Source organism: Suricata suricatta, chromosome 2, assembly GCF_006229205.1.
Source record: "Suricata suricatta isolate VVHF042 chromosome 2, meerkat_22Aug2017_6uvM2_HiC, whole genome shotgun sequence".
NCBI lineage: Eukaryota > Metazoa > Chordata > Mammalia > Carnivora > Herpestidae > Suricata > Suricata suricatta.
In genome coordinates, this window is record NC_043701.1 from 164,913,452 (window position 1) to 164,985,540 (window position 72,089).

The window sequence follows — 72,089 nt, forward strand, 5'->3', positions numbered from 1 at the left end:
ATGCAACATGAAGCGGGTAGCATGGTGCCTTAGGCATAGTAGCTATTTACTCCAATGCCCAGAAAGAGTCCCTTCTGTTGAAGAACCGTTTATGGCCATACATCTATTTGTCATCTTCATCCTATAACTAATTACTCTTTTTTAAGACTAACCCAGATTACATTATACTTGAAATCTACTACCTGGCTACTTCTAAAGTTGTCCTTTTATGAAGGAAAAAAAAAATCAAACCTCTTTTTACTTAAAGAGCTCTCTGATCATTCTGATCTAACTGTCCCATCCTACCCATCATGTTCCAGCACTACTTCCTCCAAGAAGCCTTGAATGATTGTCTTTCTTCATACAAATTTCACTTCTTCCTGATTACACAATGAATTCATTGCTTAAATGGTATAGTTTACTTAGCAACATCTACTTTTTATATATACTATTTCTAGCTTTGGCTTCTCTTGAAAAATAAAGTTTAAGTAGTTATATAATGTATTTTGAAATATCTTTGGTGATTCTATAAATATACATAATATACATTCATTTTTTCTACAATTTAATTACCTATTTGCTTAGAAGCCTTTGATTGTCTCTGTGGCTGATTTGTTGTTGACCCCTAATTTGTCATTCTTCACTGATTTTTGGGTTGTATCCTAATTATTCAATCTCCCCTTCTTAGATAAAATTAGAGTTTTAGTCCATCATGGAGCCATTTAACTAAAGACATTATTTCCCTTCCTTATACTTGGATATCATCAGGAGACTAATGAACTATTTCCCAGTTTTATCTGAATGGTCAATTAAGAAAGAACTTGTATTCTCTTTGTTGAATAGCTCATGATTAGAAGTCATGAAATCTAAAACTGAATTTATCAACTTGAGCCAGGTGTGAGTTATTTGCCTAGGATAGCTTGAGTTTCTCAATTGTAAAACTGGGATAAGAATATCTATTTTTAATTCTTTTCAAAGTTGTGAGTTGTCAACTGGTATGATCAGGTAATTCAGAAATATTAGGGACTGCAGCTCTAAGTCCACAATCTTGTTAAGCCAGAAAAGTCTTATTTTTTTAAACAATTTTTTACATTTTTATTCATTTCTTGGGAAACAGAAAGAGACAGCACAAACAAGGAAGGGGCAGAGAGAGAGGGAGACACAGAATCCAAAGCAGGCTTTGTCAGCTGAGAGCCTGACATAGGGCTCCAACTCACGAACTGCAAGATCATGACCTGAGCCAAACTCAGCACTTAATCAACTGAGCCACCCAGGCACCCTAGAAAAGCCTTTTAGAAATTATTTATTCAAGGCTGTCATTTCACATATTAGAAAAAAATATAACTGAACAAAAAAGCCCCCAAAACTCTGAAGCCCGGAAAGTTGAATGATTTATCCAAGGTCACATGACCCTTAGAAGCTGGGTCAAGAAACCCCTCCAGGTTCATGACTTTGGGCCTGGGCACTTTCAAATGCACCACCCTCAGCTTCAGTCCTGAGGTTCAATCAAATCCTTTGTCCTTTCTCCTCTTACTAGGAAAAAAGCAAGAGTGAAAACTGTATGCATGAGTCATTTATTGAACTAGTTAAGCTCAAATTTATCTCCAGTCTGGGTACTGTGTGACCTTTCCTGAATTCCATTCTCCAGGGTGTAGGAGGGAAGCCTATCCTTCCCCCAACCCCTGTTTAGTATCTTTGGGAACTCCATTATTTGTATTTCTGTCACTGCCACGTTTAATGCACCAAAGCCTCTGTTTAGAGTAATAACCAGTCTGGAGTTTATGAAACAATAGATTGATACCATCTTCATAAAACTCAGGCAAATGCACTCTTTTATATGTCTTTTTATGCCTTTAATTCTACGAAACTGTATACATGGGGCTACCTAAAAATGTTATAATTAGAAATAATAAGGGGAAAAATAGAAACAAAAATCGTGGCTTTTGGAAGCCACCATTTTTAAGTGGTCTTTCTTTGTGGATTTCTTACTTACTACTTTCTCTAGGCCACTATTATATTTCCCCTGTTTTTAAAGAGTGAAATCTTCTGAGTAGACGGCGGAGGTGTCAGCATGTTGTTTAAAAACCACACTGCCTTACTTATGTGTCGGAAACCTGGAGAACTAAGATGCACAGCACCACTAGCCCATTTCTCAAACCTGAAGTGATTTTGTGAGAAAGACAAAATTTTTGTGAAAAGTAAACTTCCAGTAATTAATCCAGTCACATAACTTGCCAGAAGTCTACTTCGCCTCATCTGTTGGACTATTATTTTTGCTCATAAAAAAAGTAGCAAATGTAAGGATTTGGCATTTTAAGATAAGCCGCTTCACTTCTATGATTTGGTACCACTGAAGCTTGGCTTTGTCTCTCTTTCTAATTAACAAGCATGAGAAGTTAACCAAATGGAAAAAGTCATCATTTCCTATACACTTACTTGCACTTTTCTTTGGGGTGGGTTTCTTTTAAAATTAAAAAAAAATTAATTAATTTTATTTTTCCACTTTATTGAGATATAACTGATGTATATCATTGTATAAGTGTAAGGTACACAATGTGTTGATATGATATGCTTATATATTATAAAATGATTACCATAATAGATTTAAAGTAAAAACATGGTGAGCGCAAGTCACTTTTCTAAAGTAGAGAAGTATTGAGAGCCTACTATGTGTCAAGCCCCATTTCAGCATTTTTGGCTGGGAAATTACACCATTTGATTTATCTTTGTTAAAGTTTGGATTAACAAAAATTCATTGCTAGGTCTTTGTGATCCAGATCATGTGGCCAGCACTGGGAAGAAGATAATGAAGGAGTGTATGATTCATGGGCTTTGGCTTTGAAGAGCTCACAACCTAGTTGAGCATTTGACATGGGCAGTATGATGGCATCAATAAGTAATGGGTTGGGAGTCAGATGAGTAAAATATGGTTTCCAAGAGGAGGTAATCTTTAGATAACTCTTAAAGAATGAGATTTGAGAAAAAAAATAATGGCATGTAAAGGTCAGAGTTGCTGGGTAGAAGCATAGCTTTGTTTATGAAATTTGTCCCATTCCAAATGTCTTCCTCTTTCAATCTTGAGTTCCCCATGTACGTATGCTTTACTCTCTACTCTTTATTAAAACAACTAAAATACTACCTACTCAAAGAACCTTTTCTGATGCCCATAGGAAAAATGTATTTTGTATCTAATTGTCTCCAAATAGACTGAAAAGACTTTGCCAGTGTATGTGCACCCATTTAATAAGCGCTTCACTGATTTGTAGCTTGCACATAGCCAACAAGTCTTCCACTGCCACTTCAATTTTCTTTACCTGAATTCAAACACCATTTCATCAGGTTTGGTTCAGTCTCACAAATATTTTGTGAAACATTCAGTCGCCATAACTGCTACTTGTTACAAACCATTATCATTGGCCACTTCCAGATTGGCCAATGATGTAACTTCCCTTTGTTTACACTGTAATACCTATTATCTGGTACTTAGGCTCTCAGACCTGAAAGAGAGCTTAAAATTCATCTCCAGGATAATTAACAACTCCAACTGCACTTTAAAATACAAAAGGTGATGGAGTTCCTGGGTAGCTCATTTGATTAACTGTTGACTCTTGGTTTGGTTTGGGTCATAATCTCACAGTCATGAGATTGAGCTCCATGTCAGGCTCTGCACTGAGTGTGGAGCCTGCTCGAGATTGTTTCTCTCCCTTTTCTTCTGCTCCTCCCTTATGTGCACTTTCTTTCTCAAGAAAGGAAAGGAAGGGAAAGGAAAATACAGAAAAGAAAAAAGGAAAGAAAAATGCAACAGGTGCCACTGAATGTTATAAAAATGATCATTTTTATAAACAGAGCTGATTTCAGTTAGATATTAGATAAAAAAGTAACTTTGACGCTTCATACCTCATACAAAAATTATATATATGATATGGCTTAAAGATGACAGAAAAATTTAAAACTTTGAGAAGAAAATATAGGAGAAAACCATAATATTGAAGGAAGCAAAGATTTCTTTTGCATAACACAAAACACAAAACATAACACAAAAACACTAACCATAAAACAAAAAATTCATGATTTGGTTATTGGGATAGAATCAGGGATGTGGCACTCAGATCCCCCAACAAGGATTTGTTGTCTCTGCTGTTGGGAGGGCCATCGGTGGACAGTGTTCAGCAATTGTTCCACTTTTGGGATTGCCTCAGGTACAGAGAACTTAAGTTGCCCAAAGTCATACTCTTCCAGAGTCAGATCAGTGACACTATCCAGACAGAAGTATAAAAGTTCTGCCATTTTGGTCCAATGCAGGACAAGTCTTAGAAATAATATATGCTCCCAGAGATCCCTGTACTCAGCTAAGACTGTTGGTCGTACACCATCAACAGACTTATTCTTTTCTCACCTCTTTCCCACTGGTGTTGGCCCAAAGGACAGTCTAGAAACATCCTGAACACTAACTCTCTCAGAGCTTGTTGTCGGGAGGAAAGCTGTTAGAAGTCATTCAAACTAAGAACTTCTATTCACCAAAAGATACCATTAAGAGAGTCACTGCCTATTTGTAATGCATATATCTAAAACTTTTACACATCTAGATTAGATGAAGAACTACATATCCATAAGAAGACGACAATTATATTAAAAACTGAGAAAACTCAAAAAGGTACTTCACAGATAGAATATACATATGGCCTGTAACCATAGAAAGAGGTGCTCTATTGTCCAGTGATGAGTGAGATTAAAACAAACTACAAAAACAGAAACACACTCCAAAGCAGTGCAATATCACTACACACTCACTAGGCGGCCTAAGATCACAATGATTGACAACAGCAAATATTGATGTGGATAGGGAACAACTGGTTAACCCATCTACTGCTGGTAGGAGTTAGAGCAGCTCAACCACTTTAAAGAATCTTTCGGTCATATCTCCTAAAGAGAAATATCTATACTCTATGCTCTATGCCCTAACCTATGCTCTAAGAATTTCTCTAATAGATATACACCCCCAAACAGTGTGTTTATTTTCCAAATGATATGTACACATATTTTCACAATAGTACCATTTATAATATGTGAGATTTTGGAAACAACTCAAATATTTACCAACCATAACATGGATTAAAACTTGTGATGTATTCAAGGGCACCTGGAAGCCTCAGTCAGTTAAGGTCATGATCTCACAGCTTGTGGGTTCAAGTCCCATGTCAGGCTCTGTGCTGACAACTCAGAGCCTAGAGCCTTCTTCGGATTCTGTGTCCCTCTCCCTCTGCCCCTCACCTGCTCATTCTCTGTTTGTCTGTCTCTATCTCTCTCTCAAAAATAAATGAAAATTTAAAAATTGTTTAAAAAACTTGTGATATATTCAGATAATTAAATACTGTGAAGCAATAATAAATGAACTACACAAAAAATTATGGATAAATTATACATGTTTAATAAGTGACAGAAATCAGACAGAATAAGACGTATTGTTTTATTCCAGTTATATCAAGTTTAAAAAACTAGCAAAACTAATCTATGGTGTTGGAAATTAGCATGGGTGTTACTTTTGGGGTGTGGGGGATATTGATTGGGAGAAAATCTGAAGAAGTCCTTTTTAGTGTAGAATTGTTCTACTGTTTTTGATGCAGGAGGTAACTTTATTAGCATATATATAGCAAAAATACGTTGAACTCTACATTTAAGATTTGTTCAGTTTATTGAATGTAAGTCATATCTCAATACCAATAAAAATCACTTGGGGGTATATATGTACCTGCAGACTCCCCCCTCCAGAGAATGATTTAATTGATCTGCTTTATCTTTGGTCTGGGTGCTATTTAACTTTGGTAAGAACCCCTGGTGATTCTAATCTGCAAGCCAGTATTAAGAACCAGAGATCTGATGAAGCTTTCTTATGCTACCAATCACAAGCAAAGAATGTCAGCTCTGAGAGTCAGGTGACTTACACAAGGGGGCACACAATTCTGGTTAAAGGCACAGCTGACTCTGTAACCACACACATCTAGTGGTTCATGTTGTACTTTTGATCATAGCCACCTTGCACTGCCTTTTCTCTCATGCTTTCAAGTAAAGACATCATCAGATAATGCTTTCTGAACCCTTTCCCAACTCCCCACTTCACAGGAGAGCAAGTCCACCCTCCTGAGCCTCACTAAATCCATGCTGATGTGCTTAGCTTTGATGGACAGAATTTGTTTTCAAGCAGAATTAAACAACATTTCACAACAGAGATGCTTTCCCTTGTCTGGATTCAATAATTAGCTGGCTGTAATCCCAGAGATGTCCACACTGGAAAACATTCACAAGGACAAGACTCGACTGGATCATCTCTCTCTCTCTCTCTGGGTTTTCTGAGTAGTGATGTAAACACACACACAGAACTTTTAGCAGAGAATATGTTCAATAAATGGCCAAGATGATAGGAATAATTTTACTGCTACTAACACTTATAATTTCTAACCTAACCCCAATAGTTATCCACCTCAGTAAATTTCACACTAGTACCATGTTTTCATTTAACACTGTTTGGGCTCTCATTTCAGCAGGTGACCCACTGCGTCCTTTAGAACATTATTCGTCCCCCCAAACCAGAATCCAGTCTACAGTAAGGTGTCACGTTTAGCTGTTATGTTTTTAGCTTCTTTTAATCTGGAACATTTTCACAGCCTGTTTTTTTTTGTTGTTGTTGTTAAATAACACTAACATTTTGAAATAACATAGTCACCCTCTCCCTGTATTAACAGACTATTGCTTATTTTGTGTTTGCCTAATGTTCACTGGAGATTCGATTAAGATATGCATTCTTTGCCAGAACCTTACATAGGGGAAGGTGAGTTTTCCTCCAGGCATCACATCCTGAGGCACGTGATTTCCATATTTCCCTTGTTGATAGTGTAAATTTTGATTACTCAGTCATAGTCTTGTCTAATATTTTCACTGGTGAATAATTTTTGTTATCCATTGCAAGTAATAAACATTTGGTGAGGAGTCACTGTAAGGCAGTGCAAATATCCTGCTTCTCATCAAAATTTCCCCTCAGGTTTTGCATCATGGATGATTTTTACCTGATCCAATTTATATTTGAAAAAGTAGATTCACATACCCAAGTTACTCTAAACATAATTTAAAAGTTTCCAATAACCAAATCAAGTAAAAAATTTCGTTTAGTGTTTGCATCTACATTGACAACACTGATTCATCTTCTTCTAGAAAAACTGATTTGACTTTGAAGCAAAAGTTGATCCATTACAAAACTCTATCTGTCCAACTTAAATAAGTTTACCAATTCTTGTGTCAGTTTATCATCATAGCATAAAATTCAAGGTGCATAATAAAAAGATTGAAAAGCAACTCCAAACTTATCAGCAAAGAATTTTCAATTTAAAAAATAATTTTGAAATTAATTTATATAGTTAAAATACCCACATTGGATTCAAATTAGAAAAGAATGGCTACAATACATTTTTGTTAATATGAAAATTTTAATTTCAACAGAAATGACCACACTTTTCTAAGTAGTTCACAAATAAGCTTTTCTTTCCTTCAGATCTTCAAATTTAACTTCTTCACATGCATTGTATTCTCAGTGAGAAAAGCATAAATCACATTGCCAGTTTTGTCTTCGATTACAAAATATTTGACAAATATTGTGGCTCAAGACTGAATATTTATACATCCCAATTCAGATGCTGAAATTCTAACCCACATTGTGATGGTAGTTGGAGGCGGGGCCTTTATGAAATAATGAGGGTTAGATTAGATCATAAGAGTGTGCCTCTCATGATGGAATTAATTCCATATAAAAAGAGAGAGCTCTTGTTTTTTCTCCCCCACCGCTCTCTTTCTGTCTCTGCCATATGAGGAAACAAATACAAGGAGTCAGCGGTCTACAAGCCAAGACATAGGCTCCCCCTAGGCACCACATTGCTGGCACCTTGTCTTGCACTTCCTAGCCTCCAGCGTTTTAAGAACAAATGTTTGTCAGGGCGCCTGGGTGATTCAGTCAACTAAGCATCCAGCTTCAGCTCAGGTCATGATCTTGCAGATTGTGAGTCTAGTCCCGCATCTGACTCTGCTGACAGCTCAGAGCCTGCAGCCTTCTTTGGATTCTGTGTCTCCCTCTCTCTTTGCCCCTCCCCTGCTCCCACTCGGTCTCTCTCTCCATCAAAATAAATAAACATTAAATAAAAATGTTTGTTGCTTAAGTCACCTCAATTGTAGTTGTAGTGCTATAGCAGCCCAAACTAAGACGATTACTTTTATTTCAAGAAAATCTTGAATTGAAATTAATATAGTGCATCTTGGCAATATTATTTCATGACTCAACCAGTTAGCAGTGACAGACAATACAAAATTAATAAATTCATTATCCTTTAATTCTTAGAACGGCCCTACAAACTGGTGATGATTCATGGCATTTGTGCTTATATAGTGAGAACATTTTAACAACCCTATCTGTGATATTTTTTGTCTAGTTTGCTTAAAAATTTGTGCACCAATTATTTCAAATCTGGCATTCCGTGGAATAACAGTCTCTTATTTTGGGAAAATAGTATTTCATTTTAAAATCTAATACGTCTGGACTTTTGACCTAACACAACATCATTTATTGTGATAGAAACAAAATTTTTAATATCAATCTGAAGTTCTCCTTGGACAGATGTGAAAGATGACAAGTTTCTGTGCTCTGAGTTTATTTTCTTAGGCCTTAAATTGACATCTCTTTGTATATTTGCCCTTTGAGGCAAAATACATCCAATGTGTTAAGGGGCTATGTCTTATATCAAACTAAACATCTAAAGCTAAAGAAAAGTGTTTGAAATTTTTCAAATTTGAATCAATTGATTTTTCATATTGGGAAAATCTAGTATTTGGTAAACAATTACTTGGTGGCTCAATTGAGGAATTTTTGTTTTTGTGAAATATGTGTTTCTGACAGAGTTTCAACAAAATTACATAACTAAAGTCATAATGTTTCCATCTAGTGTGTGTGTGTGTGTGTGTGTGTGTGTGCACGCACTCAAGTATACTTACCATTTTACAGTAAGTAAAAGTTATAATTTCAGATCCTTTAAAAAGTCATTTTAAAAAACCCTTGGATTTGGATGTTTAATTCTGATATCAATTGCCTCATTTTGATGGACTATTTTATAATGAGAAGAAACTTCTTACCAAATTCACTATACATTTTCTGAGAATGTTTCTTAATACTGTTCACTTTATTGCCTCACTGTTTTTAATATAAGGTGCAGATGGACTTTTTATTTTGCTCCATTTCATAAAATTACAATTGTCACTCAATATGAAATTTATGACATACTTTCTTCCCATTTTTTAAAGAAAACTGGTTTAATTTCTCTCCCTTCATTCTGCATTAGTACTATGAGTACATTTTAAATATTACATTTTGTTCACACTTATTTTTTAAACATGATTAATAACTTAATAATATTGTAATAAATATAATACACACTTGAATGATCTATTATAGTTCACATAGGTATGTCTTAATCCATGTTGTCTATATAACATATTCAAATAAGCATATTACAATTTTATATCAATGGATAGAAAAAAATCCTTCCAATTAAAGCAAATTGCTGGTACTTCTTAGATTAGTCTTGTGTTTATGGAATACTAGAAATTACACACAAATGTTATATGAGCACTATGACAAACCAATATATCTACATGTTTCACCCTTAAAGTAAAATGCTACCACCACAGAACAGTAAGGTTTTGTTTCACACACGCACACACAAAATTTATACTGTTTCAGTTTTTAAATTTAACTTCCAATTTAACCTCATTAAAATAAAGTCATATTTAAAATGCTCTTTCTCAGTAGCATTGACCACATTTTCAGTATTAATTTTCATTTAACTTCCAGCAGACATGTGTGGCTAGAGGCTACCATATTGGACAGTGTAGGAGAGGTCCTGATTGCATGAAGGGGGATGCTTACACTAAAAAACACATCATGAGTTTCACTAAGCTTAAACTGTCACATGGCCTGGTCAGTTTGGTCCCCTCATGACAGCGGACCAGCAGGCAAAGAAGGGAGGTATCATTCGGATTAAAAAGTTAACTTTCATCATCTTGAGGAAACAGGGTTGCTCCTACAAGAAGGTGGTAGTGGGAATATGTTACTCAGGTGATCCATCTGGTGTCTCTTGAGGATTCCTTAACCAGGTTTCCCTCTGAATAAGTAAAAGTAGAAGACGGTCTGAAAAGTGAACAGTAACTAGGGTAGATGCATCAGTAATCAGGTCTACATGATACCATATGATAAGTCATGTAGACCAACAGAAGTACAAACAAAGAGCAAGTGGAATGTGAAATGGATTAGCTAATTTGAGGGAAGGCAGAAAATATGAATATCAGTTATACCCTAGAGATTAACTGCAGAAACAGGGGCTGTACCTCATCTTGCTAAACTTCCTTATGAAATTTTGAAAAATAATTAAACCTATCTCACTAACAGCAGTAACTGAAGAGTTGTGAAAATGGAAATAGAGCCCACACAGGAAAATATGCTCAACATCACCAATCATCAGGGAAATACAAATTAAAACTATAATGAGATACCACTTCATACCTATCAGAATGGCTAGTACCAACTGCACCTCCCCAAATATCAAAAAGTTGGTGAGGGTGAGGAGAAACGGTAACCCTTGTACACTGTTGATGGGAATGCAAAATGGTGCAGCCACTATGGAAACCCGTATGGTGGTTCCTCAAGAAATTAAAAAAAGAAATACCATACTGTCAATCAACTTCACTTGTGGGTTTTTATCCAAGAAAATGAAAACACTAACTCAAAAAGATACATGCACCTCCATGTTCATTGCAGCATTATCAATAATAGCCAAAATATGGAAATAATCTAAGTCCATTGATGGAAACTTGGATTATATCATGGATATTATATTATATTATATATATCCAAGGATGCATGGATAAATTGAGTTATATGGACATAAAATGGAATATTATTCAATGATAAAAAATTAAATTGTCATTTTCAACAACACAGTAGGCCTTGAGGGCACTATGCTAAGTGAAATCAGACAAAGACAAATACCATATGATTTCACTTATATGTGGAATCAAAAAAAGAAACAAAACAGAAAACAAAATCGAGTTCATAGATAAAGAAAAGAGATTGGCGAGAGGCAGGAAGTGGGGGAGAAACAGGTAAGCTAGAGGTTTTGTTTTGTTTTATTTTTTAAAAGTTGAATAAAGATTCTAAAAATAAAATAGACTATGATTCATGTAAATATTTATATACATAAAAAGTGTTAATGTCTTGACACATCTCCACCTCCTCTGTAAAGCAGGATATATAAGACCTGTCTTGTAAATCCTGGGGCTTGTTTTTACTGAAATCCTGAGTTCAATCCCTTGTATAAAAGACCCTCAGTAATGTTTTGCTGTGACTTTATTATTATGTGCCCCCTTCCCAGGGTTATTGAAGAGTTAGTTATATTTTAAGTAATTATTGTCAAAAAATAAAACAAAGCCAGTCAAGTACACTAAGCTATGTCAAGTCATATTAGAGCCTGAAGCAAAACAAACAAACAAACAAACAAACAGCAACAGCAAAGAACAGTAATACTGATCTTGTGGTGCCTAGGTAGCTCAGTCAAATGAGCATTCACCTCTTGATTTTGGCTCAGGTCATGATCTCACAGTTCACATCAGGCTCTGTCCTGAGGATGGAGCCTGCCTGGGATTCTCTCTCTGTCTCCCTCTGCCCCTCTCCCCTGCTTGGGCTTGTTCTCTCTCTTTAAAATTAAAAACAAAATGTTGATATCTGCAACTTGCATTAATTTTTGTTATAAAATATTGAGTTAAATATTTATTTTGACTATTGACTTTTTGCTCCCCCCCCCTTAAATTTTGCTTGGGAGGCCTCACTGGCCTAGTCCCAGGGCTGAACACATTCTCATTATCTTATCAATCTTTCTGATATTATATTGGATGTTGTGCTGTGTCTAGATTCTCCTGGTTAAGCATTGGAGCAATCATTGCCTCAGAGGCTGAGAGCTACTGGCAGATTGCCGCTTGATTTCATTCAGAGATCACCCTTCATGAATGGCAGTTGTCTTGTCTAGAGCATATAGCTCTTCCCTGGGAACATGCAGGAATAATTACTGGTAGACGTAGGATGTAAAGGTCCTTGTCCCGATTGGAGAAAATTCTAAAGGGATCCCAGAGTTTCCTGGAGGACCGGTTCAGGTCTTTTGGATGACTAGCTTAGAGCTAAACTTCTCCCTTTGTCCAGTTTTATTTCCTTCACTTCCTCCATATGAGTTGATTTGAAATCGTTCTCCAATATATTTCATGAACCCCGCTCTCCATCTCAGAGTCTGACTTCCAGAAACAAACCGGTGACTGTTATGTCCAGGAGGCCAAACCATTGTCTCAGGTCTGAGAAAGCATGTCCTATGATGAGATTTCAGAGCTCAAGAACCCACTGGAGAGTGACAATGAGAAGCCATCACTGGTGTTATGTAGAGTATGGATAGTACCTGGCACAAGACTGCAGGACAACTTAAAAACTTTCAAGTAGTGAAGAACTGAGATGATACTGGGAAAGGAAATATACAAGCAGGAGCAATATATCGAGGATTTGAGAAACACTGCGAAATAGGAACTAAATGATAGTGTTCCTAGATGCAATAGATGCTTTGAAGAAAGGTAATAAAAGCCTGAAGACCAATTAGCCAGCAATTAAAAGCTAAGAATAAAAGCCAGAGGGCATTTTTGGTAGCATATAAAGAGATTCATATCTCCTACAGCTGTAAAAGATGAGCACAATTTTCAGGACTTAACTCCTAAGACCTCAAGAGCTACAAAGAGGGTTGGGTTTCCCAGACCTGACTGGTTTGCTAAGCCAAGGTCAGGAACCTATTTGGAAAGGAATAGAATCCTGGACAATGGGCTTGGTTTGATGAACTAAAAAAAATATTGATTTCTTAGATTCCTTCAAATGATCATTGACATTCCTTCAAATGATCTGTGCTGACACAAGTGTATCACTTCTCCTACTTTCTGCTACCCCAGGGCCCTCAACTCCAGTTGGCTAAGTGTCTGACTCTGGATTTCGGCTGAGGTAATGATCTTATGATTCATGGGTTCAAGCCCCATGTTTGGCTCTGTGCTGACAGTACAGAGTCTGCTTAGGATTCTTCCCCCCCTCCCCATTCATAACCCCCCGGCCCCTCACCAGCTCACTCTCTCTCCTCTCTTTCTCTCTCAAAATAGATAAACTTAAAAAAAATAGAAATGCTATCCTGAACCCCACCACCTTTACTTGAAAGTTATGTAGAAGTCTTTGCCTTGCTGGCCTAACATCCACTCTTGCCTACTACATGGATGAATAGAGTGACTGCAGAACATAGCCAGTAAATGCTGTGATTATTAAGGGAGGAAATCAACTATATTTTTAAAGAGTTGCAAAGCCTCCTAATCATATACCGGCAGAAGTACCCAATAGTACATATGAAATAAGATTCAGAAAGTGCTGGATCAAGAGTTGTAAAATGCAGAGCTGGATTTTGGAATATATTGGTGTATCCTTCTTAGGAGTCAGAAAAAGCAATGGACCTTGCCTGATTTAAAAAAAAAATGCCAGCATTTTTGTGGGAGAAGGTAGATGAAGGATTCAAAAGCCTCAGAAAAGTGAATATGTTAGAGTTATATACCATATAAATCTTGGAAATTCCTTGGGAAGGCTTAGGAAGACCATCTAATTACCAAAGCAATAAGGAATATTCTGGTGAGCAGGGAACCAGCCTCAATGAGAAGCTCAGAGATTGTTACCCTCTTTTATCCTGTGTTATTATACAGTCTGAAGAGACCTAGGCCATCTGGACACCCCACAGAGCATCACACTGATGAACTCATTTATGACATCATGCTAATCAGACCAGATAAGAAAGAAGTGACAAGTTCACTGGAGGACTTTGTAAAAGGCATGCACTCCAAAGAATGGAAGATAAAGCCCATGAATATTTAGGAACGAGCTACATCAGTTAATTATTTAGGATCCAGTGAGGCATGTGAGGACATCACCTCCAAAGGACAAACTATTGCAGCTCACAATGCTTATTATTAAGAAGGAAGCATGATACTTGGGAGACCTCTGACTTTTTGGAGGCAGCATATTCCACCTATGGGAATACTGCACTGACCCGCATATCAGATCATATCAATGGCATCAGGAAAAGATCCTGTAGCGGGACCAGGATCTGAGGCAGCCCCTGTGTCCTAGAGGTGACTGTGGTAGGAAAAGATGCTCAGTAGATTCTGGTAAGCACAAGTAAGGATTCCATGATGTATTACCCTGGGGTTCTGAGCAAGACCATGTAATTTGTAGCAATGTATCAATCTTCAAAAAGAAATAGCCCTTGGCCTCCTGAACTGTGAAAGCAGCAGGGTAAATGTCACCACCATGACAGTGGTGTACAGTGGTTCCTATACACTGGAAGGAAGTAGAGATAATATTCTTGGAGATTGGGGGAAATACGATTTTCACCCTACTGATCCACATAGGTGTCTCTTGATATCAATGTTAGTAATTACTAGACAAGCACAATACCCACAGCCTGACAAGTGTCTCAACCTCTAAGGAATACGGATATGGGTTACCCCACTGGTAAGTCACATAGACAAGAAAAAGAAAATCTAGAAAAGATAATAGAAGAGATTGGTGATGAGTGTGGTTGTGGCTTTAAGATAAGTTGCAGTGTTAGGAGTCACTGGATTCATCCTTCCTCTTGTAAATTACTTTAGAGAAAGAGGCCACCAGAATCATGACAAAATGGCTTTCTTAAATGAAGGAAATGATTGGAGTGACTCATGAGGAAAACTGCCATGATGCTACATGAAATCCTCCAATTCCCCTATTCCCCTACTTCAGACTGAAACCCTCATTCATCCACCTGCCACTGATTTTTGAGACTAAAAATTTGCAGCTTGGTATCTCCAGATCCTGTCATGGGGTGAATAGAAACACCTTATTAACTTCACATCTTTCCCTATGGGAGCGTGATGGATGTACAAAGGGCCAGCATTCTCTTACCCCAAATTGTAACAACTCTGTGGGGTCATGTCAGTGTCAAGATTCCCCCATAAGACAGACTGAGTTCTTTATTATGATTTCATTATAATCCAGTTTCTCCCTGAAAATTATCTTCCTTCACTTCTTCCACATGGGTTGACTTGAATGCACCTTCAAACATTTCTTTCTGAGTTCCATGATATTTGGCAGGTCCTGTCCACACACCATCCCTTACCCTAAAACACACTCTCTTAATACTCCTCTCATTTATTTACATACACATTACATTTCCTGAAATTCCTATTTTCATCACCGCCTCCGCAGAGAGTTGAGTCTTGTTTTCTATCTGCGGTACCAGTTCTGCCTTTTCAGTTTGAGTACACCTGCCCTCCGCAATTCATTTCAAGGTTACCATTCTTGTCTCCAACAGAAAGTGAGAACATGGTATGTATTTGCCTATTTCAATAATGTCAAACCTCTTGTACCTGATGTGTTTGACGGGTTCTAAATTGAGAAGCATCTGAATAGAGAAGACCTGAGTCTTGTAAATGGGCTTGTCACTGCTGAGATTGTCATCCTCAAAGACTGCGTAACCTGGCGATGCACAGAGGGCACACTGCTTGAGCCAGAGGAACATGAAGAGGAATTTTGGATTTTTTGTTTTATTCATCCATAATAAATGAGCCAGATTTGGCCAATGTGTTAGACTGTGAGGCAAAGTATTGTTTGTAGTCCCCACCCTGAGGGTTATTCCCAGGGTTTTCCATGTAAAGTCTTGAAAAGATTAAACAAATAACTATTAATTCTCTTCAGCAGAGTTAATTATGTCACCCAGGGCAGGTCCACCAGTCACTGTGGCTGACCTCCTCTCTCTTACGGTATTTAGTAAGACTAAATTGTGAATGTCCATTTTTTACTGATGGCTTCAGTCTGTACCCATTTCTAAGAGTTTTGTTTTTAATGATAATTTTAAAGAGAGTCTTGGTAGGTTCAAAGCCCTTATTTTCATACTGACATCTTCAAATGAGACCCAGGATATTAGAGACAAAGACATCAGGACAAATGAAGTTTGGCAGCATAAAAGCAGGAGAAAGTATTTTCCTTTTTATTGACTTGACATTCTCTAATTTGGAAGCTTGGGAGAGATCCAGGCCCAGAAATGGCCTTGCTGGGATGGGATGTGGGATAGGCCTGTCACTGTGCCCCTAAATAGTATCAAATAGACCAGAGAAGAGGAAGGCTCTTCCCACCAGAGAGGCAGAGGATCAGGCAGAATAAGATCAGTCATTCAGGTGGTCACCTCCTCAACTACTCAGTCATGGGCATCCCTGGAGGCAGTGTTGTGTTATCCTTTGTATTATTTCAGCAGCCTGAGTTACATCAGGACCTGTCCTGTGCTCTGATCAACTAGACCCTCCAAATAGAGCAACACAGACTAGAGGCACTTAAAACTGACATTGTAGGGGAACCTGGGCTGCACAGTTGGTTAAGCATGTGACTCTTGATTTTGGTTCAGGTCATGATCTCACAGTTTTGTGAGTTCAAGCCCCTCATCAGGCTCTGCACTGACAAGTGTGGAACCTGCTTGAGATTCTCCCTCTCCCTCTCACTCTGCCCCATCCCTGCTCATGTTCTCTCTCTCTCTCTCTCCCGAAATAAATAAGCTTAAAAAAAAAACCCTTACATTGTACTCACTCATCTTCTCACCAAATCTCCTGTTCAGCACGACTTTGATTAAATTGTCCAACAGGCAAGTTTGCTATTGAAGCCCTCCTGGTTCAATTTTTTAAAATCTCTTCTCACCTCCCACCTTCTCATTTACACGGGCACCCAGTGTGTTTATGCTGCTTTCTCTCAGTCCCAGCCCAACTCATATTCAATTCTTGTGAAATACTGTGCTATTCATGACTCAAAATCATATCCCTTCACTCTCCTAATATCCAAATTTACCTTCTCTAAGTGTGTCAGAGACTGCTACAGCTATTAATCAGTTGGAACTTTACTGAAACCAGTTTATTTAGCTAAGTATTAGAAGAAAGAAAATAAATAAGAGATGTAGTATGAGGTAAGAATAAAGTTTTGTCATTTGTGGACTATTTATTTTTTAAAGGACAGAACTTATTAACTAAAACTGAATTCCCTAAAGAGGTGTCTGCCTCTCATTCATGTTTCTGTATCCCCTCTGCGTTTGTCACAATGACTTGAGTAAGTGAGGAATTCAAATAAATGTTGAGTTCACTCCAATTAAGTGAACTTCAAGTCAATAAATGGCACTCTATGGAATATACCTCTTTTGGAGTTAAAATCATAAGCTTTTGGGTCAGAAAGGCATAGACTGGTTTTTGCTATTATGTGGTTGAGGAAGTGTGTTTTGTGGGCAAGTCATGAGGCATTGCTGAGTTTTACTTTCATCATTTAGAAAATGGATATAATAACATTACCTGTCTCACAGAGGCAGTGTAGAGATTACAGAAATTTTTAAGGTGTTCTTCATAGTGACATTCACATCGGTAATCCATGTTGTTAGTAATAACAATAATAGTAATGCTAACGCAAGTAAGTGCATTGTAGACTTAGGAGTAACTTAGTGTACTAATTCTCAACCATTTCTTTGATCCTTTTGAACTACAAGAAAATAAAATTTTAATACATAAACTACCATTATTATTTTATTTCTGTGCAAAGTAAAAGAAAGTGAGATTCTTGTGCCTGAAGCTGTTTAGAATAGAGCAGGAATTGGAAAACTTTTACTGGATAGGACTAGATAGTAAATATTTTAGGTTTTGTAAGAAGCATAAGGCCTCTGTTAATAATTGTCTAACTCTGTCATGGGTGCATATATGAATGGGCTTGACTGTTTGTTCCAATAAAACTCTATTTACACAAACAGGCAATGGACTGAAGGAAGTAAAATGAGAGGAAAACATTGAGGTGGTGAAATTCACCTTTGAGTGATGCCTCATTTGAGTATTGCCCATCTAACATCGATGAGATATGACTGTATCCTTATAATAACCTCTATATATGTGCTTAAAAAACAATCAGAAAGCACACACACACACACACACAGAAGAGATGCTTGGCTAGATTTGGACCCCCACACTATAGTTTGTAGAGAACATCTGAGGTCACAGTAGAGTAGATAAATGAGTCGATTCACTATTATTTCCATCAAGAACTGACAGGTGGAGCTCTAAAGAAGGCCATTCTTTCCCCCGCACAGAGATAACCTAGTTACATCAGGTAAAACACGCTTGGCACAGACGCTAATAATACATACATTGCAAGACCATCCTGATGGCCAAGGTAAATAAATTCAATAACTAACTTCAGCAACTTGTCAATCTAGTGTTTTCAGTTTGTATTCCTTTGTTGGGAAAACAGCTGGTTAGGAAATCAGTTACCGTGCCAAACTTCCAATTTAATCACATTTTAGAGACTAGAAGGATCTTGCTGTTTTTTTTTTTTAATGGTTATTTTCACTGGTTTCTGTTATATGGGCAAATGAGAGAAAAACCAGGGGAGTGATGTTAAGTCTTGGTTAATATGAGTTACTCCACACCCAGAGTGTCTTCTTTCATTGGGTTATTTACAGAATATGCACACAGCTGACTTAATTACAACATATAATTAGCCATTGGGAAAAACTCACCCCATTATGATAGATGAGAGGGAAGCCTCACCTCCAACCATTGGTGGCACTGAGGAGAGACCTGGGTGACCTCCAGCTAAGCTACCAAACTCCCTCATCTTCTTTCTCACCAGCTTTTCAATCTCAAAACAAAACATAACAAAAACAAAAACAAAAAAGCCCCCCCAAAAGCTTCAAAACAAATCCGATAGCTCCCACTTCCAAATAGATTTTGTCCTCTTTATATTAAAAACAGAAAATGAGGGACACCTGAATGGCTCAGTCAGTTAAGGCTCCAAATCGATTTCGACTCAGATCATGTCTCACGGTTCCTGGGATAGCACCCTGTGTTGGGTTCTGTGCTGACAGAGTGGAGCCTGCTTGGAATTCTCCCTCTCCCTCTCTCCTTTTCACCCCCCACCATTTGTGCTCACTCTCTCTCTTCTCTCAAAAATAAATAAACTTTAAAAAATCTTTAACAAAAAACAAAATAGAAAATCAATCAGAATGAGACCATCAGCCCTGGGTAAGATTCCACAATCCCTAATCAATCTCTGAGAAGTAATGAAACAACCAAGTTTTGAGCAAATTGCTTTTCAAAGGTTGTATACACATAAATGTACACTAGCTCAGTCTGAGCCTGATGATAATATATTGAAGATGAATATAAACAACCCAACCCTCCTTACCCTGCCCCTAGTAGTTTGTATATGACCAAATAACAGCACATGGGTTGGTTTTCTGCTCTTAAAAATTTGACAATGTGGATGTGAACATAAATTGCCAAATAAGCCCAAACTGCAGGAGCCAGTTTATCTTAACTTCCAGAAAATCATAAAGGACATTAAACCTGAATGAACATTACAAGAACTGAAACTCAACTTGAGATGATGCATTTTCATTGCAATTGAACTTGATTATTCTTGTTATGTTATTACTATGTTCATAACTGTTGCAATTTTTCAGTACAGAGTGATTTCTTCCCAAAAGTAACATAGCTTAAAATCACAAATGCCAATGATGGTTTGCTCTGAGCTCCCATTTTAGAGACAATTGGTCAGGTAGTATTTTATTTAAGAAGCTCAAAGTAGTATGTTGGTGAGAATACTTATAATTTGGGAGAAAGATATTATATAAAAAGCATGAAGTTTAACCTAGGCTTTGCTTTCAAATAGTTGCATGAACTTGGTTGTTGCAAACTGCATAATGCTCCCACTATCTCTGTTGAAAATACCTCCCTTCCTTCCCCAAGGTCTTCTTGGAGAATTCCTCTTCTGTATTCAAGCCTCACCTTAAATATACATTCCCTCTGATTTTCCCATGATGGTTGATTACTGATAATCCTTGAAAATAACAACAATGACATAACCATTAATATTCTCATGCTTGTACAATGGTATGGTAGTGGTAGAGTTCCTATACCATTTTGTATTTTAATTTTCTGTTTTTCTATCCATTTTTTCCTATGAACTATTAATTTCATGAGGTGAGGAAAGGTGCTTTGCTCAACTTTATGTCTTCATCATTCATGGCATTTGATAAATATTAATTACATATGTTTTTACCCCTGTAAAATGAGGATAATGGTATTTGGGCTTTTCATCTTGTAGAGTTGTAACAAGAATCAAATAAAACAATGTGTGTGAAAATTCTCTGTCATACAAAATGTACTCTACACATGTCAGAAGTTATGATGATCTTTTTTTTAATTTCTTTAATTTTTTTTAAGAGAGAGAGAGAGACAGCATAAGCAGGGGAGGGTCAGAGAGAGAGGGAGACACAGAATCCAAAGACAGGCTTCAGGCTCTGAGCTGTCAGCACAGAGCCTGACATGGGGCTCAAACCCACAAACCATGAGATTATGACCTAAGTCAGTTACTTAACTGACTGAGTCACCCAGGCGCCCCTGATGATCTCTTAATGAGGCAAATATGATCTCTATGAGAAATCACAAAGATGTGCATTAATACCACTGCCATCTGGGTGTGGTAAGAATCTAGGCTATTACTTTACCTGTTTAACAAGAATATAAAAAATCTAACATCCTTACCAAACCTAACAAATCTTACAAAAATCAGTAAAATTCCTTCCATATTGACTTTTTATTTTTCAAGTTGATAAAAACTACTTATTTGAATGTACTGCAAATCTCTGTTTTAATATGAAATAATCTTTTTTTTTTACAAAGAAAGTGCACAGAAATGGCCCTGGAAGTTGAACCATGTTTAACCTTAAAATTTGAATGTTCTCTGCATTATCATCACACCACCTGAAAGTTGGTGAGCTTAGAGCCAAATGATCGCCAAGGCCTTAAATTGAAGCAGATGATTCTTCCCAGCATTGCCCCTTCTCAGCCCCCACAAAGAGACCTGCAATTCGTTCTCTTCTATCCCATGATATATTATAGTCTAAAAATTGTTCTTTGATTAGTAACTTATAGGCCAGCAAACTTAAATGCATTTTTTCCATATATCTTAAAATCCCTAAGTTTCCTTATTTATTAATGAAATTCACATTCTGGTCATCCAGCATCTCAAAAATCTGATGAGTTAGGATGATGTCAGTCATTGAAAAGATTCTCCTGTTTTAAAAAAACATCATACCATGGTTATTTTTTTAGCATTTATGACAGGCCACTAACTGGTTAACAATCAGCTATTGAATAAACTTCATTTCAACTTTTTATTCATTATTTTCAGGTTTTTATTTCTCTTAGTAATTCAGTTTATAATGGCAAGATTTGCTTTGGCAGTGATAAACAACTGTGATTTCTGTTGAAGAATGCCTGAGTTTCTGAGGACTAATAAATGATAACAAGTACCAAGATAATGGAGGAAATTAATACATTCTACTTCTGAAATTGTTGGAAATACTTTGTCAACTTTCCTCCTCTGCCTCCTCATACTCATTAACTCATTCCAGGGGGCCAAAGAAAAATTTTCCCTAAGTTCCAGCCCTTAGAAGAACCCTTCCATGGTGAGAACAAAGAAATTACAGAGGCCTTAAATCAGAGTGCTGTCTTAAATGCTCTCTTAAATCAGAATTCTGTCTGAGCTCTTGGGACAGGAAGGGAAGAGCCTCCCTCCCAGGTAGGTGGATTTACTTGAAAATTATTAAAAGTAAGAACACATTCCTCAGTTTGAAGGACCATATCAAGGACACTTCTTTTAGTCATCATAGATGACAACTGCAGGCCACAGGAAATAATTTTTCAGCTCCAGAGTCCCAAATCATCAGTATGTTGTCTTTTGAGAGAAACAATTTCACATGAGAAATGGGAATTAATCTCAAGGAGAAAAATTATTGTTATTCTTGCATTTACATTTGACAGTATATGCCATAATTACCCACATTGAAATCGATTCCCAAAGCCCACTTGTTTCTCATGCAGTAGTGTCTTAGTCCATTCAGATGGACTAACAAAATATCATAGACTGAGCGGGGCTTATAAACAATAGAACTTATTTCTCACAATTCCGAAGTTTGGGAAACCCAAGGTCAAGTTACCTGAAGGTTTGGTATCCAATGAAGATTTGATTTCTGATTCAGAGACAACTCTTTTTGTTGGTTCCTCACATGGCAGAAGAGGCAAGGGAGTTTTCTGTGGTCTCTTTTATGAGACCACTAATCCCATTCAGAAGGGCCCCACATTCATCGCCTAGCCGTCTCCAAAGGCCACTTTTCCACATGCCCTCCCATTGGAATTAGGTTTCGACATAAAAATTTTGATGCAACAGAAACATTCAGTCTATAGCAAATAGCACCCTGTATTTATGAATCATGGCCAGTACTTCTAACTACATGGATAGAATCTCCTTTACTGAATGGAATGACTTCTTAGAATAGACATAATACATTTTTCCTTGAGCTGCCCAGAAGTAAATAAAAACATGAGATGGGGATCAACTATCCTGGGACTTCAATAACTCTATGTTTGAAATTAGACTGAGGGAGGGTGATAACATCTTGGTTATGTCTTGTGGGGAGCAGCAAAGATCTCAGCTGCTTGGCCATTTGCTAGCCGGATATGTCACTCTCGGAGGGGAGTTGCAAAAATAGGCAGGGAAGCACCTCTCCCTGTCAGAGGAGAAGCCAGAAGAACAAAGATCAATCGCCTGCAGGCAGGGTAGCATCAGCCCCTCAGGCGCTGTGCTAAAACACTGTAGTCTGGTTCCCCTTTTACTCCAGCCTTAATCCCTTAACCCTGTTTCCTAGCAACCGACCTAGGTCAGCTGCCTTGTTTTCCTGCCTTGAAACCTTTATAAGAAACAGTTTTCTGAATAAAGCTCTCTTTCTTGCCTGATCGGAAACCGTGTGTTGTGTCTTTACTCTCTGTGCGTCCCTTTTCCTGCCCTTTCTCTCCCTCCCTCAGGAAAAGAACCCACGAGGACTCTCCGCCCTGCCGGTCAGGGTGGACGACACAGGTAACTGCGGAACACCGGGGACGAGCCCCGGGACCTGGCATTCGGTTAAGACAATGTCTGAAAATAGAAATTTTGATTTTATGTATGGATTTGAATCAGAAATCCTCTTGATAAAAAATATGAAGGTGATCATCAAAATGCGAGTTCTTTGCTTCCAGTTGCAGGCAGGGATCCTATTTAAAATGAGTGTAGCTGTAAGTGTATGGTCCAAGAGTCTTCAACAAAGCAGCAAAGAACATCCGATGGAAAAAAAGACAGTCTTTTCAAAAAATGATGTTGGGAAAACTGGACAGCTACATGCAAAAGAATGAAACTGACCCCTACACACGCATGCATGCGTGCGCATGCACACACACAGACACACAAACACACGAATATTACTCAGACATAAAAAAGACTGAAATCTTGCCATTTGCAATGACGTGGATGTAGGTAGAGTGTATTATGTACATCAGAGAAAGATACAGACTACATTAACTCATCTGTGGAATTTAAGAAATAAAACAGGTGAACATGGAGATTAAATAAAAAAAGACAGGAAAATTATAAGACAGACTCAACTATAGAGAACTGAAAGTTGCTAGAGGGGAAGTGGGTGGAGGGATGGGCTAAATGGGTAATGTTTAATAAGGAGGGCACGTGTGATGAGCACTGGGTGATGTGTGCAAGTGATGAATCACAAAAGTCTACTTATAAAAACTAATATTACATGATACGTTACTTATCTGAAATTGAAACAAAACCTTTAAAAATTAGAAAAATAATAAAGTCATGCTATATGTATATACACACACATACATGCATAGTATATGTAAATGTATGTATATATACCTGTATATATTTAAGGACTTCTCAATTACATGTTACCAGTGAACAAAGAACTTACAGAAGGAATCACTGTTAAATATTGCTTAATAAATGTTGGGATGTTTACTGAGCAGCAAGAGTAGGTAGAGACAAGCAAGAGAAGAAATGAATGAATAATTCACTTGTTTTTGAAGAAAACAGCCTGTCAGGGTACTGCATGTCTTTTTTTCCTCCAGATGTCTCCCTCTCTTTTTTTTTCAACTTTTTTGAGGTATAACTGACAAATAAAAATTGTCAGGATCATAAAAGATCAAAATACGTAAAAATGTTGAACCAGTTTATACTCCAACCAATGATGGCTGAGAGTACCTCTTTTGCTATATCTTGTCAACAACAACTACAAATGAATTTTTAAATCTTTATCAATTTGGTAGGTGAAAATGGTATCATTTTATTTCTTACTTGTTGACAGGTAGGTGATGTATGTTCCTATATTTCTGTCCACTTGTATTTCTTCTTTTGTAACTTGTCAGGTCAGACATACTGTTGATTTTTTTTCTTATCTGTTTGTAAATATTTCTTACATTTATTAAGTTTATTAACTCTTTTTCTACAACATATTACTAATGGAATTTTATTTAATGTTTACTTATCTTTAAAGGAGAAGGACAGAGAGAGAGGGAGACACAGAATCTGAGCAGGTTCCTGGCTCCAAGCTGTCAGCACAGAACCTGATGTGGGGCTCAAACTCATAGACCACAAGATCATGACCTTAGCCCAAGTCAGACACCCAACTGACATGGCCACCTAGGCACCCCTACCCATGGAATTTTTTACCCCCAGTTTGTTGTTTACCAAGAGAATCTTTTTAGTGACTTTTTTGATGTTTTAAATTATGTGATATCCAATCTTATTAAATAACTTATTAGCATGTTACAAAGTACAATAATAAGCACCCTGGAACTTAAAAAAGCAAGTAATGTCCCCATCATCTTTAGGTGGTTGCCCTCAAAAGGCTCTGATATGAATGAATGATGAAGTTCGTATGAATAGTCTTGTAATATTGTGTATTTTATGATGTGTGACATATGAAACTTGCATATTATCAGAAGGTATCATCAGGTCATTACTCCATTCTAGAATCCTACCATATGACCTCTCCCAGTCTCTAACACCCCAAGGTAATGTGTAACATTAGTTATATTGACATAAATTAGTTTTGCCTTTTTAAAATTTTTTTAGCCATGACATCTTAGAGTATATACTCCTTCATGTCTCATATCTCTTTCTTATTTTGTTCAATATTATGTTTATAAGATTCACCCATACTTCTGCATGCAGTTGAAGATTGTTTTTTGTGTATATTACACTGTTATAAATACACAAAAATGCAATTTTCTATCTTTAATGGACATCTGAGTGGTTTTATTTGATTAATTTGAAATGGTTTTTGAATGATCTTTCTTTATTTCTTTCTTGTATGAGTGGGGGAGAGGAGCAGAGGGAGAGAGAAAGAATCTTAAGCAGTCTCCATGTTCAGCACAGAGCCTGACAGGGGGCTCAATCCCATGACCCTGAGATTATGACCTAAGCCAAAATCAAGAGTCGAATTGTCAACTGACTATGCCACCCAAGAGCATCTATAAATACACAATAATGCAATTTTCTATTATTGACGGATATTTGAGTAGTTTTCTTTGATTAATTTTAGATGGTGCTTGAATGAATTTCTTATACCTCTAGTTAAAATATATATTATATGGGATACAGAGCAACATAAAGGACTTTCTTCATTAAACTGCACTTTGGTCAGGGCGGGGGGTTAGCAAATAAAGAGCCATCAAACCATTGTACAGAATTAAACAGGCAAATGAAGATTTCAATCAAAACTGGCTGAAACAAAAGAAGGCAAAACAGAAAGCAGGAGGATATTTAACTCCTGAGGGGTAGAAAGTACTGGAGGATATTATGGGAGAGGTTAGTATATTGCTCTTAATATTCTGTCTATGGCTATTATTACTTCTGGTGTAACAGGAGATAGGCTCCTACCTATCTTTCCTATGATTACATTTCAAAGGGATGGTTCCCAGGTCTTTGAGAATGGCATTCTGGGTGATAAAACCAGCAAGGGACTTGGAGAAGACTTACATCTCAAAAAGTACAGAAAGAATTTACAATTCCAAGCTTTCTAAAGTAAAGGCACTAAGCAAATGGAGGACGGGGGTTATCTTCTTGAAGAAACCTGTCTGTAGTTCAGTTCATCTGAGGAGAATGAACATTCATGTCTTCTTGGCCTTAGGAAACAAAGCAAAATATTACCTAGCACCATTGCTGTTTGATTTCTTCTTCGTTGTCTTCATTCTCTTCTGCAGGTTACAAGTTGTCTATCATATGTAATGTGCACTTTAGTTTATTGATTATTAACATCTATTAATATTTCAAATGTTACCAGGTAAAGCCAGCGGTGCAGAGCAAATCCATGCTTCTTTGAGTAACATCCCTGAAAAGGAAGAGAGAAAAAGTAAGATCTGTAGAAAAACAGATGTAAAGTGAAAGTTTACAGATCACCTTGATTTCAGCTCAGAAAAGAGAAGCAAATCATTAGCCCTCACATCTCCCCAACCCTTTTGATTGCAAACAAGAAAATGTGCTGTTCTCAAAGCCTGGGATCATTGTAATGTACAATATGGGGGAAAAGGAGAAACACACAAAGCTGACACTTGCTCAAGATTCAAGATTTAACAATGATGTGTTATTATTGCAGAGATCTTCAATTTAGTGGATGGCATCAATAATTTAGGTGGGTTACTTTTCCAGAACGCTCACTTTTAATGAGAGTCCAACATATATCACAAATAATTTTCTATAACCTCCCTGATCCCCAACATTTTCTTACTCTTAGATTACTGGGTTTTTTTAAAATTAAAATTTATTTGGAAATTTTTATGGTATTTTAAAATGTTTAGATTATTTACTAATTCCAGTCTGAAGCTCTGTTTTAGGGAATGTGTGAACATAAACATTAGAAATAGAGCACATAAATAAGCTCCTATGAATCTTTCCTTCCTATGAACCCGTAAGTGTGTTCATATCTGTACCAGTGGATTTCAAATCTATTACACACTAACACACTTTCTTAGCACTGGTAACAAAATTTCTTCAGGGAAAACACACTTGGAAAAAACTGGTTTAAATTAATTTAAAAGACATGTTTCTTTATGTAAGCATTTCTTGGAGATGTAAGTCAACTGAGATACTTCAGGAGGGGGAGGTTACATTTAAAAGCACTTGCAACTATTTTAGTTGAATAATTCTTTGTGTGTGTATAAAATTCTGTGTGTGTGTGTGTGTGTAGGATTGTAAAACCTATTTAACATATCATGGAACTGATGCTATTTTATTTTGATGTTTATTTATTTTAGAGAGGGAGAGAGAGAGAGAGAGAGAGAGGGAACACAGGCAGGAGAGGAGCAGAGAGAAAGGGAGACACAGAATCTGAAGCAGGCTCTAGGCTCTGAGCTGTGAGTACAGAGCCCAATGTCGGGCTCAAACTCATATGCAGCAAGATCATGCCCTTAGCCAAAGCGGGACACTTAACTGACTGAGCCACCCAGGTACCCCCTAGTCTGAATTAGGCACCCCTAATTTGAATTCCTATGAAGGCCAGGCAGATACTGTGAAGGAGTAAAGAAGAAAGTTTATATTCACAAAAAATGGGCAGCTACTGCTCTGCTCCAGCTAATTGCTCCTGTGGAGAAGTTTAGGCATCATATATTCAGATCTTTTGATTTTTCCAAAAGAAGAGAATAATCAAGATATTTATGGGAGATAGTCTTAGTTTTGGATACTGGCAAATAATTAGAACGTTTGAAGAATACTGTCTAGGCCAAACAGAATGACGTGCTGGCCATATTCGGCCAACGAACTGCCTATTGTAGCCTCTGAATAATATGCGTCTGCTACTCTGTGATCTTTCTTGCATATCACAGTGTTGTAGTGATATGTGTGCCCTACATTTTCTTACTGCATTTTTGTGTGCGTACATAAACTGGTATTATTTTATTGAGCAGTACTTATCAAGCACTGTGCTAAGCATCCAGTTGGTAATATTTCATTTAATCTCTACTTTCAAAAGGTATAAAGGTTTCCAATTTTAAGACCATAAACTGGAGGCTTTAAAATAGGGTAAGCAGCTTGTACAAGGTCAAAAATTAGTAGTGGAAGAGGCAGGATTGAGGTTGTGCTTGACAGTCAATCTGGACGCCTGATCACCAATGCTGTAGGTTGTGTAAATCTTCTCTTCTGTAAGTAAGCTGGAAAATACTTTACTTATGTCCACTAATGTCTCTTGTTTCTGAGGTTGAATGTAACTTGTGAGGACAGGAACCATGCTCATATATTTTGTAACCCGTATCTTAGAACTTTCTTTCATATAGATTTTTTGCAAATGTTGACTTAAAGAATTGGTGTTTGGGTATAGGCCCATTTATTTATTCTTCCTCTACTTTATTAAAGGATATGTAGAGATAAGCATATTGTTGGATATCAAGAAATCAAATATGAAAGGAGTATAGGGTGGTGGACAATGCAGCAGTCTTCTGGTCAGTAACATTACATTTGAAATAGAGATTGAAACATAGTAACCAGACACTGTGCACCTTAGTCTTCTTACTTCTCAACTTAAAATATTGGTTTAAAACTCTTTGTTTCAATGACTCTATTGTTTTGTTTTTTTTATTACTTAGAAATCAAACTTGGAAATTCACTTTGGCCCAAGTTTCCATGCCATGCCATTGTATCAGTTAGGACACTTTCTGTGGCAAGTTTTAAGAAATCCAACCCAAGCTATCTTAAGCCAAAAAGTAATGTGATGGCTCCCAGAATTGTAGAGTCCAGAGATAGGGATGGTTTCAGGTGAGGCTTGAACACAGTCACCAACATTCCTTTCTTTCTCTTCCTCCACACAGTATTATTCTCTTTTGTGTTTTGACTTTACTCTCAGATGACACCCTCTTCATGGTTACGAGTTAGCTACAGAGCTCCACATGTTATATCATTTTATCACGAGGTCTAGCTGAAAAGAGAGAACTTTCTCTTCCGTAGGCCTTGACAGTTGTGTAGGGCCAGGATCTCATTGGCTTTTTTTTTTTTTTAGGTTGAATTCCTATGAACTAACCACTCTGGCCAGTGAGATTATACCTACTTATAATCTTATACCAGAAGCTCTAAGATCTGCATAAACCCACATTCAAATCTCTTAGGAGATTTAAATATTTAGGTATGTTTATTATCATAGGAAAATTAGGTCAGAGTATCTGGGAGTGAGATCCAGACATTAATTTTTTGAAATCACCCTAATATTTCTAGTATAAATCCTGGTGGGCAAATAGCAGTCCAGATGATTTAAGACCCAACCCTGGATATCTGACTAAGGCCAACTCATTTCAAAACTTGTGAGCTGAGCATTGGTAAAAGGTGATTCCCCAGACAAACTTTAGACAACTCTCTATCAGAAACTATTTGATGGGTGCTGGGCTTAAAAAAAAAATATCAGGCCTTACTTTTATTCTATAATGCCTCCTTATTTGTCTTCTGATGTAGGCATCAACTAAAAGATAAGACTCCTATGGCCATATAGTCTGGCATATTTAATAACTTGAAGGTTGGGAGTAAAAATCTGAGAGCATTTGGATAGTCACATCACTCTTTCAAGAAGTGATAGTGTCTACACTGGCCACCAATGGGCCTTTCTCCGAGAAGGCTCCTTAAAACATTGCCCTCCCCCACAGATTTATGTGTCTGTGACTTTCATCCATATTATTCACATCAGTCCCATATTCTCATGAGGTTTATTTCTTCTTACAAATAACTGACATGTGCTCCTAGAGAAAAATGCATCCCTGGTTCATGAAAATGTAAATTAGGGTTTTAATTCCCAACTTCACAGGCTGGGCATTCGCTCAGGCAGTAAAGCATGGCAGAGCAATACAAAACTAATAGAAAAAACAATATGAGCCTTGAAATAACACCCAGACACCTGAGTGCTTCTTTCAGGAAATAGGGGCTCTAAATGAGCCCCATGCTTAAGGGTCTTAGAAATTCTAAATGTCCTCAGTTCTAAGGAACAACTTCTTAATTCTTTCAATGCTGTAGAAGATTTCTCATATGCAAAATAAATCCCTTCAGACTGAAAAATTTTAATTCCTCCTGGTAGGTTGTGTGTGTGTGTGGGGGGGGGGAATACCAGATCATCTCCTTTTACTTGCTCTCAGGCCAAGAGAGTAACAAAAAACATGTGAAACTACTTCTTCCTTTCCTGCTGACCCTGCTTTTGTCCCATTGCTAAATAAGTGCTTATAGAAATATGTATAAGCTTTAAATGCTTATATTAAAAATAAGAAAAATCTAAACATCTATAATTGAGATTATCTCCTGTTAAGATAAAAAATAAATTAAACTCACAGGAAGTATTAAAGGAAAATAATGGAAATGAAAATTCAATAAAATTAGTATTTGGACTTTTGAAAAGGATAATATTATTAATCCCATGCTAGACTAATAAAGTAAAAAGAAAGAAGATAAAAATTGCTAATATTAAAATTAAAAGTGGAAAAAATGAAAAGTGGGATATTACTACAGACCCTATAGTCATTTTTAGGATAAATGGAATTGTTTCACTACTGGAATGTTTGTGTGAAATCTGTAGATCCATTCCACTAAAACTATAACCTGTAAATGATGATATACATTGGCTTCCAGCTTCTGGAGAAGGAAGGAGCTGGACCTTGCTTCCAATGCCCCAACATTTCTGTAGGGTGTTCAAAGGTTTGGCTTCATCTTACCTATGTCAGAGCATTAACATGACCAGTATACCCGAGCTTCCTGGTGGCCAGTGAGAACAAAGATGATAATGTGATTGATCTAGCATGCAAGGAGTTGTTATAGTTTCTTTCAGCTTTGTGAAAAGGAAACAGTAAAAACCCTAGATCTCAACTATTCTCTGGGGAGGGAAAGAGTTGGACATTTCAAATTAGATGGACACAAATCAACACTAAGACTTATTATTATCAAATTGTCAAACATCAGAGAGAATTTGGAAGCAGAGAAGAGAATTGTCCCATTTGAGGGAATCCTCAGATTATCAGTGAATTTTTCAGCAACAATCCTTGTAGTCTAGAAGGGAATGGAGTGATATATTAAAAGTGCTGAAAGAAAAACAAAAGTCAGTCAAGAATACCCAGCAAAACTGTTTTCAAAAGTTAAGGGGAGATAAAGATTCTTCCAAACAAATAAAAGCAGGAGTTCATCACTAAACGTGATTTGAAAGGAATGTTAAAGGAATTTCTTCAAATTGAAATGAAAGGATACTTAAACATGATAGCATAGTAACATGATAGCATAAAGAATGTAAAACGTATTAGTAAAGTTAAATATATAGACATATGAGCGCTGATCTGGTGAAAGAGTGGCAGGTAAATCACCTTTAATTGTAGCATAAAAGTTAAAACACAAAATTAGTAAAATAAATATAAATAAAATGTGTAACAAGTGCACAGTATAAATAGATGCAAATTATGACATCAATAATACAAAGTACATAAATTCTGATATCGATAATAAAATGTGGAGAAATAAAAGTATAGAGTTTTTGAATGAGCTTGAAATAAGTTGTCATCAGCTTAGACTTGTAAGATGTTTTATGTAAGCCTATGGTAACCACAAGGAATAAACATATTCTATAACCTATAGAAGTTATACAAAGGAAAAAGAGGAGGAAATCAAAGAATACAAAACATGAAACATAAAGAAAGATGGAAAGAAAGGAAAAGGGGAACAGAGGAACAGAAGAACTACAAGCCAACCAGAAAACAATTAACAAAAGGATACACAGTAAATACTTCCCTACCAATAATTACTTTACATATCAGTAGATTAACCTCCCCCAAAGACAGAGCATAGTCCAGCGGATAATAAAACAAGATCCAACTATATGCTGTCAACAAATGACTTCCTTTAGATTTAAGGACACACATATGCTGAGAATAGATAGGAAAGATATTTCCCATAAGTACCAAAAGAGATCAAGATACCTATATTTATACCAGACAAATACCAGACAAAATAAATACTAAGTCAAATACTGTTATAAGGAAAAAAGGGACATTACATAATGATAGTGGGGTCAATCTATCAGGAAGATATAACAATTATAACTATATATATATATATATATATATATATATACCCAATATCAGGGTTATTAAATATAAAAATCAAATGTTGACAGAACGAAGAGAGAAACAGACAAAAATACACTAATAGTAGGAGAATTAAATACCCCACTTTCAATAAGTAATTAAATAACAAGACAGAAAATCAATAAAGACACAGAAGACTTCAACAACATTATAGAAAAAATAGATTTTACAGACATAAACAGAATATGTAACCCAAACACAGTAGAATAAGCCATTCTTCTCAAGTGCATGTGTTAGGTCACAGAACAAGTATCAACAAATATTAAAAGATTGAAATCATACCTAGTGTATTTTCTGGCCACAGTGCAATGAATATAGATACCAATAGCAGATAGAAAACTGGAAAATACACAAATATGTGGAATGTAACACACTTTTGAACATCTGATATATCAAAGGAAAAATCAAAAAGGAAATGAGACAATATTTTAAAGCAAATGAAAATGAACATATAAACATCCTAAAATATATGGAAAGAAGAGTAGGTTTTTTGCAGATAAAATTGACAAACTATTAGAAAAATTAAAAAAAATTTTTTAAATAAACAATTGAAAGATAAAACATTACAATGATACCACAGAAATAATGATCACAAGAGACTATGAACAATTAGTTATACGTCAATGAATTGGATAATTAAAAGAGTTGAATAGATTCCTAAAAAAGGGCAGACATATAACTGGTAAGGAGATTGAAACAATAATCAAAACCTCCCAACAAAGTAAAGCCTAGTACCAGACGGCTTCACTGGATTCACTGACAAATTCCACTGTACAATTAAAGAAGATTAAAGGCAATCCTTCTGACAGTCTTCCAAAAATTTAAATGAGGGGGAACACTACAAAACTCATTTTATGAGGCAAACATTACCCCAAGACCAAAGCCAAAGACACTACAAGGAAAGGAAATTATGGGCCCACGTCTCAGCTGAATATAACTACAAAAATCCTCAACAAAATATTACCAAACCAAATTCAACAGCATATTAAAAGATCATACACCATGACCAATTGGGATTTATCCATGGGAGGCAAGGAGAATCAACAAATGAAAAGTCAATCAATATGATACACCACATTAAAAGAATAAAGCTAAAAACAACCCATGTGTTTAAGTAAATGCAGAAAAGCATTTGACAAAATCCAACATCCTTTAATCATAAACACAACAAACCAGGAATAGCGAGAAATGACTTTAACATAATAAAGGCTGAATATGAAAAGACCACAGCTAACATCATTCTCAACGGTGAAAAACAAAGTTTTTCCACCAAGATCAGGAATAAGGCCACAATGTTCATTCTTGTCACTTCTCTACAACATAACACTGTAAGTCTTAGCTAGAGCAATTAGCCAAGAAGAGAAGTAGTAAAAGACATTCAAATCTGAATGGAAGAAGTAAAACTCTTTGCTTGCAGATGATTTGATCACATAGAGAGAACCCTATAGCTTCTACTAAAAAAAAAAAATTAGAAATAATAGATCAATACAGTAGTTTCAGGATATAGAATCAAAATGTCAAAAACACTTGTATTTCTTTGCACTGAGAATGAAATACCTGAAAATGAATTTAGAAAAACAGTCCAATTTATAACAGCATCGAAAAGGATCAAATACTTAGATATAAAGCTAACTACTTGTTAGTTATCCTTGTATACTGAAAGCTCCAAACATTGATGAAAGAAATTAAATAAGATACAAAAAAAGGAAAGAAATCCCATGCTCATGTATTAGAAGACATCATTAAAACATCTTTACTACTCAAAGCAACCTACTGATTCATTACACTCCCTATCACAATCCCAATGATATTTTTATAGAAGTAGAAAAATAATTCTAAATTCATATGTAGCAAAAAAAATACCCCCAAAAGTCAAAACAATCTTGAAAAAGAGCAAAGGTGGAGGTATTATACATCCTGATTTCAAAATATATTGCAAATTTGCAGTAATTAAAACAGTATGGTACTGGCATCAAGACAGACTTACAGAACAATAGGACAGAGTAGAGAGCTCCAAGATAATCTCTCACATCTGGGGTCAACTTATCTTTCACAAAAATGTCAAGAATTCATAATGGGGATAGGAGAGCGTCAAACAAATGACATCAGGAAAACTGGATATCTACCTCCAAAAAAATTAAATTGGACCCTTGCCTTATAAACAAAAATCAATTCAACGTTCACTAAAGACTCAAACATAATAGTTAAGACTATAAAACTTCTGGAAGAAAATGGGGGGAGGGAAGCTTCATGACATTGGTCTTGACAGTGATTTCATGAATATTTCATGCTTTCACCAAAACTACAGGGAACAAAAGCAGAAATAGACAAACAGTTTTGGACCAAACTAAAAAGCTTCTGCTCAGGAAAGGAAACAATCAATAAAGTGAAAAGAACATCTATAGGATTGGCAAAGATATTTTCAAACAATGTATGATAAAAGTTTAATTTCTAAAATATATAAATAACTCCTAAAACTCAATGAAAAACAATAAAAAAGTAATAATATAATTCAAAGTGGCCTAAGACATAAGTAGACATTTCTCTAAAGACATACTAGGGTTGTCTGAGTGGCCTAGTTGGTTAAGCATTTCATGCCTAATTTTGCTCAGATTATGATCTTACAGTTCTTGAATTTGGGCCCCACATCAGGCTAGTTTGACAGTTTAGGATTTAAACAGAATGGAGTAAAATTAGAAACAATTAACAATTGTTACAAATAATTATTAATTGAATATTTCCATTGGAAACAATTAATTGAAAAACAACAACAATGAACTTTGACCCTTACCTCACATTATATGCAAAAATTTACTCAAAATGCATCACGTAACTAAAACCACACAATGTGAAATAATCACAATGTGAAGCAAATCTTTATGGCTGTCGGAAAATAACAATTTTCTGAGATGGGACCTAATAATGAAGAACTATAAAAGAAAAAAATTCATTAAGTGGACTTTAGGAAACTTAAGAACTTTTGTATTTTACAACAAGTTTAAAAATTAGTATAGTCTAGGGGCACCTGGGTGGCTCAGTCGGTTAAGCAGCTGATTTCAGCTCAGGTCATGATCTCACAGTTTGTGGATTCAAGCCCCACGTGAGGCTCTGCACTGACAGCTCAGAGCCTGGAGCCTGCTTCTGATTCTGTCTCCCTCTCTCTCTGACCCTTCCCTGCTCACACTCTGTGTGTGTCTCTCTCTCTCAAAAATAAATAAACATTTAAAATATTAGTATAGTCTATTCTCTTAGAATTGAAGGTCTACTTTCCTAGAAGGGTGTGTGACCACAAGGGTGCACAAGGTAGGGCTTCTGCAATGCTATTAATGTTTCCTGTGGCTAAATATTTCCATAGAGATGAACAAATCTTGGATTCCATATTCTCAGTTTTCACTTTGCTTGTATGGTATCACATGTGCAAGGACCCTGGAGGTTTAGAACTCAGTATTTTCATGACCTTGCTTATGAGGCTCATTAGCCAAAGGAGAAAGAGGAACATTTTTTCTAATCTTTGTCAATATGGATATTACTTGCTATTTACATGATTACTGACTCTGAAATCATAGTTATGTTCAAAACCTAAGGAAAGCAGCAATATATGTTAATATGCTTAGACACTGTATTATATGATTTATAAACATTAACTAACATCATCTTCTGGAAACCTTGGGAGGTAGGTAATGTTCCTAATTCAGAGACAAAGAAGCTGAGGTTTAACTAGTTCCAACCCAGATGCTATATGACTTTCCATATTTGGTCCTATGACACATTTGTTAGACACTTTTATACCATGTTCATGAAATTAGCTGGCTAAATAAACTCAACTCCATTTATGAATAATTAACTTAGATCTGGCCAAATAGATGCTATGTGGCAAAAATCAAGTCTACCTCATCCTTAGAAAGTTTTAAGATTACATAAGGTCTTATTTCCTTTGGCAAACTCAAATCCCTAAAACACCTTTGATTATAGAATCATAAAAAAATTTAGTTGAAATGGAAATTGATAATATTTCTATCAAACTCTTTCCTTTTAGAGAGGAGGGACCTGAAATCCTGAAGGGTAAAATGCTTTGCCCGATGTGTTATTGGAAGATTACAGCCTTCATTTATCAAATTCCAAACTCTATTCTCTTGCTGTTATTCCAACTGTGTCCAGGAATATTGTTGATGCAAAATCTAGGGGTGGGGATGACAATGCATAGTGAATCAGAAGAAGACAAGGAATCCTGGTAGAATTTCTGGGTTTCCTTACCACACACCCAGAACAGTGAGGATATAACAGACATTGGCAGCAAGGCAGCAGGAGCCTGCACTATGGAGGGAGGGGGGGTGAATCATAAGGCAAATACCATTAGCATCAGATGTGGGATGGACAGCTTATTGATTTCCTTTTCATTTCAGTCACGATGCACATCAGTAAATAGCAGATCATGTCATGGGAGTCAAGCTGGAACCTGGCAACACTGGGGAGAAATGAAGGCTGGAACCGGGGAGCTAACTGTTGTGGCAAACATGTCACGTCCATACGTCCCTTTAGGTCAGAGAAGGTAATTTATTCTGGCGTTCTTACAAGTACTGTAAAGTATTCCTGCCTGTAGTTCTATAGTTCTCTTTAACACTCATGGTGAAACAAGAAGAATGAGAAAGTTTGGTTATCTCCTTCCTGGGAGGAGGCTAGAACAGGTCCTTCTATTATCATGTGGCAGATAAAGGATGACTTTGGACAGTCATGAATCCTCAAGTTCCTGCCATGATCTCATCTCCACACAGCCCAGTGTCTGGCAAGAAAAAACAATCCTGGATTCAGTAAATTTAGAGGTCTTGACTTCCAGAAAACAAAAATGATACTAACTTGTGCACAGTAACTGCTACCCGAATGTTCTTAGCTCCTCAAACCATCAGGCAATGGAAGGAGTTGTCATCATGACACATGTCATGGGCTCTGACCACTAAGAAGAGATAAGATTGATTTTATAAAATGGGTGCTTGGCTGGCTCAGTAGATTGAGCATAGAACCCTTGATTTCAGCTCAGGTCATGATCCCAGGGACACTCAGTGTGGAGCCTGCTTGAGATTTTCTCTCTCTCTCCCTCTGCCCATCATCTCTGCTCACATTTGCACTCTCTAAAATAAGTTTTTAAAATGTGGCAGGGAAACATATGTTTGACATCTAAACGATCCATATGGGAATCTTTTGGCTTTGTTGGCAAATGAACAAACATAACAAACCTCATCCAGAGACAGAGCTGGTAATTCAACTAGAACTGAGGGCCTGTCTCCCCACTTCTACCAGCAAATATGCTAGGATGTGAAGAATATGTAATCAAAGGTAGATGAAGAAGATGGTAAGTATCAGTTTGGCCCATCAAACCAGCTGCAGTAGTTAGGACTCTAATTAATACCACAAATGTTCTCCTCATACAATTCATCCATGGGGGAAAAAGCCTATTAGAATCCTGAAGAAATTCCTCCTGGGACATATAAAATATAAATAGATCAAAGTCCCAAAGAGGTGGTCTGTCATAGACATAGTGGTCCACCGTCCAGGTCTAACTTCTTTAGGACTGGAACACTCAGTCAGCTGCTGGTAGTGTTGATAACCAAAAGCACAAAACTTGGTTTCCCTCTTTGGCATCTGCCCTTGATTGAAGAAAGCCATCTTTTCCAAGAATCACCCCACACTTCCTGGAGAAGGCCTCATGCAGTAAATGGAAGATAAAAGAGTAGTAAGGCCTGAAGAATCAGCTGAGGCTTTTGTTGGTCTTGTATGCAGCCAAATTCCTCTGCTCAATTCTGCACCTTGACTTCCCCAAGGTGTTGGTTCTGAGATGGCTCTTTGGTGAACTTTCTGTGTACTTCCTGGAAACCTAACCTGTGACATCCTCATATTTTCCTCTTTCCTATGACCTTCATTCTTTTTTGCAGCTTCATATTTATATCTGGGATAATTATTTTTTAGCTTTTAGTGCATTTTATAGGCAAATGTATGGGCAAAAGTTTCTTCCAGACCCGTTAATCTGAAACTGTCTATACATTGCTTTCAATTGTGGGATTTATTCTCCTTGGGGTAGAATTCTAGGATGACATTCTCCTACCCTTTCAGTAGTTTAGATTCATCATTTAATGGACTTCTGTGTTTAGTCATTCACATAATTAAAACAGCTCATTGGTTTATTACTGTTCTCTTGAAGGGAGCTCATTGTTTCCCTCCTCTCTGGATGATCTTAACTTACTGACTTTGGTTTTTAATTGTTTGTGTATCATTTGTCTAGATGGAGATTTCTAAAATATTTTTTCTCTTACAAGCCTTGTAGCTTCTTGAATTATGTCAAGTTAAAAAAAAGAGAGACTTGTATTTCCTCACATTTTTTTCACCTGAGATGAATTCCATGCTTTGTATATCTTTTTAAGATATATCATGTGTTTTTTACAGTTTTCTTTTTTTTTTTCTATTTGGTATCATATTTGGTCTCCTCCTTCAATTTGGATATTTTCTACAGACTTTCTACTCTTTCTTATATAGTATTATACCCAATACTTAAATTTAGTGGTTTAATTTTTCATTTCTATGGATTTTGGTTTCTGCATTTTCATATTTAAGCCTTTTCTCAAAATTTCTCTCCAATTTTCTTGAATATATTAGTTACAATTAAAAATCTTTTGGTCTTTTTCTCTATTCTTTCCATTTTACTATTGATATGCTAATAAGTCTTCATTTTTGCAATGTATCAAAATTTAATAATTGGATGCTTATAAAATTTTAAAAAGGAATCTTGATGATGTTTTATTTCTGCAAAGATGTTTTCATTTTCTTGTCAGGCAGGTCATGTTGCAGCAAATAAGCTTTATTCTTTCAAAAATGGTTTTAGCAGGCACCTATGTGGCTCAGTCAGTTAAGTGTCTGCCTTGGCTCAGGTCATGATCTCACGGTACATGGATTTGAGCCCTGCATCAGGCTCTCTGCTGTCAGCATGGAACCCCCTTTGGATCCTCTGTCTCCCTCTTTCTCTTTCTGCCTCTCCCGAGCACTCTCTCTCTCTCTCTCTAAAAATAAATAAATCAACTTAAAAAAGACTCTTTTAGGCTTTATCGATCTGTTTCATTTTTGCATTTAACCCTAGGTAGCAGTCCTTATTCCTAAGTCAAGCAGAAATCTCCAGGTGTTTGAACTTCAACTTCCATTTTCCCTATTCTGAGTGACATCAGAAACCTCTGTTCTGGTCTTTCAGTTACTACCTAATATTATGTACTGGGTTTCATGGAATTTCCCAAAAAGACTTTAGGTAGCTCTGTCAATTAAGCTTCTGACTCTTGGTTGGGCTTAGGTCACGGTCTCAAAGGTCATAGGATCGAGCCCCACACTGAGCTCCCCATGAAGCTTCACATCAGTCTCCATACTTAGTACAAGAAGCCTGCTTAAGATTCTCTCTTTCCCTTTATTTGCTAGTCCCTTTGTCCCTACCCCACTTGTATGAGCATGCATGCTCTCTCTCTCTCTCAAAATAAAGAAACATTAAAAAAAAAAAAGGACTTTGGGAGTCATTCAATGACTTTAGAATATACGTTTGCTGATTTTGAGAATTGTTTCTCTGTGGTTTTCTCTGTTCCAAAACTTTTACCCTTGTATTTATGCTGTCTGGTTGTGTAGAGCTTGGTCTTTGAATCCGCAGACTCCTCAGGCCACTAAAATTGACACTTAATTTGGGACTATTCTCTGCCCTGCCAACCAGAAAATATCCAAAGAGAAAAGTCAAGAATAATGTATCCCTCACATTATGTATTGTCATTATCTCCAAGTTTTGAGGCCCCCTAGGTACCATTTGAGTTGGTTGCCCTTTAATACAAACATTTAACTAGAAATATATATATGTAAATATATTTGTGTGTATGTGTGTATATCTTTAATTCTTTTCCAGGGGAAGATTAATCTAATCCACACATCCATAAATTGTAATTTCTTCCTCTTGTGGTACTACTTTAATGCAGCCTATACTTACTGAGATATTTAGTATTCTCTGAACACTGCTTTTTCTTAACCCCTGGTTTTACATATGGTATTCCCTTTTTCCTTGACACCTTTTCCAACCTAATCAGCTTTGTAAATGACTACTTGTCTTTCAAGTTAGTACTTACTTAACCATCCGTAACTGTCACTTCCCCCACCCAGGATGAATTGGTTAATTCTTTAAATGACACCTTAAACCTCTGTCCTTAACTCTTCCCAGACCATTTTAATAATACATTATGATCTGGTGTTTATTTGTCTGTTTCTCTCCCTCAGTTGTGGGTTTTATTGTTAATTGAGAGGGATTCTGTTTTGTACATTTCAGTATCTCTGGAGTCTGCTAGTATAGTGCCTGACACACAGCATGTGCCATGTCATTTTTTAGTTGGTTTACACATGAATATTTTCACTTCCATCACTATAGATTCATGCTTAGAAAGAAGTGAGTTTTTGAGCCCTATTATTCATAAGGGGAAAAGTTTGTGAGATGGAAAATCCCTGTCCCTATCAGTCCAGGGGAATCTCCCCAACAGGAAACAGGCAGTAGTCCCAGGTCTTTATACGGTTGAATTACGTGGACACACTGCTTTTGATTAGATTACTGGATCCCAATATCAGGTTAGCTCTGTAGAGCCTATTCCTATACACCTCGCTTGTACATTTCTGTAAAAATGCAACATGCTTACCCCACCTGCAGTAACACCATTCAGCCTCCTGCATTGTTCCTTCCCCCACACCCAGGCAAATACAACATATCCTTCAAGTGCCAGACTATGGCTCGTCCAGTCCCTGAAAACTCTCTGGACCCTTGTGCCTCTAAAGGCACTGTTTCCTCCTTCAAAATATCATCAGGTCCTCTCAGATTCACACTCATTTTGTTTTTGCCAATTTTCCTATGGGTTTTTATTTCTCCCCATAATAGACTATATGTTTCTTGAGAACAGACAATAGGTATTGTATCTTCCCGCTGCTTTGCCAAACACTAAAGGAACAAGCACACTAGTAAGCTTATAATGGAATCACAAAAAATCTTGCTCAATAAAATTTGTATCCATTTGTCTCTTGGTTGGGAATGCTAAATTATATTGATTAAATAAAGAATTTTAAAATTATAAACAATATCTCCATAAGAGCTTAGTAACTTCTGCCATATCCAATTTGCCGTAACTTTACTACCTATTTTGTTTACTTAGGGTATTTCCTTAAATTGGCTTTAAATTCTTTCTTTTACTTATCTGTCTGCCTATCAATCACCTATCTAATCTACTAAGCCTGGTAGCAAACATGAAAGGATGAGTTAAGTGCACTACTTAAGCTTTCTTTTCTCCTGATAGCAATGAAAATAATTTTAAAAAGTCTCTTCGTACCACCCAAAATTTTCTACAAGTCACTAGAGTTAGACTGTGCATATGGAGGACAGACCAGTCTTATTTTATTTTTAAATTATATTTTATTTTATTTTCATCCATCTTCTTAAGCCCTAAAGACATTTTTTTTATTGTAATTAGATACCATCTTGGTGCCAGTCAGCTTTGGGAATTAATCTAGGCTCTTCTACTTTCCTTCTACCCTAGCCTTGATTCCTACCTCATTGGGCTAACTTCTATACCACTCGTTTTGAATCCAGATTCTTTCTTCTGTTTAAACTTCTTGGACCGATCACTCAGTTTAGCAGTCTGCCTAGCCTTTTTCAATGGGTTCCTTCGCACATTGACCATGATCTTCACCCACTTTCCCAGAACCTTGTCTTTGCTTAATGTGCAGAGATTATGAGATGGGACAGAATCAGACAGTGATGGCTCAAAGAAGTCACCGGTAAGAAAGCCAATTACACATTCTCACTCTGCCCAGCAGCGATAGAAAGAGTATTTGGTTATGAATCAAACTGAGGTCTGTGTGCATGTGATCTTCAGAAATATACATGATTTTTTTAAAGTCAAATTTTTTATCTGAAAAAATAAAGTGATTATTAATACACACATGTAGGGGGTTTATGTGATGATTAAATGAGAATATGAATTAATGTTCTCTCTATTCCTAGCATAGAAAACACTGAATAAAAGATTATTATCTTAATGCTATTATCATGTGTATTACTATACCACTACCACTATTTACAATGGGCCTGAGTAGCTGGACCAATTCCAAATACCCCATTTCTTGGCAACTTCCAGAGAATCCAAGGAGTGTTGCTTGCTGACTCATTCTGCCCTGGCTCTGTGGGCAGTTGTTTCTTACAAAGTCTTTTCTGAGAGAACCATGAGAGCAAGGACCCACAAGACAAAAATCAAGGCAAACGATTATTATAATTATTTTGAGATGAAACTTTGCTAACAATCAGAGAGCAGAGACTGATAATATACTATTGTTCTGTGGAAAAAAGGGATATGCAGTGGATTAGAGACACTTTGTCAACCAACAGGTGACAAGGGCATAACCCTTCTGTTAGGGAGACCTGAAGCCTGCATGTAGAGCAGTTCATCCTTGAAGGACAACCGAGTGGAGATCTGATTAACTTCTTTACGGAGGCACATTTCTTCCTGAGCAATATTCACAATATTCTGACTATTCATTCCATGTCCACCACTTTGCCACTTTTGCACTTTTCACCCATTAGTCCAGGGTTTTGAGGGTTCTGTTTGTTATCCATGCTTGGCCAAAGGAACCACTCAGCTGCAGGAGACAGCACATGCTTGCTTGTAAGAGTAGGGTCATAAAAATCGCTTGGCCCTTCTGTTAACTCTAGGTAATAGTGAGCTATTGCTTCCCATGCTAAGGAATGATCTTTCAGTGTTGTGGCCTGGTGGTAGTGGAGGTTGACTGACTTTGTAAGGGAACCAGAGAACAGAGTATTGCAAAGTGATCACAGAAACAAGCACGAGGTTACTATCTCCATCCTAGTGATATAAGATCCTAGGGAATTTTCATGAGAGTTTTCCTGATTGCAGGTAACCAAGCAGTAATTGCTTCTGGGGTACTGATTTAAATGTTGCATTTATGTGTGTGGTTATTTGGCCCGACATATATAGAGGATTGGGTTAAGAGACAGGGAGTATTTAGCGATGAAACTCATCTGAGCTCTTCCAGAGGCTGAGGTCACAAAACTCTTGAGAGGGACAGAGGATATAGTATAAAGGAGCCACGGCTTGGGTTTGCATATGTCTATGTTTGTGCTCTCCCCCTTACTGGCTGTGCAACAACGAGCAAATTATTTCCCTTATCTGAGCTTTAGATCAAATGGTCATTCTAAAGCTTAGAAATAGGAAATAACTTCAACTAGAGTTAATAACAGTAATAATCATAACTACTTCATGAAACACTATTGAGGATCAAGTGAAATAATATTTATAATATTTATGTATTAGTTTATCATTGCCTCTCTAAAAGAATGACTTGGGGTGGCTTAAAAAAGGAACATTTATTGTCTTACAGTTTTGTAGGATAGAAATCCAACACAGGTCTTAATAGGTTAAAGTCAAGGTGGCACCAAGGTGGCATTTGTTTCTGAAGGTTCTTGGGAAGAATACATTCCCTCACCTTTCCAGCTCCTAGAGGCCCCCAACATCCCTTGGTTCATGTCCCCTTTTTCCATCTTCAAAGCCAGAAGTGGTGGGGTAGGTCCTTCCCTGGTACATCATTTTGTCTTCCTCTTTTGCCCCTCCCTTCCATTTTTAAGAACCCTAATGACTACATTGGGCCCCTCTGATCATCAACGATAATCTCCCCATCTCAAGGTCCCTATGTTAATCACATCTATACAGTCCATTTTTGCCATGTGATGTAACATATCCATGGTGTTCAGGGGTTAGGATGTGGATGGTTCTGGGGGAGGGGAGGACATTATTCTGCCTACCACAGATTCGCAAACTGAGAGCTATAGGCATGACATTATTGGCTTATGGGAACCTTGTGGCTTTTAACTGAAGTTCTGGGGAGGGGTGGGGGATTATATTTAAGTTTCCTCCTAGGGACATTAATTTCCCTCCATGCCTTAGTGCATATATGTCATATGTCTAGTATCAGAAAAATTTTCTGCAACATTATTCAATACCAGCGTCCAGCTGCCAGGCGAGGAGACAAGTCAAACTCGCAGTTAGCAATCAAGCTTTTATTCCCTCAGGAAGCAGCACAAGCAAGTGTTACATCCCCCCGCATAGAACTGCACCAGGCTGGGGTCAGAGGACTCTAGCACAGAGAAGGGAATCATTTTACTGTGAGGAGCCCTGCAGAAAAGTCTCATTCCTTCTGATGGACCCAGGGACCAGAGGAAAAAAGGAAGGAAGAGGTGGGAGTGGAGAAAAATCAAGTCAGAGTGAAGAAAAGTGTATCAACCAAGGCCCCTGATAAGGAGGTCTTAGCTGAAGTGCCTTTGGATGCAGCTGCCTACGTCTGAGTCTTTGACTGCAGCTTCCTTCAGAAAACTTCAGTGCACAGAGTGTGCATCATGAGGCCTGGCTGGCAACCCTTCCAAAAGCCCACCTTCTGGCCTGAAAGATCACATGGGATTTTGGCCTGGAGCCAGACTTCTCAGCTGGTATGTATTTTAAAAAACAAACAAAAAACCCACGAAAGATAAAGAAATATATAAATAGACCTCACATCAGCTGTTGTAATAACTCACTGTTAGAAAATAGGTGCTTTTTTGGTGACAAGAAAGTATTACTCATTTGTAATTAAAAATGACACTTAGAAATGGCAGGAAGTGATGTATAAGTAGGCACATTTGTTGAAATGTTACATACAGAGCTTTTTCCACATAATTTCAGTAGCATTGCTATCAAACATAGAACAAGTCTGAAATTAGAATTGGGTCCTAAAATTTTTACCTGTGACTCTATCAGTCTATGCTATTCCTTGATAAACAAAGGAAGGATCATCCTTTTTCCCCCCACTTTTGTTTAAGGAATTATGGAACAGAGAGTCAGGGAATCTTTTTGTCCACGGATACAGCTGATCTTAGCAGCAGCTACATAATTCGCCCTAGAGAAAAATTGGGCTGAGGATGGAAATAAATCTTTTATGTTCATTTCCTTCATTCCCATTTGGCTCAAGCTGTGACATTCTGGTAGCACATATTCCATGACTTTGTCCAGTTGAGTTTTAAATAACTCAGATGATTGCCCTCTTACTATTCCTCCCGGGATCTAATTCCACCATAAAATGGAGCTGACTATTAGGGAGTTCTTGATACAATATTCTAGTGTTGAATTCTGGAGGAATTCTCCTCTACTCAATTTTACCTCCATAAAGAAAATCAATAAGAAGACAAATAGAAAAGGAAGGAAGGAAAGTGGTAGTGAGACTGGAGCAGGGGAGTGTTTGTGTGTTGTGTTTTGTTTTGTTTGGATTGAGGGTACAGGGAGGAGGCTGGCTGTCCCCGGACACACTAAAAGAAAAGAGGAGTTGAGGAGAGACACAATTAAAACCTGCCCCTCAGAATGAATCTGAGGAGGACGCAGCAGCCGAAATCAACAGCAACCCCCCCCCCCACCTGATTCCTCTCATGCTGTGTGAAATGAACCTCAAGGTGGTGATTTTGGTTATTTCTGTGTATTTGGTGAAGTCTCAGGTTGTTGACTTCACATTGATATTTAACCATTTAAAACAGCTGCACAACAATAGTTTGAACATGTGTGCTAATGGGGCTGGGAAATCCTAGTGAAGAGATTCATCTTTCAAATTCTAATATTGCAACCTCTATGCTGCCTTCCCCATAGACAACCACTACTTCCCTTCTCCATCCCAGATGATGGCATCCTGTCCGTCAGTCTTGGAACTCAGATCTCTAAATACACAATTTCTACAAATAGCAACTAGAGGCTGGCAGGTAGTGCTCAAGAATTCTCTAGTCTCTGGGGACAAAAAACACCAGATTCGTCCACCCCACCCCCCACATCTATCAGGGTAGTCCTTCCAGATGGGGACCACAAAGATAAAAACATCTGATGACATTCTTAGGGTTGTTTTATAAAAAAGATATACAGAAACAGGAAAGATATTCAAAGAAGTATTTATTTACGTCATCCCAAAGCAGAAATGCTTTAAATGGAATCAAAACCCACTCTATGTTACACACATATAATGCCATAGTTTTCAGGCCCTGGGGACACCTTAATCATATCACTTTCTTGTTAATCTCCTCTCCACTTCCCAGCCCAATGACTATCCTAGTTCTTGAAATAAAATTTTAAAATCCTGAACACCATCCATCAGATCCAGCCCAGTCTGGCTGTTGTTCATCTCTGCAGCCTCATCTGCGGCCATCTTCCCTGCGTCTTGTCCATACTGATCAACTTTCTAAAATAAGTGACACCCCTCCATGCCTCAGACGTCTCAACATGATTCAGTTCCCTTGGCTTCTGCTGTACCCTCCAATGCCTTCCTCTCTCCCTCATCAACTTCCAGTTAAATTATTATTCAATTGTCACCCCTTTGGAGAAAAGTTCTCTGACTACCCCAATCCCATACTAAGTCAGTTTACCAGTCATGAGCTCTCACAATGCCCTGTACATACCTTGTACAGCAGATAAAAATCACACAGATGTATAGGTAAATATGCAGATATCTCTTTTCTCCTTTTCTTCCCCCACTGGAAAGCAAACTGCCTGAGGACAGGGAGACCTTGTCTATATCACTCTATTGTAGCACAGGTCCTTAGTACAGTGTGTAATACAAAGAATACATTACGTAGCTTTTTGTTGGATAAATGACCAGAGAGTAACTAGAGTAACTGCCCAACTTCAGAGACTTTTCAATGGATGTTCTAACTAATTGAACTGAGCAAATAAAGCATTCTCCATGTGCAAACTTGTTTGCTGCCTTTTTAAGTCCCCAAAGCAATCTCTATGCATGTGCAACTATCTTGTAAGAGATTCCTAGGTGTTATATATGACAGATCCTACTTCACCACACACTTGAAATATCCTCACTAACAGTTATCTTTCCATTGTGGATTCTGAAAAATTTCCCCTTATGGTTTGCACATATGTGTATACATGTTTATCTGTTTGTGTATTTTTTTCTGATTCAAAGTGTAAATCTACAGAAAAATGATGACACTTTTATTTTGTTACAGCATGAAGTGCACCATTAAATAATATTTATTCAGTGGTGAGCTGAAGCCAGCTGATATTGGCTTGTAAGAGCTGATTGTGAACTTCTCTTCCCAATTCTGTGTTTAGTCATGTCACATATACAGTTTGAAGTCTGACATGGTAGGAATATTTACACCGTGAAAATCTGCAAACACTAGAAATCAGGGCTGTCTTCTATGGAGGGCTGGTTGTTAAGCATTTACCGAAAAATGGTTATGATACTAGTTAAGGAAAACAATTGCCTATATCTTGGGAAAATGAAGAGGCTCTCAGAACAGTCTCTAGTTAGTGGAACACTAATGGTGTATATTGAAATGTGGGTAGAGGTAAGGACTGACTTAGAATAGTGAAGAAGTTCCCTATTACAGGTAGGAACAATTCCTCAATCATTCAGAAGCTGAGTCATTCAAAGATATGAATAAAGGGAAGCTGGTAAATTTAAAATCCAGCATTAGCAGGTGTCAGTGTAAAAGAAAAAAGGAGAGTAATTCTAGTTATAGTGGGAGAAGAAATCTACCCCAGAGTTATTGCTGGGGCCAAAGGGCAGGGACATTTTTAGGAATAAGAGTGAATAAACTGTGTTAGATGGTCTTTGCTAGGAAGACACAGAAGTTTGGTTGGAAATTGTGTAAGAAGAGGCATAAAAGCAATCAGTGTGCTAAATATGGACTGGGAAAGAGGATTCCACGTAAATTGGTACTGCTTGTTGAAAACATCACGAGGCAATCTCAGAAGTAGGGCCTTATGGTCATGATGTTTAGAAAGCTTCTAAATCAGAATTGAATGTTTAGCAAAGAGATACTCCAGCAAACTGATACCACACCTAAATTGAGGTGCCAAGTTCAGGGCCCAGAGACCCGAGGAAGGATGACCAATAAGGGAGAAGAGAACTCAGCCTGAATCTGTGGGGCCCAGGTGAACTGAGTGCAGTCCTTCCCCTCTTTACCCTAGTGGTCTCTTTTCATTTAGACTCGACTGCCATCATTGTCTGTTTTGCTCAGGAGGCACTGAGGCTTTGATGCTTCTGGAGGTCATTGTCTTTAGATGTAGCACCTTGAGCCATTCTCTGTGCTACCTCTGAGCCTGGCCCAAAATGAAATGCCTACAGATGCTTCAAGTTGGAAAACAGTCATTTTCTGCATGTAAGTCACATGCGTGATTCCACCTACTGTGTGCCAGCATTCACCAGGCACTTCCTGCTAGCTCCCTTTATGTATTTTGGTCCTAAAGCTGAACTCCCAACCGCACAGCTGTAAATGTTCAGGTCTGACTTCTTCACGCAGACACCTCTCATGTGGCATTATAGCAACCGGGACATATCTCTCTTGGAGCTAAGTACAGCTTTGGAATTTTCCTTTTCTTCTTTTTTTTCCCTTTTTTATTCTGTTTTGAACAAATTCCAGGTCTCTGCGATGCAGGTGGTCCCACTTTGTACACTGCTGTCTGCTTTAATTAAGCTTGCTTCTGGATCAGACTGTAGACCCCCTGCTGAGTGTTCCCAGATCCAAAACTTGGTGGGGGTTCTGGGAAGGCCCTTGTATTCTCTTGCTGGATCTTGTACTGGATGATTATTGGTTTTTGATATTTGGACTCAGTAAACTTGTTTAGTTCACACTGATTTCTGAAATCCACCCACAGTTACTAGTGTGTATGTCTCCTGCTTGTGAAACTCTAAATCTGATATATAATCATGTTATCTGGAGCTAAGAAAAAGCAGAAAGATATACCTTTCTCCATTTTGTATTTATTAATCTTGTTTTTTAAATTTTTGTTCAAATTTTTGTTGTGGTTTTACTTAAGAAACTAGCAAGAATTTAACCAGAGAAATGTATACATTTCTTTATTTTCTTTTATAGTTTTGGGTGGCAAAGGGAAAGGTGGACTAGAATAGGATGTAATTTCAGCCTTGTTACTACCTCGCTGAGAGACCTCGAGCAAGCCGCCTCTCCAGTTGCCTCTTTCTTCACCTGCGCAATAACTCCAAGGTTCTGGTTGTAATATACTTTGGAGAGATAGTACAAAAGCCAGAAAGCCGTGGAGAGGGACAGAACTGTTTTAGTCCACTGAATACTTGGCTAAAGACTAAAGTCAAGATCAATAGATATTAAAAAGTCAAGGAGTAATGCCTTTATTTTCTTTTTTAAAAAAAGGTATATTATCCATACTTGTCCATTTATAACACTACTGCAGTAAGGCAAGATAAGAGAAAATACAGGGAGATAAAAATATTGCTATCTGCCAGCAATGAGGACGATCAATTTGCACTTTCATATAATACAACAGCTCTATAGGTAGGCGCTAGCCTCTCCACCTTACACATGAACCTTAAAGAGATTAAGTAATTTGCTTAATGTCCGATCATCAACAAATCCTGTGTATTGTAATCCAATCCCAATCTTCTTTAAGTACATAATGCTGTGAATGCAGGAGGGCTGGAGATGGGGGCCACTCCATATTCTACTGCAAGTGTCTGGGTTTAGTACTTGGATGGACACTGGGAACTCCAGAGTCCAACTGTATAAGGAAAGAGCATAGGAGGTTTTTTCTAGGGTATGTGAAGAAATCTGGAGTGATTCTCCAACTTGCCATTCAGTTCTCCGAGGAAGTTGAGAATAGACTAAGTTGATTCGATAACTGGTCTTGTGCCCTGAAATAAAACAAAACAAAACAAAAAACAAGAAACAAAAAATTATTTTACCCTGAAGCAATGTTGTACACATAGGTCATTGCTATATGCCAACGTTGCCATCTATAAAGTAAACTCATGTTGCTTCTTGTTCATTCTTTGGGTCACCATTTTCTTTTCATACTTCTGTTAAAAAAGACAACCTTTATTCTGTACCCTGAAAGAAGGCACACAGTAGATGTTTAGATGATTGTTATGCTCTTCCAGCAAAGTATATACACGTTGAGTTGTTTGTGAAGCATTAGAGGACGCTCAATTATCCACCTACTTTGGGGCGTTTCACTGATGTTAGTAACACGTGCTAGTGTGATGAAGGCACTGATTCCCCCGCCTCCCAACAGCGGGATCCCTCAAAGGCAGGTGTCCCAACATTTCTAAGCCAGGAGTGATCTGAGAGACCTTCTAGTCTAATTTCCTACTCACCAGGGCTGAGATGTTGAACCCAGTGGGGACCAAATATAGAATTTTACCCTCATTAACACTTTTCTGTATTCACTGGTAATGTCTAGTTTCAAACGATAAGAAAACCTCTTGATCTAGATTAAGAATAAAATTGAAATATATTTTAAGAACAAGGGAAGAGTCTCAAGCAGAAGTAAGCTTCTGAGGCTCAGGAAGGAATACAGAAGCAGGAAAAAGGAAGATGCCAGGAATCAGGGGAGCCTTCAGTGTCTCTCACATTTCTGTTTTATGTGCTTATTTGGCTTCAATCTTCACTAGGTTTACTTCTAACCCCACATTCAACTACATGGTACAAAGGACTGTTCTTTGGCTCTCTTGATCAAAAGTAACTGTTCAATGTCCATGAAAGGCTTCTGGTTTTCCTGTGTTAGACACTGTGGTAGATTAAATCATTGGCCCTAATTTATTATTTTCTTGTAGAAGAAGAATAACATTCCCACCCTTGTGATGGCCTCAGAGTGGGTAGAGACTACTCTTTGGACTTTGGTATGTGATGTGCTTCAGCTGATGGGGTTTAAATTGAAATAATGGAAGCAGAAGCTATAACTGTGCTCAGAAGGTTGTCCTTTCACACTCCAGTGATCTGCCATTAGAAGAACATGCTCTGAATAGCTTCTGTTCCTTCCACACAGACCTCAGAATACACATATGTGGAGCAGACATAACATGCAGCCTAGTCCTGAGCCAGTCCAGGAAAGCCAAACTGCAGCCGCTGTGCAGATGCATAAAATAAGGTAAGTACTTGCTGTTGCATTGTGTTGACGTTTTGCAATATTCTTGGTCAATTGCTGACTGATAAAGCCATTGACAATGAAAATGGTGTGTTACCATAACAGAGGTTAAAAATACTGTCTTTGATACTGAGAATGAGCAGTGAGGAAACATTTAGAGGATGCTGGCAAAGTGGTAACCCCTATAATGTTGTTGCAAAATATTTGGTAAACCAATCACCTGTGGCAACTTGGAATACGGAAGATATTATTAATAAACAAGCCTTCAGCCAGGTGGTTTTGAGTTACAGCATTGAAAATGTGAGCTGGTGCTTCTTAGGTGAGTCTGAGAAGCTGTTATTATAAAACAAATGAGCACACATGCATAAAAAGATTTGTAAACGTAATTGAGAAGAAATATAGACAGCCCACACATTCTAAGATTTGTAAGGTTAAAAAAAGAAAACAGGGGCATCTGGGTGGCTCAGTAGGCTACAGTGACCAACTTTGGCTCAGGTCATGATCTCACAGTCCGTGGGTCTGAGCCCCACATCAGGCTCTGTGCTGACAGCTCAGAGCCTGGAGCCTGCTTCAGATTCTGTGTCTCCCTCACTCTCTGCCCCTCCCCCACTCACTCTCTGTCTCTCTCTCTCAAAATAAAATAAAGACATAAAATTTTAAAAGAAAAAAGAAAACTTAAAAAAATTATTATTTCAAAGTTTTGGCTATTCAAACAAAGCTTTAGGACAAAGTCCCAAACTGGACACTACCATTAAAATGCAATCTAGGGGCAAAGGAAGTCTAAGATGTGGTAATTACATTCTTTGTTAAGAATTTCTGGAAGGATTAAGGTGATCTAACTCAATTCTTTCAGTAGAACAAAAGGATTCTCAGAAGTATTAAGGGAATGAACTGATAGAAGCCTAATAAATTCAAAGTGTCCTAATTAACTCTGATTTCTAGAGACAGAGCAACATATGTCAGATAAGAACCATGAATATAGCTTTTTGGCATTCCATGTATTCTGGACTCAAAAGTACACATTTAGAGTAACTCATACTTAAAATTTTAATTAAAAATATTTATTGATTATTTTGAGAGAGCGAGAGAGCATGAGTGAGAGAGGGACAGAGAAAGAGGGAGACACAGAATCCGAAGCAGGCTCCAGGCCCTGGAATGTCAGCCTGATGCAGGGCTCGAACCCACAAACTGTGAGATCATGACCTGAGCTGAAGTAGGACAATTAATTGACTGAGCCACCCAGGCAGCCTCGATTTTTGATATACAGATAGAAAATGAGCATCTCAATATTGCAATTGATCAAAACATTTCAGGTTAGGTCTATTGGTTCTTTATCCACCGATTTTACCCCAGCCCTGTCCCCATCCCAAGTTTGACTTGGGATTCCCTGACCCTGGAAACTAATAGAAACAGCTGGCTTTCTTGTTGTAGGCCATACTGCTCAAGCAGAACCCACACCTTGCCTGACGAGTCTTTCTTAGGCCTGAATAGAAGATAATAGGGGTAGAGCACAGCGGGGAGAGTTACCTACAAGTTGCCAAGAAGGAGACAGCTCCAAAACAGAGGAGACAAAATCTCAGCATTTTATTGTGTTCACAGAAATTATCAGAATATCTAAAGAGACCTTTAAAATAATGAGTTCTGGCCCACAAAATGCAAAAGAAAGGAAATGTGACCTTTTTCTCCCCCTTCTTATGTAATCATTAAATTTGAAACATATAGCATTATTAAGAAGGGTCTCATGAATGCTTAATGTTTCCAAGTAGATTCCCCACTTAAAAGTCTGCCGTGGGGATCACAGGGGATTCGAGTAAAAGAACAGGCAACAAGCTGCCCTCATGTCCTCACACCAAGGTTCCACTGATTTAATGTGCAGACTTTGAGAATGTGCAGCTCTGGGCCTTTCTGCTGGCTCAGTTTACAGACACCAGCGGATGTCAATTCTCAGATCTTAGTGTGGGTTAAAGACGTTCCTTTTATCTCCAAGAGGAAAGAAAAGGGATTAACTAAGCCAGTCAAAGTAAGAGTCCTTTGGTCCACACATAGACAGCTGGATTTGGAGTCAAAGGACTTGGTGCTCTGGGATGAACAGAATCTAGTCTCTACAAAGCACATTCATTCTTAGGTTTTTGTCTTGTTTCTCCAGCTGTTAAATGAAGAAGAATGAGGTAAAACAAAAATGCTCCTGCATTAAACTATCACACAAAAGGAATCCCTCCCACCCCCATCATTGCTTCATTTCTAATATAACTCCCACATTTATTCTGGTTATAAAGTATCAGATGCAGCTATGCTTGGCTTGCATCCACTGATGTTGACTCATTTTGTTAATGCAAAATGAGGTACTTTCTCTAGTTTCCCTCTAGTGTACTAGTGAGCAAAAGGGCCTCTACTGAAGACCTCATGGGGATATTAGGATGGGCTGGGAACAGCAGGGATATTTTATAGTCTACATTTTCAGCAAGACAATCTAAATAAAACCCACCTATTAGAAATTATATTCTCTGAAAGGTATCTTTTGACACTGTCACCATCAGGGGACATGCTGGAATATTCTGGCATGCTGGAATATTCTGGCATACCTCTTCACTTTTTCTATATACCCCTTTCTACTGTCTCTGTCAGTAGCTACATGTTTTATTTCTTGCTTTAACAAAATACTCCAGCGACTAGAGTTGTGTACTTGTGCTTGCATTTGGGGTCTTACTTTCTAGCTAGACATCTTACCCCTAAGAAAATTTATAGTGAATAAGGTATTGCCATCCCTTAGAATCTTCATCCTAGGACTTGTGGCTATAGGAGACCCAGGACTGAAGACCTTCCTCAATCCACACTAAGACAAAGCTCCCTTGTTTCTTCTTTTAATAATGAGTGACTTCTGTATTTGATTATTGTTTATATCTTTTCTTATTTTTAAAATTAATATTTATTTTATTTTTAAGAGAGAGAGAGAGCTGGGGGAGGTGCAGAGAGAGAGAAAGGGAGACACAGAATCCAAAGCAGGCTCTAGGCCCTGAGCTGTCAGCCCAGAGCCTTACGCGGGGCTTGAACTCATGAACTGGAGATCATGATCTGAGCTGAAGTTGAATGCTTAACTGACTGACCCAGTCAGGCACCCTGCTTTTTTTTTCTTAAAAGAGTTCACAATGTTTTCTTAGCTCAAACCCTATAAACCTAAATTCAACCTTGCACTCCTCCTATATATAATTGTTATTATTATGACTGGAATCTGAAAATTCAGCAAGGATGTCCCTTTGCTTTCTTCTGTCTACTGCCAGGCCGCCCAGATTTTGCCTGAGATCAGGTGGGCAGTATCGTAGAAAAAGAAAACTACTGTAGATGGCTATTGTCAATGTCCCAGGATGTCAGAAGTTGGATTACTGTTTTGTCCATTGGACAAGAATGATGGTTAGAGGCACTGAAGATAGAATTCTAGGAATTATTTTGGAACTAGCAGGCAATAAAACGGAGCCATTAGACCCTAACGTGTGGTGGGAGTTAGCAGCAAAATTACTTGATGGAGGAAATGCTAAAATCCATGGGAAAAAAAAAACTGACACGCTGCCATGGGGTGGGCTACTGAAGACATTTGAAATGGGCAATAGAGCAGAGCTCTCTAAAAGGCTTGACTTGTCTCAGCTAGCAGTTGTCATGGACTAAAATAGATATTTTTTTTCTTTTTTTTCAATGTGAAAGAAAAATGCATTTCATAGGGAACAGCCAACTGTGTTTAAAATCACTAAGTACGCCAAGAGGGAAGTCTGAAGGCAAAAACTATCAATTTTAACTGAAGGGATGAGGTAAGAGAGGAAGGGCTCTGATGACCAGTGAGATGTTATGATTATTAATGACAGGAGTAGAATCATTTCAAACGCTTCAGTAGGCCAAATTTTGTGGATATTTAATAACAAATTCAAAGCAAACCTCTGTTGCTTTTTGAATGTCACTGCCTGTCACCTAACCTCAACCACATCCTTTCCCTTGCTTAACCATAATGCAGAGGTGGTTGCTTCCCAAAGAATGAGTTAAACTACTGCAAAATACCTCAGAAAGAGCAGTCTGCACCCCCTACCCTTTACCACATGCATTTTGTATTCCCATATATCTGTATGTTTCCTTCTAAATGTTCTCGAATATTTTCAGTGTTGTTTTTGCTATTTGTCCATAAAAGTACAAGGTCTGTTAAGAAAAAGGAAATAGGAATTATGTTTCTTATAGTGCCTTCAACAATGAAAGATAGCTAAATACACATTTGCATTTCCATTGTGCCTTTGTAACATTGATCAAGTTTTTCAGAAACTTTTGCTTTGTCTTCCGAACAAAAAGATCATGTTAACAAAAATATATTAAGTTTCAGGCACTTGGAGAGATGTGGAGTTGGTTAGGCCCCAGTCAGTCCTCTCAGAGAGGTTTCAGGTAAAGGAGAATAATACAAGAGAAAACTATTTATAACTTTCTTTGTTACTTGTTTCATCTATAGCTGTTTATAATGCTCAAATGAGCAAGTATATCATCTTCATCCTCTCTGTCATCTCCAACGTCAAGAACACAGAGTAGATGTCCAGTTATGCTTGTGGGTTTTTTTTTTTTTCTGAACTATCTTAGAATTCTGTACCCAGGCAGTTGGGCATGTAAAGATACATAAGACACAATCAATCCCTCACCTCCTTGGAGGTGGTGAATGACTCATAGTTCACAACCATGTAAGAATTTTTTTCAATAGGTCCTTAAAAATAATGCTGACTCACTACCTCCTTGAAGGTGATAATGTCCCTGATCTGCATCACATTATTCAGTGGTTTTTAGACAAATGCTTCCCACTTCTCCCAAGCATAGAAGAAGCCAAAGTTGAAATAGAAACATAAGACTTTTTAACACTAAAGCGAAGATGAAATGTGAAACTGTGGCTTTAATTTATATATTATTTTCATTTACATTTTAGTAGTGCTGTATATGAAGTCATATAAACAGAGGTACACGCATTTCAACATTCTTAGTCATTTGAATGCATTTAAAAAGAATACCTGAGCCACTGGCAATTTCCTTTCTGTTGTTTTCCTGGATGCATTTGCTTTGTTGAATAAGGATGGACAGAGTGTAGAACGTTATAATATACTAAGAGACATCACAAAACCAAATCACAGAGTCCGGGGGTCGGGGGGTAATACACGGTAGCAGATACACAAAGCACAGAAGTGAAGTCATTTTGCCACAATATTTTCACATGTACATATCATGGACCTTCTGCTGCAGGGTTCTGAATAACGTAATGTCATTAAGATAATATGACTTTTTTAAAATCCGTTTTTCTATTTCAAACTAAACAAGTTGGTCTCTTCAGTTTCTGATTATGCAACATGGCTTCATGGTCTTTATGACAACCGGCAGCAATTATTACTGTGATGGTGTAGCCATAGTTCCCAAGACCTTCTGAGCAAGGACTGGCTTAACCTACTCCAACTCTCCAGTTCACCTTCTGTGGCTTCTCCCCACATTGGGTACCACTTTAAATTCAGATTTAGTTAACACCCCACTGATCCATGAAGGCTCTCTAAATGTCCCATCCTCCATGTTTTTGGACTTGTCTATGAATGATTCAGAGTCCAAGACACCTAATGCCTTATTTATCTCTCTAAACACACATGCCATTTTGCACACATGTTAAAATACTCGATGGGCTCCCATAAAACCTAAAGTTTTGGCTCCGTTCTACAATGTTCTGAATCAAATACCCCTGTTCACACTGTTGCAGGGTGATTACAAAAAGACCATCAATGCTGAATAGAAGCAAGGCATAATTTTATTCATGGCCGCATGCTTTTATTAAGGCCAGTCCAAACCTGATCTCCCTGGTGTTAAGGAGCAGAGAATGGCCCAGAACAAAGGGGGCAGTGAGAGTCTATGGATAGAACATGTCATTATTTAGTTAACCGATTACAACTCACAGTATTCCTTGGTAGCCAATTACATTGTAATACACAGATGTTAGTTTTGGCAGGAACCTATCATTTTAAGGTTCTTTATCCCTTTAAAATGACCAATCATAGTTAGACACCTAAGATACCGTGAGAGACAGTGGTCAGGTGACTTTCACCTGTGGACTTTGCTTTAGCCAGGTCTTAGTAGAGGGGTGGGGTTACTTAACAGAATCTTGAAAAACAAGTTAAACTTCAGGTTACAATGTTCCTTATCGAGTTACATTCTTAGGGTCTTTCCAGATTACCCAATCTTTAATTATTGACCAGAATGGGAGTTTAAACCGAACCTATATACAGTAAGCTCTCTGATGTCTTATAAGTTGACCTAGTACATTTCATAAGTTGACCTATAACACATTTTACCTGACAGTTCATGGCTTTCTAAAAGCCCACTAGGCTCTGGACATACCGACCTTTCAATTGTCCAAAATCTAAGCACCCTGGGCTTGTGACAATTCCGTTTGCTCGGCACCCAACAAGCTTATCCCTATTCTTCAAGTGTTCACTTTGACTTAGCCTTCTCTTATCAGTTCCAATTACACTTATAAGTAGCCTATGAAGGTGTTTGGTAGTTGGTACTCTGCAAAATAATGACAAATTCATATCTCAATTCTTTCTCTTACTAAGACTTGACCTTGGAAATTTTGTTTAAGATTTAAAGCTTTATCTCCTTGGTCATAAAATGAGAATAATAATGTTAAACATCTTCAGGGATTGTGAAAAGTAATAAATAAGATAATCTAAGGCAATTCTTGAAAATAGAAATGAAAGCATAATTTAAAACACTTTCCAATGCCCCATGAAATAGACAGTGTCTGTATAGCAATGAAGATACAAACAAACAACATAAGCAAATTGGAAAATGTCTACATCAACATCAGTTAAATATTTTTTTCAACATGAACCACATAGAATGTAGGGATAAACCACCATCAGGCACAGTACTTCTATTACTATAAAATTGGCAGGGTGAAGCAAAGGGAAACAACTAGGTATCTAGTGGACTTGACTCCCCAAAACACAAAAGTGGATGAATAAATATGTGCTTGCTGGGAACTTCAGAAAGTCAACTTGAAAACAGCTGCTCAAACTGGAATGGCTTTGCCAACTCAGAAAGGAAGTGAATGCAGGGGTTGATACGAGCTCTGAAGGGGCTAAGTAATTTGAATCACATGAACTCTTAAATCAGTGAAGAGAAGTTCTCTTTCAGGAAAACCCTTACCATGAAGAGACATGTTACATAGACGAAAGAAAGTCCGCATCAAAGTGGAGGAGAGGAACAAGGGTAGGAGCCATCAAAAAGAAAACTTATTTTGAGTATCACATGAAAACAACAGAAGAAGGTACTCGAGAGCCATGACGTGAGTGGAAAAACCCTAATCTCTTATATTACAAATAACAAAAAGATTCAGATAAAATTTTATATGGTCGTATAAGAAAAAGAGAGTAAAGGAGAAGAGTGATATTCTCACACCAAAGAAGTATGCCAGAAAACATGACCACAAATGAGATAAGAATTGTAACATATTTCAAAGAAATATAACTACATAAAGAAAATGGCACAAGGTATGAAATACAACATAAACCATAATTTAAAACGATTGTGTATGTTTAGATGTTGTGTATGTTTAGGTATGTGTTAGATCTTAATAAAGATTTGAATATAAAAAGTAAAAATAGCTAGTTCAGAAATTAAAATTAATTATTAATGAATAGAAAAGCGAATTAAAAAAGAAACAAATGATTTGAGAGAAAGTGGTAAATTTAAACCTATGTAAGAAGATACAGCATGGTATAAAAAGGTGCCTCCTAGGAAGAATAACAAAGTAGAGAAAGAGAGTGAATAAAAAAATGTAATTCTAGGTAATTTTTCTGAAAATAAAAAACAAAATCAAAAAGACTTAAAATTACATCTTAAAACACCCATTACCTCCTTAAGAAAAATTGATCTAGAATATCCAAACCTAAGATATATTTAGTGAAATTTCTCAACTTAAAAAAAAAAAGAAACAACTCTGGGCACCCTGACAAAACTATTAGAACACATGTAAGTGAAAGAGAATCCGTTTATCATCACTATTGTCTATAGCAACACTTTTAGGAGAAAGTGTAGTGACACTTTCAATATTTCCAAGGAAAGAATATAGAATCCAAGGATGTTATATCTGGCCAAATAGATTTCCAAGTATAAAGATGGAAGATAAATTGTCACTAACAATCGTTAACTCCGAGAATATTGTTCCCATGAGTTTTTCTCCAGAATTCGACTAAAAAACAAGCTTCCGACCATCAAAAACAAATATCTAAAGAGACATTAACATAAAGGCATGAGAACAGAAAAAAAAACTATTGGTCATTTTTATCATTAAACACTATGATTTTTTATGTGTAACTGTGCTTGAGTCTTTAAATTTTTTCCATCTTTACTGAGATAAGGAGACAAAAATGTGCATATTTAAGGTGTATGCCATGTTGCAATAGATGTATATATTATGAAATGCTTACCAAAATAAAAGTAATTAGCATATCCATCAACTTACATATGCACCAGCATTTTTCTTTTGTGGTGAGAGGACATGAGATGAATCCTCTTAGCAAATTTCAAGTACACAACATATAGACCCCTCTGTAGTTACCCTGGTGTACATTCAGTCTTCAAGATGTATGCATTTTCTCACTGAAAGTTTGTTCCCTATTTCCAGCATCTTCCCATTTTCACCACGCTCCAGCCTCTGGCAATACCATTCTGTACTCGGCTTTTATGCGTTTGGCGTTTCTTAGATTCCACGTTCTGAATAGAACATCCGCTATCTGTTACTCAGTGTCTGCCTCATTTTACTCAGTGTAATGCCTTCCAGTTTTATCCATGCTGTTGCACACGGCACAGTTTACTTCTTTTGTAAAGATTAAATAGTATTTTATTGTTTCGTCAAAATATTTTGGAATATTTCAGTATTTCATCAAAATAGTCAAATGAAATAAAATAGCCAGGTATAATAAACAGAGTAGTCATAATGGAAAATATTCCCAAGTGTTGGGAGAAGACAGGGTGGAGGTGGAGAAGAGAAGCTTTCCTGTGTTGAGTTGGCAGAGGCAGCCATCCCCCCCGCAGCTGATCTGCCTTATGGCCAGGGGCTGAGATCTAAGTGCTTCAGTGGAGCGCAAATCCAAAGTTGGAGGCAGGAAGCCAAATGTATGGTGGAACCAAGAATCTGGAACATAGAGTTCAGGAACCAAGCAAGACTCAAGCAAATAGGAAGTATTCTGTAAAGATTTTCCTAAGCAGCTTTGACGTCTCCTCAACTCCTCTTTATTTGCAAATGTGTGTACAGCCCACAGGAGTGTCAAGCTGTTTGGAAGTTTCAGACTCAGCTTCAAAAATGTGGATTAAATGGTACCTAAAAGAGAGGGAGGGGGGTTGTATTCATCAGTCTTTGTTTTCCAGAGAAACAAGACAAAACTGGCAGGAGAGAGAGCGAGAGAGATGATATAGATATAAAGAGACTTCTTTTAAGGAATTTGCTCATGTAATTAAGGAGACTGGCAAGTCTCAAATCTCAAATCTGCAAAGTAGGCTGGTAGTCTTGAGGCCCAGATAAGAGTTTCAATTTGAGTCCAAACACAGTTGGCTGGCATATTTCTTGCTTGCTTGGGGGTAGTCAGTTTTCTTTTTTTTTTTTTTTTTTCTTCTAAAACCTCAACAGATTGAATGAATCCCTCTCAAATTATGGAGGGTAATCTGCTCTACTAAAAATAAACTGATTTAAGTTTTAATCTTATTTAAAAATTTCCTTCACAGAAACATCTAGAATAATGTATCATTGGTACCATGGTACCCTGGCCTAGCCAAATTGATATGTAACTTGAACCATAACAGCGTCCTCTATCATGTCAACACCACCACCATAGTCAAGGGTTAAGATTGGAAATCCGTGGGACAAGTGGTTCTGAGAAGGTTTCTGACTCCTGAGTCATGTTCTAAGTCTTCTCATCTTCTAGATCATTTACTTGCTATTTCCATTTTACCAATTACACAACTTATTACAACCTTCAATCCTTTGATGTTATTTTTTGTTATACTTATTGTTTCATGTCCTTCTCACCACTTTTACCCTGCTAGCTTTTATGATCTATTTTATTTTGTCCTACAAACACTATGGATTATTCAATCTCTTCCCCTCCATTGTACTTAAATGGACAAACTCAAGTTTGGTCAAACCTTGTCGATTACTGCAAAATCTTATCTCCAGTTCTGACCTTTCCTAACAATTTCATCTGACTTCCTGGCATTTCCACTTAGGTAAAGGGCACTACATACTTAAGATGACCAAAATATAATAAATGGTTCCTTCTAGAAACTGTTCTTTTCCTATTGTATTCATGTTAATAAGTGAAGGCATCATTTTCTATTTGATTGCCTAAGCTAAAATCTTGATTGCTTAATTTCTCTTTTCCCCTCAACTACCACCACAGACAAATTACCAAATTCAATAAACTTTTTTCTTAAACTGATGTGTGCATTTCATCTACTCCCCTCTACTTCTACTACTATAATTCTGTAAATAAAATAATGATCTCTCTGGAGTCTTACAGTAGTCTCCCAAGTAGTCTTCCTGATCTTTCTATGGTCCTTAACTCTTCCTTATCTGTTTTTCACTTGGCAGCTAAAGTGATCATTTTAAAAGTGTAAGTGAATTGATGTCATTATCATACTTCACCTCTCTAATGCAATTTCTCATATGTTGTTAGTGAAGTAAAATGGCATAGCCACTTTGGAATCTAGTTTGGCAGCTTTTTATATAATTAGAAATGCTTACCACAGGACTGAGCAATCACACTCCTGGGTACTTATTATAGATAAATGAACGGTTATATCCATATTAACACCTACATACAAATGTTGATAGGAGCTGTATTTGTCATAGATAGAAGCTAGAAACAACTCACAAATCCTTTCATGGGTGAATGGATAAACACACTATGATACAACCATGCAATATAAACCACCCAGCAATAAAAATAAACTATTGATATATATGATGAATGCTTAGATGGATCTCAAGTTCATATTTAAATGTCTGGCACCGTTTTTGATGTTTGACTTCTGCCTCTTTCAAGCCAATACTTTCTTTTCCCCTTTTGTCCTACATGTGGGCAAGCTGATAAGAAAGCTTGGATATTCTTTCCTTTGGTCCTTTGGTTTGGAAAGTTCAAACCACATGAGCCCTGGACTGCATTTGGGAATCTTTACATAGTCCCACTTCATGACCACAATAAACAACAAAGGTAGTTTCCCCTCCTTGCTCTCAAGACAACTTTGGACGTGCTTGTGAACATGTTCTGATTTCTCCACAAAGCCTGTTATATTAGAAATAAACATTTTCATACCTTCTTGGTGAATATGTAATATCCAAACCAAATTTTGGGTGAGGAGTACTTTTCATCTGTACAAGATGACCACAAAGAAGGGTATTATTATGAGTGAAAAAAGCCAACAGCAAAGGTTACATAGTATATTGCCCCATTCACATGACACTCTAGAAATGACAAAATTATAATAAGTACTACATCAATAGTTGTGCCACCAAAAGGTGACATGAGTTAGTTTTTTCATGGTGATGGAATCATTCTATATCCTGATTGTGATGTTCATTATATTAACCTATACATGTGATGTGATTTCATAATACACTCACACATGCACACACACAGTGTATATAAAAATTGATAAAATCCAGTCTGTAGTTAGTGGTAGTATATCATTCTCAATTTCTTCATTTTGCTAATGTACTCTTAAAGATGTTTTCTGCTTGAAAGGTACACTGGGAATCTATTCTACTTTTGCAAACTAAAAAGTAAAATAAAAATCCATACAAAAGTTCCTTCCTAATGATTTATCTTCTTACAGTAAATTGGGAGCTAGACCTTGAGTTTCCTACATGTTATGTCCTCCGTTTTCTTCTTTGGTCTCATCTTGTGCTATTCCTCCATCTTGCCCACTGGTCATCCATATTGGATCTCCTCTGTTAGCCAGAACATGTTGAGGTTTTCCTTTCAGTCTAGAATATTTCCTCCTAGATTTTCCTTTAGTACTGGGACAACAACATGAAAAGCATGTAAAGTTCCAGACTCATGTCATCTAAGGTGCAGGGGAAGAGATGGTCATTAATGAAATGATAACAATAAGAAAAAACCATAATAGAGTGGTATGGGAGTGGTACATGGTGCTATAAGTGCTAATTGTGGGAAGACCTGACTGAGTCTTGGGAAGCAGTGAAGATTTCCATGAAGCAGTGACATTTGACCTGAGATAGGAAGTTCAAGCTGGACTTAACTATGTGAAGAGCCGAGGAGAGTTCCAGATGAAAGAACTTGGGGGTGATGAAATGGAAGTTTGAGAAAGGAGAGAAGTATCACAGGTTGCAAGTAGAATTAAAGTCAGAGACCCAGGAAGAGGTCAAATAATTTAGGATCTTAGAGATCATATAAAGGGTGATTTCAATGGACTCCACTGATTACAAATTGTTTCCACGGCTAGAAAGTAACTAACTTCCACTCTTAGTAACTGATTCTTTTAGACTTAGTGTTGAAACACAGATGGAAGGAAAATTCACTGGCATCCCTGGTATAAATGCTGTCTCTGCGAGCAGATTGTATGGGGGGCGAGGTGGATGAATTCTATGAGACCCTTGAGTGAAAGAAACAAAACTACTTTGGGGCTGCTTCATAATTTGGCCTATGAAGGCCCTTATAGGAATACCTTGGTAAAAGCAGGAGAGCAAAACCTCTCAGTTGGCCAAACCCCTTCTCTTCTTTGGAGGGTAAGGAGCCATGGATAGTTCCTGTGGGTCAGGAAGCAGCAGTCCCAAAGCTGCCACTGTGTGGTCAGGAGAACCAGCGGGGCTCAGTCCAGTGTGAGATGGAATGTCTGCTGAGCTGCCCTGGTATCTAGTTTTTCATTTCCATAAATTATAGGAAACAGGTATCTCTTAGAGATCCCGAGCATTGTTTGAAAATAAGAGCGACGTTAGATATGGGCCCAGTTTTCAGAGTGCTGAGCAACTGCACACATATTATGATTCCACATTTCAACTTCCTCTGTCTTTTTGGCTTCCTTGAAATGTCAGTGTGTTTTCCTTTCATCCCCCCCCTGCCCTTCCTGTTTTCTCCAATCTTCCTCCTTCCCTGTCCTGTATTCTAAAAAGGAGAGGCTTAGGTGTTTGATAACTCAATGTTCACTGTACATCTCACAATCCCTTGGTTTGACCATCAACCTCAGGTTTCTAAACCTTAAGAGTATCATCACTTCCATGGGCGTATGGTGATTTATACTTGCAGAAAGGGTTAAACAACTTTTGTAGTTAGCCCCATGAAATGTAACCCTCCTATTTATTCCCACATAACTGTTTTTTTTAACAAATCCCAGCTTGTTTATAGGTTTTGGGGGCTCTGATTGCAATGACAAAATTCATAACCATCCCCTGAAAACCCACGACAGTGGTTGCCCATGTGCACTTGACCTGGACCCTCTAGTTCAGTGGGATGAACTGGCAGGAGGCCAACAGCTCACTTTAACGAGCAAGATGTATTTTCTAGTGATTGATCACTTCCTCTATAAATTAAGGAAGAGCACCTTTGCTGAGGCCAATGACTTATTAAGAAGTCTTTCAAGCAGTAAATTCCTTCTTTCTCCATTCTCTAGGCAGTAATGGCATCACTTATGTCACAGAGAAATACAGGACTACCCTTTGCTGAGGCGACACTTTAAAATGTAAAATTTTACTTACTAAAGCCAGAGGAGGGGGGACTGTGGGCAGGATCAACAACCTCCATCAGCAGCCATATTTCCTTCTGTTCTCATTTAGCAGAGAATCTTTTGTTTATTATTATTACTATTATCATTATTATTACTATTATTGATATAATTGATATACAACACCCTTCATTTGTGCCTTCTAGTGATTCTATATTTTTGTACATTACTAAATGATCCCCTCAATGAATCTATTACCACCTGTCTCTCACCAAACAACGTTATTACAATATTATTGACTATACTCCTTTGCTGTATATTACATGCCCATGACTTACTTATTTTGGAACTGGAACTTTGTACCTCTTAATCCCCTTTACCTATTTTGCCCACCTCCAACTCCTCTCTTTTCTGGTAACTAAAAATCTGTTTTCTGTATATATGAATATGTTTCTGTTTTGTTTGTTTTATTGTGTTATTTAAGATGTAAGTGAAGTCAGATAGTATTTGTCTTTTTCTGACTTATTACACTTAGCACAATACCCTCTACATCCATCCATATTGTCACTAGTGACAAGACTTAATTCTTTTTTCTTGGCTGACTAACACTCGTGTGTGTGTGTGTGTGTGTGTGTGTGTGTGTGTGTGTGGGTGACATCTTATTTACCCATTCATCTGTCAGTGTATCCTTAGGTTCTTTCTCTATCTTGGCTATTATAATAATACTTAATAATGCTTCACTTAGCAAGGAATAATGAGTGATCTGGACTGGGATCCAGAGTTGAGTTCTTTGAAAAACCAAATATGGTAAAATGACTCATCACAGCTCCCAGTTGCATAAACCAAAATATACAAGTTTGTTTTGTTAGGTTTTGACTTGGGCAGAAGTATATTTGCTCGCTGATTGATATGGGAGGAACAGACAAGGAGAGGAGGAACTTAAAACTTTTCAGCCTCCTCTCACTCACTCATATGGAATAAAACCCAAGTATGACTCATCGTCTCAGGACTGCCTAGTCTGTCTCTTGTCTCAGTTTCTACCATTCCTGCATAAAGTCACGTTGCTACAACATGACTGGTCTTCTTTCTGGACTTTTAATATTCTAAACTCATTCTCACCTCTGGGCCTTTGAACGAACTCTCTCCCATGCCTGGAAGGCTCTTCCCAGAGATTGTCTCACAGCTGGAATCCTTCATCATTTAGAAATAGTGAGTTGAAATATTTATCAAAGAAACTCATCAATAAAATTGTATCCCCCACCCAGACATTGTGTCTTAAAGTTTCCTGTTTTAGTTTATTACACTCTTGACTTTCTGTAATTTTCTTACTTGCTTATTCATTCTAACTCTCCATCTTTAGAATGTTAGCCCTTTGAGAGCTGGAACATTGACTGTCTTACTCAGTACTTTAAACAGTCCTCAGTCCACAGCAGGTGTTAAAAATCCTTTTTTTAATACATCAAATAAATGAATAATAACCCAGCATCTTGATTATTGTCTGGGTTCAAGAGTGTCTCATGAGCAGTACAATCTGTGAAGACTTGAAAAGGGAGCCTTCTGCACTTTAGCTCAGAATTGGGGCTATTGTTTGCTTATTCTATGTTGAATACTGATATATGAAAGGAGTAACTTCTTTCTCCAGATTTCAGCCACAGTGAAATCTGAGAACAAAGGAAGTCTTTGAAATCAGGTGGGTAAAAGTCATGTTTATTGATTGCCTACTTGATCTAGGCCCTGTGCAAGACAGGTTAGTAATGTTACCTCCTTTACTCTTTATAACAAACCTGTCCTATGAATGCTTTCATTCCCATTTTTTTTTAAATGAGGGAACTGAGACTCTAAGGCAATAAGTCACTTGTTCAAACCTCATGGCTAGCAATTAGCAGTCTGGAGGTAAGAAGTGAGGGAAAACCAGACTTTGAATCTCTGTCACCTAGCCTCTCGCATACTTTATATGTTGTTGCTACCCCTGGAAAAAAATTGGTTTTGTGACATTTTAGGTCCAAGTAATCTCTGTCAAGAAGCGCAATTTGCTTTCTTCTACTTCTGGCAGACAATTGAGAGAAGGGAGGTGTTGTCATTTAGAGGACACATAAAATCAAGGTCTTTGCCACTTATAGTCAATAAAATCTTCACGATGCATTTTCCATGGCTGTTCTGGATAAATTCCAGTTGGAACAATTAGTTTTAATGCCTTTAAATGTCCCCAACACTTTAGGTTGCTTAGAATATTCCAAGTGTCCAGCTAATTTTCAGTACATTACTGACTGTGAACTGTGAATGTCAACTTCCCCCAACCCTCAGTAAGAGAACAAATTCCAAGGAGAAAGATATGCATATGGTCAATGTATTGTGGCAAGCATGAAGGACAGAACCCCATGAGGGCAGAAAGGAGGGAGGCTGTGAGGGAGGAAGAAAGTAATAAAGCTAAAGAAGGAGTAAAATACAATAATTTTAAGTATTATCTTAGTCATAATAATTATAACAGGTTTGCTTATTAGGTAGTATATATTATTCTATGAGATTTTTTTATTCTGTGAATTTTTAAGGATTAATTTGTTCACTCCTCAAAACAACTCTACAAGCTTGGCAATATTTTCCTCATTGTTCAGATGTGCAAACTGAGGCATAGAAAATTTAAGTAACTTGTTCTGGAACACTGATCTACAAGAAGGGTGAGAAAGGATTAGGTGCCATATGCACTGAATCCAGAGTCTATAAACAAAATGATACAAAATATGATGACATGATCAAGCTTTAATAGGTTTCTTTGGGAGAGACAGATGGGGACATAATAGTTTTCCTATGTTTATGGTGCACTGTAGAGGTCTTTTAGCTTTAAATATCTTTTACATTAGTCTATCAGTCATTAAGATTTATTCTAAGTTATTCATTTTGATAACTAAGATAACACTTCTCATTTCACTGCAAACACTGCATACTTTGCTGTGCATGTTGGGTATTTCTGAGTATCTCTCCTCTTTTCTGGGTTCTAAAACTCAGTGAAGAATAGAGAGATACACCATTAAAAGTAAGCTTGAAATATTGAACTCAGTTTTAGATGAGAAGACCAAGTAGGGCTTTCTATTGTTTTCCCCATTGAAAAGCACTGAGTCCTCACCCAGTATGCAGAAGAATCCTGGATTTACTCAATCACATCTAACCTGGTCTGCTCATCAAATGAGCAATGCAGATCCGCAGGGTTTCTCCCTCCAAAGATCCTGTAGGGTAGGCAGTAAATTAAAGGACAGAATATTGGACTTAACCATGGCAGATAAATCACTCTTTCTGTTGAAAAAAAAAAAAAAGATGAAGGATGGAGCCATGGAGGATGCGAAATGTATTTTCGGTAACTTTTCCTCATGCCGAAAAGCAAAAGATCAGGAAAACCAGCACTTCCCATGAAATCCACTGGTTCTTTTCAACTGACATCCATCTAAGAGAGGAAAGCAGTGAAGGGACACAGGACTAAAAGGCAGAATGAGTTGGTGTGGAGGAACCGGTGATGTTCTGAACTAGGATATCAGTTGGAGAGGGCTGGACTGTGCATGGATGCTCACTGGGTATCCAGAATACAACATGAAGGCAATATTTGACTGTGATATGTATGTATGTGAATCCATGCAGAAGGGAAGGTTTGAGAGGATAACTGGGCAATTGCTTAAAAGAAGCTTAGCTCCTTCTTATTTTACTAACGGCATATGACTCTAGGGTTAAAAAGTAGACCCAAAGAATCATATTAGATTTTTAAAAGTAACAATGTTGGCTGCTGAGATTTTAGTATTTTTCTAAGAAGCAACAAACATTTAGCTACTTCTACATGTGGCTACTGATACATTTATAACAATCAAATGAGCAGTTAATATAATCACTAATAATTCTTAAGGTATTCGTCATAGTACTATTGATACATTTGCTACTTTTAGTCTTAAGGTCCCAGACTAAATATGCCACTCTGTAATATTCCATTGGCCGTCTGTGATAATTAATTGCAACTGGGTACAAAACTTTAAATATTCCAAGATTTTTTAAGATAGTGTGAATGAAAACAAGCTAGTCAGTATTGTTGATGTCATTAAACATTACTCAAAGAGGAAAAGAAAACTATTATGAATGTAGGAGAGCCAATTTGCCTCATTGAAACATATTGGGCTTTCCTTTTCAGAGATTTTATAATCTCAAGTGGTGAATCATTTCACTAAATATTTTTGGCTATCAAGCATTGCTCAGAGATTTTTCTTTTAGAAATTGATATCCATTATTTTGAGATTATACATGCAATTAAGGACAATTAGCACTTTTTCTCTAACTTCACAGCATCACACAAAAACAGGATTACCATCTTGATGAACTCTTTTGGCAGGACTGATATTTCAGATGGCAATGTATGGATGGATTAATGTGGCCACTCCATGAAATTATAATTGTGTATTCTGAAGTTTACAAGCTAACAAACATTGAAACATCAGCTTTTCTTGCCCTCTTCCTTGATTTATCTAGGCAATATGAATTAATTTCACACTTGGCAACCCAGTTAATGGGACTGTTCCATTTCATAGAGAAGGTGGAATAGGAATATTTTTTGCTTTCTCCATACATGACTACTAGAAGTTCATGTAATTAAAAGCCACTAAAGCCATTTTATTTTTATAGACTCTGTTTATTAATAAACTTTGACTCTTTTTCCTAATTTTCTTCTCTTGCTCATCTATGTACTCTGACAAAGAGGATTATCAAACCAACAGAAGCACCGAATGTCACGTTTGAGGAACTTCGGAGATCAGCTGGTTCCTCAGGTTGCAAAACCCTCAGTGATCCAAGGTCACAATTTAAGTTGACAGCAGAATAGAAATTAGGAAGCAGTTTTCTGGAGTATGAGGTATTTCTACTATGCAAATCTTTTGGGGGTATTTCCCAAAAGCCAAGTAGGTAAATATGCATTATTTATGTTATCATTCCCTGCTATGTGCCCAAAACTGTGCTGCAGCCCTGGGGACATAGTTGTGAGCAAGATAGACACAATCCCTGTCCATGAAATAAGAGGCAAAATAGTATGATATCAAACATTATCATAAATATAACCAGAGTCTATTTAAGGGTCTACAGCAAAAGTTTGACAGAATCAGAATCGCCTATTTATTAGCCTCTTGCTGGCTTCTGGGTGGAGAATTACACAGATGGACAAGAGTGACATCAGAGAGCATGGCAAAGGTCAACAAGAATTATATTGGAGATGGAAAATATTTGGGAAATATTTAGGCAGGCACACGGCCCTATTTGCCAAGTCCTAACTCGGAAATGGGGATGAATAAAGGGAGGAGCCAAAGGTAACTTCCCATTCTCTGAATTGAGCAGCTTTGTTGACAGTGTTGATTTTCATTGTGTGGGGGAAAACAATGTATTCAGTTAGGGTGACACACCCAAGGAGAGATACTCATTCACCAGTGGGAAGTTAAGGTCAGGTCGTGGCACAAGGTATCGAATCATTGCTGTATGGATAGTAAATGAAGCCATAATAATGGAAGCATCCACTAATAGATCAAGTATGGAATGAAAAGGAAATGGCTGAGAGAGCAGTCCTCAGAGCATCTCTCCGACAAAAAGGGAAAAAAGGGAGGAAGTCCTGCAGAGGAGGGTGAGGAGTTGTCAGAGATTTAAGGGGAAAAATCGCTAAAGGACCAGTTTATGAAAGAAAGAATAATCAATAGTGTTAAATATTGCCAGAGTATAAGAAGAATAAGGACTGAAAAGAGTCCAGTTGCTTTTGCCCAAGGTGTAAAAGGTTTCTGTGACATTATAGGGGAAGTGAGCTGAATTATAATGGGGTAAAGGACATATGGCTATAATAGGCAGAAACCAGTTTTTCATGAACCTCCTTTGTGAAGAGTAGTGGAGAAACATGGTGATAGAGGAGGCTAGGCAGTCCTGGGAAGGTATTTTAATCACTTTAAAAATATTTTAGCCATCTCTTTTATATCAGGTTAGAGCTTTTCTATTTTTCTTAGTTTTTATACTTAGCACTAAATAAATAATTTAGTAAGCATTAATTATGACTAAGTACTTAAAAAAGAAAGCTGTCTGATGCAATTCAAGGCCAAGGACACTACCAGGCTTAAGAAACAACTGGGACCTGAAGCTTTACACCACCAGGGGTCTCTCCTTGTTGCTTGACTCCTCTCCAGAGCTACTTCCTTTCCCCCCTCCCTCTTTTATGTAGATTGCTCCTTCCCTTTGTGGGAGCTGTAGTCCAAGATCTTTATTATTTCTTCCCCAGACATTAGAATCACACAAAAACTATTATTTCTTTTAGTCCAAAAAATAAGAGATTAATATGGCTTGACTTTGGTGCCCATCCTGAATCTAATCTACTGAATCAGACCAATGTGTCACAAAATTGTGCTGACTCTATGGTAACCATGAGGTGGATGACGGGGGGTAAGGATCGGGTGGGGGTTACATCCCACAAAAATGCAGCTTTGAACAGATGAAACAAAATGACAATACATAAACAGCAATAGACCATATCAGTGGGTGGTCTCAATACATTTATAATTAAATGGTTGGCTACTATAATATTATAATTTATTATGCTCTGGTCCTTGTATTTTAGAACCCCCCCCAGAATAAGATTAAATGGACCTTTTCTAGACTTTTTATATTTTATCTTTGTCAGAGGGCACTGAAAGTCCTTTCCTGTCATCAAATTGACTACTCTCAGTACCTCTTTCTCTTTCTCTCTCTCTCTCTCTCTCTCTCTCACACACACACACACACAGCAGTCATACACCACATATAGGGGAGCACTTTCATCCACTTCTATATTTTCCCCTAACACCCCCTTCTTTCATCCTTCTACCCTAGGTAGGGGTATGCTTGGAACTCCTTGCTAAACAGTGCTCTTCTGAGGAAATAAACTACTCTGAAGAGGTAAAAAGATCACTCTGACTCCCTACCCTTCACAGGATCCCCCAAATTTTGCCACTTGCTTCTTTAAGTCAAACTATGAATAAAAAATAAACATTAAGTATAATTCAGAAGAAATACTAAATTATAAAAATTTTCACATACATGATTTTAAGTAAGTATATTGTTTCTTAGGTATATTAATTTCACTCCTTTCTCAAAATTTTCAAATTTGCATTGACTTTAACTAGCATACTCTCTCTAGGAAGCTCAGCACAGCTCTGTCCCTCTTCCCTTTGGGTCTCTGCTCAA

At 37.4% G+C, this 72,089-nt stretch overlaps 1 long non-coding RNA gene across 1 annotated transcript; it reads right to left on the minus strand.

The window, feature by feature from the left end:
* Positions 1-49,368: 49,368 nt before the first annotated feature.
* LOC115285871 lies at positions 49,369-59,863 on the minus strand. Its single transcript, XR_003905728.1, has 2 exons — positions 59,662-59,863; positions 49,369-49,911 (listed from the first exon to the last, which is right to left on the minus strand). It is a non-coding gene; the product is annotated as an uncharacterized LOC115285871 (long non-coding RNA).
* Between the last annotated feature and the right edge of the window lie 12,226 nt (positions 59,864-72,089).